Source organism: Nilaparvata lugens, chromosome 5, assembly GCF_014356525.2.
Source record: "Nilaparvata lugens isolate BPH chromosome 5, ASM1435652v1, whole genome shotgun sequence".
Taxonomy (NCBI): Eukaryota; Metazoa; Arthropoda; class Insecta; order Hemiptera; family Delphacidae; genus Nilaparvata; species Nilaparvata lugens.
Window position 1 is genome coordinate 33,766,381 of NC_052508.1, and position 72,089 is coordinate 33,838,469.

At 34.8% G+C, this 72,089-nt stretch overlaps 2 protein-coding genes across 6 annotated transcripts; both read right to left on the reverse strand.

Annotated features, from left to right (window-relative positions):
* Window positions 1-872: 872 nt before the first annotated feature.
* On the reverse strand, window positions 873-9,884 carry LOC111052364. 5 transcript variants are annotated; one of them, XM_039428211.1, is made up of 6 exons: window positions 8,694-9,534; window positions 7,114-7,344; window positions 4,955-5,185; window positions 4,004-4,212; window positions 3,218-3,377; window positions 873-2,470 (listed from the first exon to the last, which is right to left on the reverse strand). In XM_039428211.1, exons 2-6 carry the CDS (start codon window positions 7,319-7,321, stop codon window positions 2,310-2,312), a joined length of 969 nt encoding a protein of 322 aa, XP_039284145.1. In that variant the 5' UTR covers window positions 7,322-7,344; window positions 8,694-9,534; the 3' UTR covers window positions 873-2,309. The 5 variants fall into 5 exon arrangements, with proteins under 5 accessions (XP_039284145.1, XP_022194713.1, XP_039284147.1 ...); XM_039428212.1 differs by lacking the exons at window positions 7,114-7,344; window positions 8,694-9,534 and adding exons at window positions 5,866-6,184; window positions 6,500-6,765 and having other exon boundaries at window positions 875-2,470; XM_022339021.2 differs by lacking the exon at window positions 8,694-9,534 and having other exon boundaries at window positions 7,114-7,546.
* A 9,097-nt stretch (window positions 9,885-18,981) lies between these two features.
* LOC120351330 lies at window positions 18,982-20,845 on the reverse strand. The gene is made up of 2 exons (XM_039428215.1): window positions 20,715-20,845; window positions 18,982-19,407 (listed from the first exon to the last, which is right to left on the reverse strand). The coding sequence occupies exons 1-2, from the start codon at window positions 20,793-20,795 to the stop codon at window positions 18,988-18,990; spliced, it is 501 nt and encodes a 166-aa protein (XP_039284149.1). The 5' UTR covers window positions 20,796-20,845; the 3' UTR covers window positions 18,982-18,987.
* Window positions 20,846-72,089: the final 51,244 nt, after the last annotated feature.

Sequence of the window (72,089 nt, forward strand, 5' to 3'; positions counted from 1 at the left end):
ATACTGTAGTACGGTAGTAGGCTATATATAGTAGTCTACCTATACCATCCAGTTATCATACAGACTGTTCGTTGTTTATGCGCCGGTACATAATTTCAGCTGAATTGAATTTTGATTCTGAATATTATCCACCCATAATATGGAGTGAACTACCAGAAAGTTTTATTGATCCACTTATACGGATTTTAAAATGATGAGCTAGCTCTCCAGCTTGGGAGGCTAACACAACAATATCGCGGCACCAAGCTTCGCTCCTTGGTACAAAAGCATAGAAGCATAAAAGCATAGGTAGCTTATTTCTATTTACTGGTACACAGAACAAAATACTTTAAATTGATTGGGAAAGGATCAACAGGCACAGCCCAAAACTGTTTTTCCCCGAATTTTGATGTATACACTTAAGCTGCGTTTACACCAGAGTTAATAACACAAGTTTTTAACAATTTTGTTATCAACTGATGTTTATTACAAAAGTCAATAACATCATGCTAAGTTGCGTTTACACCGGAGTTGATAACATGAGTTATTAATAAAAACTTGTTGACTTGACTGATTCGACAAAAGTTTCTCTTAACAAAAGTTAATAACTCGTGTTTTTAACAGAAAATTTCTTGTTGAGACTCAGTGCAATCTAATTTCTATATAATAAACCTACTATGTTCCAAATTTCGTGAAAATCGTTAGAGCCGTTTTCGAGATCCGTTGGACATAAAATATATAGCCAAATATATAAATAAATAACCAAATATATAAATATAATATATACAAATTGCTTGCTTAATATAATATGATGACAGTACATAATTATAATGCCAGCAGTCATACATTCTTTTCTCTATGCTTATAATAAGTAGTATCCCAAGTAGCACAAAAGGTTGGCCCAACGTTGAAAATTGGTTGTCATCCTCAGTTGGCCTGTGGTTTGAATTGCCAACAGTTGGCCAACCAACCTTATAACAATGTTGGGCCATCAAAAGTGTATATATGAAGGGCCAACAACCAGTTCACTTACATTGGGCCAACATAAGATATTACATTGGGCCAACCAATTGACAATGTTGCATTTGAATATTATTTGCAGGTATATAGGTACCTGCAGTAGAATTAATCCAATTTGACAGATGGTGAGTGACAGTTATTTATTCAAAGATGTCAGGACAGTCTGGTAAATTGGATTAATTCTACTGCAGTCTTACGTACATACCTGCAAATAATATTTAAATACAGTAACCTTAGACCAATATATTTAGAGACTCATGTAGATCCCTCACAGAACTGCTCTCTGACTGCATGAGCACTCATATAAATATTTTTTTTCAAATCCTTTTTGCAGTAATGCGCCCTCAACAATTACTATAAGTTTACTATTTTAAAGGTAGATGATATTATATTAACGTACAATAAAACAATTATTATTATTATCATACTTAATTTTAATGTGAAATAATATAATATGCGTGGTACAACATTGATAAATTTTAAAATAATATTTTATCTTGAAAAAAAAACAGAACATACAAAGATTAATACAGGGAACATAATTCAAGGTTCAAAAATTGACTGACAATGTGCCATAAAAATAATAATATGACATACCGACAGCTGCGATTTTTGAATGGCTGTTTTCGCCATTCATTTTCACTTAAAATTACAAATCAATTATGTATCACATGACACATTGTTCTATTTGAAAAATTACATTACAACTGCATTTACATTACAATTACATTTGATAAATTACAGATGGAGAAAATGAGAAATTGCATTTGTTCAAATGCTAATGAATAAATAATTATTAGTAAACGATAATTCAGAGTTAAATGCTGTAAAACACCCCGAAGACTTCTGCTACTGCAAATATTGACAACAGGATGAACGGCTGGAACGAAATTCGATGAGAGCTACTATCTAAAAATTATTTGCAAGTCCTGCATGATGTAATAATTTTTGGATAGAAGCTGTTATCAAATTTCCATCTATATGTTCACCCTGTCGTCAATATTTGCACAAGCAGAAGTCTGGTTTACAGAATTTACTTTGGATTTTCGTTTAATAATGATTAGTGTCCCTATTGTCAGAATAATTTGAAACATCACTACTTATACTACTATCAGAACTGGAACTGTATGGAAAACTTTCTTTACTTCCTGATAAATTATCAAATTGATTTGAGATATCAAGTGAGTTATCATGGGATTCATGAGTGCTATTTTCAGATTGTGCACAATTCAAGTAACTGTTGTTTGATTTTTTGTTTTTCTTTTGCTAACTTTCTGTAATTAGTTCTTTTTGATAAACCATGGTATTTTTTACTGTCTCTGCTGGTCCTGGTGATCTTGTCTTGGCTTGTCCTTTCGTCTTTGCTCTCGTCCTCCATTTCTATCCTTCGAAAATCTGAACCAATTTGCAATGTTGGTATTTATTTCATCATCCGTAGCACTTGATAAGTTTTTTTGTTTCCTTACAGCACCTGAAAACAAATCATTAGATAAAATATAAGTTTATCAAATTAGAAGTTATCTGGGACATATTCTGCATATATAGATTTACAAAGTTAAAGTTTGTTGTTGATTTATTCAGATATCAAAAAGGCCCGGTTCAATGTTAAAATGACTACAATATATCTGTTAAAACCACTTGGAAGTTGGAAACTACAGTAGTTATTGGAATATTTTACACAATATGCTGAAAAACAAGCTGTTTCAAATTTAAAGTGATATAACTTGATAATCTGGATATAAACTAGCATTTTAGATTGCTAGATTGGTTTGAGAATTGAATTCCAGATATAAAACCTGCTAAGTTTTGCAACCAACATAAACCTGATAAATCAGGATTTGAAAGAGTAGATGAACAGTAACATTTTTATCAAAGCAATCAATGTAGCTGTAATTTTTCAATTATTAAACCGTCTATCATCAATATTACTGTTTTTATGATCATTTCAATTAATTATTTAGATTTATAATATTGTTAACGGTATTTTTTTATTTCCAAACATCATCTGTTGGAACTGATTCCTAGATAAATGTTGAATCTTGAATATATAGGTATAGTAGAGTGGATTCCACTTGATGTCATAATCTCGGAAAAAGTGGACTGCTGGGCTCTTATGGTGACTGCCCAACCTGGTGAATCTACAAATCTTAATACAGCAATACCTAGAAGTAGTGTCAGAGAGTTACAAGACATCCTGTAGCTATTGCAATATACTTACCAGGTATGAGTTTCATCACAGCCAAATCTCTCAAACAGCGTTTGCTGTGTCTGCCTGTCCAATTGAAAAGTTCGGCAACATCATTGGTGAAAATCTTTTCAAGTATATTGCGCACAACTCTTCCAACTTTTTTCCCACCCAGAAGACTCAAAATTGTGATCTTTTATGGAAATAATAAGACAACTATATTACTCACTCATTTAATTGACAAATAATTAGGTTGAGAAAAAGGAAATATGAGGATTTGATCTGGATTAACAAAAAAATATGTCATAATAATAGCAGAAACTAGCAGGACACCCATGCTTTGTTGAAGGGTCTCAGAAACCTCGTTGAAGATGGGTCATCTCAAGAAAACACAATTAATTTATTGGTGGAAAATATTTTTAGTCACTGCATGAGGAGATTTTAGTTGTTAAATGAGATTTTGTCGATGACAAGAACGCCTGTAACGATTTTTTGTGCTAATTGATTGCATAAAAGATTGAAAATTATTCTTATTAAACTTCAAAAATGAAGAGCTACTATAAAGAAATAACTGGATTTCAAAAAATGATCTCATCACTTTATTAGAAGCAAACCTTCTATGTTGAAAATTAAAACTAGGTAGGCCCATCTTATTTGTGTACAGCTTTTCAAATTAACATAGTTTTTCTATAGAACCCCTGGAAATTGTTCAAATATCTCATGCTTATTTGATGGTGGTCTAAAATCTTATACCAATAATAAAATCTATTAATTTTATCACTGGTTTTGAGCTTTACTTAGTAGTTTAGGCCTACTCACCAAAGATTGTTTATTAGTGTCGTCCAGCAACCAATCTTTCAAGTCACTAATCTTGTCCAATGTTTCGCAGGGGAGTTTTATATCAGGAGGAATAATGTTCATAGCAGGCTTTGTTGGACACAACCTTGCTAAAATTTCACTCTGATTCTTTTCAATATCATCCAATCTTCTATTTATTCTTGCCAAATGGCCTGCAAGAACATCGAGCCCTGAAAAAAAAAACAATGATATTAAATTTTCTACTGTGATTTCTACTGCTATTAAGAGCGCGGATGCAAATACCCCATTGTAGTAAATGATATTCAAGTCTCTCTATCAAGGAATCATTGACCACCCAGTTCTTCTTGTTCTTGTCATCGTTTCTATCTTTAAGCAAGATATCTAATGAACAGAAGATTGAACAGTTTTGAAATTTGGAAGATCTTTATAGATTGAAGAATATAGATTAAAGAAACATTGGTGGTTGATTTTCAGAAAAGATACAACAAAACAAAAATTTCTTATGGCACTCCAATTTTACAGAAATCAACAATAGATTATCATTATTCAAGTGACTGCAGTGTTCTACACTGAAGAACAAATAACTTATTCCCAGCAACACAATGACGCAATGGGCTAGGCCCCCATCTGTTACCTGCTAGTTTGTGGTTTTAAATCTCCATGTATTTTTTGTTTATTGAAATAAGAGAATAAGTCAATATAAAACAGCTCACTACTGGCATATAGTGATAATCTTAATATAAAACCAAAAGTTGAGAAACACAAGCTCACTAAAACTATCCTAGAATTACAGTTTAGGTACTCTAGGATAGCTATATAATTCTATACTCAGTACTCTACATAAAAAGTTGATCCAAGATTGAATAATGAATAGTGTACCTTTAGATGAACTTGAAGTAACTGAATGCCCACTGTTTGTACCCTGAGGAGTAAAACATCTACTCAACTCACCATTCGTTGTCAGGATGTGTTGAGCTTCTACATCAACAAGTAGTTCTGAAGGTGGTTCTGGATATTTAATTTGTTTTGTAACCGGAGCTTCATCTTCACTGTCACTACTGGATAGTATTTTCTTTACCGGTCTTCTTTTTCGCTTTTCTTTTCCACCTTCATCAAATTCAGTGAGAACTTCAGAATCTGATTCTGCTTTCCTCAACTTCTCTCTAGCTTTCCGAATATCATCTGAAAAAAGTATTTACATTTTCAATTACATGGGATTTAATTAAAAGTGAATGGATTAATAATATTTTTTATAAGTTATATAGTTACTTGATGAACAATATTTGAAAATTGATCACTTATTCCAACATAATATATTGTAAATGAAATATGTTATAATGTTATGATAAGAAGGAAGAATAAAATTAACATATCAAAGCTTGAGATTTGATAAATATGCTTCTGATATCTATCAAAATAACTTTTCTGGTAGCAAAATTAATAGAGGACCAGGTAGGCTGAGTCCTGAATACAACTCGTCCTACCAAAACAATAGGTACGGTAATGCGAATAATTGCAAAATCAAATAGTGAATAATTGTTATTTTTATTGTTGAATTAATTGTGATGTAAGTTTCAAAATACATAAGTTGAATGTGATGCCAATTGTAAAGACTTTTAAATTGTGAAAAAACAAATTCAAAAAATAAAATGATTTTGTATTCAAAATTTTGAATATTATTCAATGTCCTGAAATGACAAACTCTTTGATTGCCTTTGTAGGCACAGCTCATAAGTAAGATAAATCTATATAAGTAAATGAACAATAGCAGTATGAATGATAATGAATGAATGAAAATAGACAGATGAATGAATAAGAATGGATGATATTACAAATTTATGATGAATATACAATTACTCAACCTGAATATCTTGAGGATGTCGAAAGCTGTCGAAGATTGTAGGCATTTGTAAGAAATGCTCCGGCAATGGAAATCATCATCACCATACCGGCCAGAGAGTGGGAGGGTATATGTAACCCCAAAGTGGAATGCTAAATTGCACAGTCGACCAAGTGAGTGGGAGGGTATATGGAACCCCAGTGGATGCAATTTCGACTGTCAATAGAGACTGCAGACCTTTATCAGTAGATTCGATCGTAGGTAGAATTGTAGAACAGATTCGGTAGCAGATTGATTCGAGAGATGTAGAGAGAGATTGATTGAGTTTCCCAAAATCCAAACTGTGGACAGAGGAAAAGAAAATACCCTACGGTAAGAAAATATGTTGACTGTAGCAACAGCGCTCTGAACTACACAGAGTTCAGAGTACAAAGAGTTTGAAAACAAGAATATGAAATAAAGATTTGTAGAAACATCAAGCAATCTTGATGATCTTGGAATTTTGCAGAAATGCAATGGAATCAAAATTCTAAATTGACATCTTTTAAGAAAGATTGAAATAGATGAACAATGTAAAATTGGAAAGAGCTTTAAACTAAATTCTAAAAATTGAGTTCAGAAAAGCATGTTCAAATTGAAAGTGAGGTTACACCTACCAGAAGTTTGAGATTCAAACACAATCCGTGAAGACATACAAGTTGTTTGATTGAATTAGGCCAATATTTATCGCAAATATGCCAATGAAACATGAAAGTACTGAATATTCAGCTGGAATAAATTCAAATTCGAAAATTGAAACAAGAGCTGGCCAATTCCCACATTCCGGAATCGAGTTGAAAACAAAGAAGCAGCACACCAGCGCCACACAAACCGAGTGGAGCAAAACCTACCTACGACGGTTTCCGCAAGTGAGAAATGCAAGAATAAAGATACAAAACACAAATATTAATCAAAAGCAAGTGAAAAAGGACAAATTTGAAATTAATCAAATAATACTAGACAACAAATTGAAATTATTACAAAGATACAAATATTGAAAACAATGCAGACTAAATCTGCCAAACGTTGGCTATACTGGCAACACGCTAAGTTCAAAGATCAAGGATGATGCAAATTGAGTTTTAACAAGATTGTTCAAATATTGAACCATCTTGATTATCTCAAATCTGAAATTGTTTATAGGTAATTAAAAACAGATTAGAAAGCAAAATTAAATTCGTATTGTGTTTGCATAGCCTTTAGTCTCAAATTATTCATCTACATTACTGACCTGTTCTATAAAAAACTCTCTTCATCTCATAGAGGGGCCAAGTTTCTTCATGTGTATCTTTCGAATTTAACAGGCATTTATTGAATGCAATCGAATTCTTATAAGGAGGCCAAAAGCACTCTTTTTTTCTTGGAGTCATCCACTCTTCACGAATAATAGCTAATCCTTCACCTGAGTTTTTCTCAAACTCAATCACAGCAAATAACATAGCTGCTTCGAATAATATAGTCCCTAGAACAAAAACATTTTGAATTCGGATAAGCTGGGACCTGTAAATAACTTGTTATCTTGTAATCTGGTGATTGGAACAATCATTATAATGAAAGATATTAGAATTGAGTTGCAGTGTTATCTATTTGATAAGTGCCAAATCAAAGTTAACTGAAAAAATATGTTGGCGCATGTTTCCCTTAACCAACATTATGACTTCAAAAGAGTTCTAAAAATCGGATTTCACTGGATTAAGCTTATAGTCAAGATGTGTAAGCTTACCTACTATTTTTTTTAAATACAAAGAATTTAGTCTTATCATGGACCTACAAAACATGGCATTAGAATGTTTAGCTAGAGCCAAAAGCTTTGCAAAAACATGAAATGCTTTTTGCTAAGTAGAAATGAATTAAGTTAGGTACCGTAATAGTAGCATCTAGATGGCATATAAGTTAACAGTGAAGTATGATACCATCTTAAGATAAATCTTATAATAAATTTTCTAAGTTATTTTCATGCCAATAATTGAATAAATTAAAAAATAAACCTTGAATTCATTTCAACTTTTTGTTATACTAGGACAATAAATAACAAGTGGTGGTCGTTTTCCCACAATTTAGTTAGAAAATAAATTGACCTTATTAGGTTATCTAGTTCTAATTTTAATCAAGTTAAATAGCCTATAGCCTAATAATAAACTTACAAAACCTATTTTCAGAAGCTAACCTAACCTGTCTAGTCACAACTCCAAGAGTAACTGCGCATTTATGCTGAGAATATAATAATAACTTAAGCTAAACTAGAACAAAACTAACCTAGCAAAAAAGAAGTTATGATTGGGGTTTTGATCATAGAAATAGCACGTTAAAAGTAGCCTAAAACTTGTAACTTATCATTCCTCTATAGTTTGATTGAGGGAGGCTAATATTAAAATAATAGTTTGAATCAGTTGAATTCAAAAGATCAGTGTAAACGTAGGAATTTTTAAAGTCCACCAAGTGTGAACTTGCTGGAACAATCTGAATAGAGAATATATAATTATTAAGAACCATATTATACATCTATGAAAAGATGAGAAATGCAATTTTAAAACTTCTGACTTAATTAATATAAATGATAGATGTTTTTTACAGGAGGCAAATTACTTATTTTTTAAGGAACAAAATTTTATAGAAAATGGCATGATTGTAAGGTATAATCCAGTAAAAACAAAGTGGAGCATGCTTCTAGCCTATCCCAATAAGAATTCAAGATCATTTTGATTGCATTAAAATAATTATAAACTTGATAATAACATGGAAAACGATATTGCTTTTATAGTTTATCATAAATATAGTGATTAATCAAGAATATAAAGATGTTTTACTCACCAATCCACAATGAACGCACAACGATCAGCAAATACTACACAGCAATCCAAAATGGCAGACAGGCAAAGGCAACTACAGCCAACCAACGAGCAAGCCACAAGGCATCAGCCGATGAGTGGCCGAATATTGAGTATCGATATTCTGAAGCCGATATCATCGATATTTATATCAATACTGTATTTCCAATTACCATTAAGGTGAGCCTACTTTGAAAAACATTAATCTTCTATTTAGATATCAAAAATCGAGGTATCAAAAATATTTTTTAGAAGTTTGAGGTTCAGACCACGGAATAAGCATGAAGTAGTGTTTCTTTCCTCTGTGCTGATGAGAAGGGAGTCGACTGTGCGTGTGATGGATGACCTGACCTAACCTAACCTAACCTAACCTAACCTAACCTAACCGTGACATCAAGCGATGGTCCATCTCCGCATAGACTATCTCTCTTTTCACTAGCTGCACTGTGTTCTCTCATGCTTTTGCCTATGGTACATCTGTACATAGTGGGCGATCTGCGCATACTACACCGGGTCGCAACACCCACTATTAAAGCGGCAGACTGTTCTCTGTTGATGTCCTCTTCTCTTTGCCGTCATTGTAATAGTTGCTTTGTTTTTGTGTTCAATTTATTTATTACTTCCACGATTCACGTGCCTATCGACAAGCAAGGCCAACCTCCTTTCGCATACTGTTCTCTTAGCTCGCAATTCTCTCAAAGTCATGTCAAATCTCAACAACTTTTGCCAAGTAGAATCTTTAAGATTTTTGACATACCAAATAACAATTTGTTTTTATATTTTTACTATATAAGATAATTGTGGAGGATTTCGAACATACACTAAACTGTGATTCATTCATCTTCATCATCAGGATAAATGGGGCACAATTTCTAAAATCAACTTGAATAGTGTTTCAGAGAGAGCATTGTCTAACACCAGTAGTAACACTGAACATTCGGCTAGTTTTGTTACCTATCTTAACTTGAGCGGTTGTGCTGGACATTGTTAGCTTTATGAGACTATACTCTGTCCAGACTGCCATGAGCGCTGAAAGATTAAGCCGACCCTCGCTCCCCCACGCGCAGGCACACACGCCCGGCTTACCTGCGCCATTGATATACTATATAGAATACGTAGTATACAGGTAGACAGACCGTCCCAAAAGGAGACTGCGCTTGTGTGTGTGAGTAGTAGGAGGGTCGGCCTAATCCTTCAGAGCTCATGCCAATTTGGACAGAGTATAATGAATTTTCTCGGTATTCCATTTGCATATAATATTCTCATTATTCTCTCTCTCCTGATGCAATCGAATGCCTGGCGGAAATCGACAACAAGCAGATGAAGATCTGTATCATGTAGATCTGTGCTACTATACAGAATGGGTGAAAAGTACGAGAACGGCTTAATATCTCATACAAAAAGGTTATTTGACGGTGGGTGTGATTGGGGATCCTACTCAAATTGAAAATACTACTTTACTATGACTTCAAAACTCTGGTCCGCCATCTTGGATCCGCTTTATTCAATATCATGCATATCAGAAATGAAATACATAAGTGGTATTGATTAATAATGTGAATATCTTCTGAACGGTTTGAGATTTCGATGTGCTGTTTTCACCATTCATTTTTTCTTGAAATTTCGTATCGAAATCATGTTTCGTATGACAACCTTCCCATTTAAAAAAATAAAGTTGCATTTAATATGGCGGACCAGTTTTTGAAGTCATAGTAAAGTAGTATTTTCAATTTAAGTAGGATCCCAATCACACCCACCATCAAATTACCTTTGTGGATGAGATATTAAGCCTTTCTCGGACTTTTCACCCACTCTGAATAGGTCTCAAAGAGGTATAGACCCACAATGCCTATGCCTTCCCAATGCTAGCTCTTAATTGAAATTGAAGTATGCCATTGGGGTATTTTAGCGCGAGATATTATATATTCGTAATATTATTGATCACAGAGATGTTTAAGGTGTTTGGTCAGGTTGCCCCCTCAATGGCCGATTTGAATTCCAAGTACGACACTAGCGCTGCATGTGAGGTCCTGGTTGCAGAATACCTGGCTTAAAGGAAAAAGGGACGAAGAAGAAGAAGAAGAAGAAGAAGAAATAAGAACTCCAAAAGAGTTATTGGTAATCCTGATCGCCTGATGCAAATAGAACATTAAAATCATCGCGATATCGAATAAATAAATAAATCTATATCAAATAGATAAAACTTAATCTCGATGATTAACACATGGAGCAACGATGATCACATGGAGCAACGACGAAATCTATCAATAGGGTCAAAACCACAGAATAACAGAAATTCGCCATCTTGAAATGAATTATGCCCATTTCACATTGAAGTGACGTGGCATAAACTTTTAGCCACTTCCACGCCACTCGTATGGTTCAATGCACACTGAAGTGACGTTGCACTGGCGCTAGTGGCATGCACTTCGTTGTCGCTCGCGGCCAACAAGAACGTGCATACCACCGACAAAAACAATCTGTTGAATGGAATAGGAGAAAACATCAATATAATTCAGTTTAAATAGTCCAGTCAAGGAATGCTCAAAGAAATGTATCAAGGGAAAAGGGTTAGGGACACGATTTTTCAACTTGCAGGTCTTTCAAGGGTAGTTAGGGGGTGAACATGTCAAATTCCCTATCCTTACCCCTTTTGCTGAGTGGAGGAGGTTTGTAGTGTGAAGTTTGAAGGTGATTTTCATTTTGAATTTTTCCGCATGTATCTTGAAAACTATGTGACTTACAGAAATCATCATCCCATACAAACCTGATGCTTACAAAGAAAGTTCTCTACAAGTTTGATTTGAAACTTCACCCTCATACTTTTCGAGATTTACGCTCTTAAAGCTGGTGAGAAAAACCCTGTTCAATTTTTATACATTCTACTCTTTATAACTTTCCAAAAATATTGATGGAAAAATCGGTCCTGATTATAGGCTTATACAGCATCTAGTTCTCTCCAATTTAATGTATATCTCTATTCCACGTATTTTCCCACAACTCTTGCTGCAGTTTCAGTGTTGAGTGTGAAATCTCCAGTTCGGCAACAATAGATAGTTGACAGAGATATTTGGAGGGAATGTTTGGAACACAATTTTCGACTTTGCAGCTTTGTTTGGACTAGTTGAATGGTGAACATATCAAAATTCCTCATCCCTACACCTAGTATTCAAAGGATTAGGGTGGTTTAAAATTTGCATTTTTTTCTATCACGCTTATATCTTGAAGAAGCTGCTTGACAAGGTCAAGGTACCATATACGAAAACATGAATATAGAAACTGGCCATTTTTTGTGTATTGGAGCATTGTTGTCAGGTGTACCTGGAAATCTATATGAGATAGAGCGCTCTACCTGATCTCAGATTGTAGAGCACAAAAATACGCCCAGAGGGATTTTGAATAATACATCTAAATGATAACAATCGGAAGATATTGTTGATCGAAAACTAAAATTCATCAAAAATGATTTTTTTCTACAAATTTCACTCATTTTTGAAAAATCATAGCTCAGTACTCATTGGAGATAGAGAGTTCCGAACGATCTCATTTTATTCAGAATTTTATAATCTAAACAAAAGGCGGCAGCAACGTATCCTGTCCGATTACGAGATCTGACAGAAATAGCTGAAAACTGGAAAATGAGCCGAAAAATACGAAGTTTTTGAGCCACTCTGTATCCAGCACAAGGAAATTTTGCATGAAGAAATTGGTTCTGGACTTCTCTTATGTACCCAAATAATATATTAAAAAATCAGAACTACAATATAAATTGCAAGCTCACCCCCTTTTTATGTCTATATTGACTGGACTATAAGGTGTTTCTGGCCAAATTATTTGAAGGAAATGGTACAACATACCTCTCATTCCTTGAATCATAACGATTAACTTTCATAACTAAATATATGTTACTGAAGTAATTTTCTAAAATTAAAGTAAACGTAAATATTCCATATTTGCAATATCTCCAATGATTTTCGAGTTATCAACTCTTGAAAAAACAGTTTCCCATCCAACTTTTTGTAGCGTACTTTCAGGGCTTATAACTCTTCAACAATTCATCAAGAATATGATTACTAACTATGGGGTTGTAGAGTATTCAATTCTCTTCAATTTGATGTATTCTATCACCATTTCAATTGTTATAGCAGCTTTAGCATGAGTGTGAAATCTTCGAGTGTGGACTACAATATGTCCAGCTCCTTACAAGTCGCAATGAAACTGCAGAATCAATTATTGTGTCCAGAAATCCCTGTGTTTGAAATCCCTTTCAAATTACGTTTTGAAAACCTACCTAAGCTATTAAATTATTCATTGTTGCAAAATTAATGTTTTCACACTCAAAAATAAAACTGCTGCAACAGTAGCAGAGAAATGCATAAAGTAGTGAATTTATACATGAAATTTGAGATAATTTGATGCTTCAAAAGCTCATAATTAGGACGTTTTTGGTCTGATGTATGGTCAGGATGGTGCATACGCACTGACGGTCGGTCGAGCTCTGAATGTGTAAAACTGATTCATCGATGCGTACGGTCAGGATACGCACTGACGGTCGGTCGAGCTCTGTAACCGGCCTAACTAAAACTGCTGCAACAGTCGTATGGGAATGCTTGAAATAGTCGAATTATACATGAAATGGAAGATAATTTAATGCTCTAGAATCTCGTTATTAGCACATTCTTGTTTCATCAATTGTTGAAAAGTTATAGGACTTGAAAGAGCGAAAAAATGAAAGAAAAATTGGGTTTTCCAAAATGCATCACTTTAGAACATAAATATCTCGAAAAGTATCAGATTTATCGAAAAACTCTACTGAATAAAAATTGAAGGAAATTTATCAAGCTTCATTTTCATGTAGTTGAGGATGTCAATAGAACGCATTGTTTCCAAGATATAAGCATGTAAGTAATAAGTGGAAAATGCAACTTTCAAACCACCCTCATCCCTTCATCACATGATGTAGGGGTTGGGATTTTTGATACGCTTACCTCCAAACTAGTCTCAACAAAGCTGCAAAGTCAAAAATTGTGTTCCAATCATTCCCACCAAATTTCATTGTCAACTGATCTGATCTATTGTTGCTGAACATAAAATTTCTCTGTCAACACTAAAACTGCTGCAACAGTCATAGGGAAATGCGTAAAATAGTGAAAACATACATCAAACTGAAGATAATTTGATGCTCCATCAGCTCATGATCAGCACGGATTTATTTCATCAATCGTTCAAAAATTATAAGGCTGAAAAGATTAAAAAACTGGAGGCAGAAGTGTTTTTCAAAAAAATTCTCACCTTCTAGAGCGGATAACTCAGAAACTATGAGAGATATGGAGAAAATGTGAAGGACAAAACTTTTTAGTAATTTTGTAAGCTCCAATTTTGCACAGAATACAAGTGCTCATAAGATGCATCGTTTCCGAGATATATGCGAAAAATGAAAAAATGGTACTTCCAAACCACCCCCACCCCTCAAGCACAGGGGTAGGGGTGAGGACTTTTGATATGTTAATCCTCTTACTATCCTTAAATGAGCTGTGGAGTTGAAAATTGTGTTCCAATTGTTTCGCCAAACTATAATTTTCAGGAGTTGATTTCCTAATTGCACTTTCACACTCATTGTACCAATCAATACAGTTTTTTAACCTCACTTCCAATTCGTTGTCAGCAGCCAACCACTTTCTCGGATCCATGTTGTTGAGTGAATGAACAAAACTAAGTGTAGGCAGGAACTATTATAGAGTAATTAAGTGGTCTTTCTTCATTAATTGACGAGAGACAACATGTACGTGCTTTATGCAGTCTCAATGCATGTAAGCAATAAACACATTGTAGATCCTTTCCGTTGTAGAAGAATCCATAACGAGCAAAGTTTCTTTTCTGTGAATTCGTGTACATCGGAACCATTTTCATACTTTGCATTCGATTGTTTTCGCACAAGAAATTATTTGTTTGATACATATTTTTAAACAACAAAGAATTATAATGTTGCGCAGAGAATAAAGCACAGCGAGAATGTGGTCTATTTTTATGAATGTTAAACACAGCATAACACCATGAACTAGTGAAATAGCTGAAATCAGGTTTTGGAAAATCCTCTGGTATACATTGAACGTTGCTATGCAATCTTCTTAAAAACTTTGCTTTCTCAGTTCCTTTTGTGAAAATTTTCTCATAACCTGCAAGGTAATCACGTATTAATGAGTCACTGTATTCTAAATCTCCATCTTCCCATTTTATTTTATCATAGTGACGTTCTAACCATGTTACATCGTTATACAATTTTGCACTCAATTCTGTCTTTGCAAATGGTGATTTGAAATGGAACACAATATAATCATTAAACTGATCAATTATGGCAAGTTCTTTCACAATAATTTGATTACAATCTTGTTTAAACCAGTGAAGATCAACCGTAGCAATTTTTGTAGGCGCCTGCTTGTCCACTTCTTTATCTTCGGCGGCGGGCTCGTTGAATCCTTCGTCTTTCTCCCTCCCCTCCTCTTCTCGTTTCTCCTCCTCCACCTGCAGCGGTTTCGGTGTACTTGCTTCATAATAGAAACTATCAAGATCGCACTGAATACCAATAGAGCGAGTTTGTGGCTTGTCCAAAATATCAGAACACAAAGAATAGGACATGTTGTCTGTTCAAAGGTGAAACTGATAATGAACTAAATTGAGCAGAATGCACACCTTATATAGGCGGTGCGCAAATTACTGAACTTCTTTCACCATGCTCGTCAGAGGTGTGTACTCCATCACACAATCGCTAATTAAAACGCAATACGCGGAAGTATTTGCAGGTACTGCACTATTAAATTCCATTTCAATACGAACATCCGTCGATGATTTCAAATGACTTGGTTGGTGTGAACAATCTACAACAATCAGCGGTGTTGATTCACAAAACGTTTTAAAGTCAATTTCTGTTCCGAGTTCGCTATTGATTGAATGATTATAATACGAGGGCGCGAAATCCAGGAACATGCGGTATAATACCTCCTTCTTACCTAGCAGATTTTCATATGGATAATACTCGCTGTTCAAATATACTTTAACATTGTAAATACCACAGCTATCGAAATTAGATATTGATTTTTTAATTTTATTCTTACAATCAGTTTGAAATGCAATTATAATGTATTTTGGACTATCAAAACTCGATGTGGTACGAACTGCGCAAGAATGGTTAAGTGAATTTTGCAAATTTGGTAATTCACAAATTTCCCAATGCTGGAAACCTAATTTCAGTGGAGTGTCAGCATCGAGCAGTCACAAAAATTTCAGTCTTACATGATCTTCTAAAGTTATGTAGGGCATTCTCCATTGTAGTTTTGTAATTTTCACACTAACGCTTGTTCCACTTGTAGACTCAACACAATTTAGATCTGTCGGTGACCTCAATAAGACGAGTTCCTGTTTCAAATTTAAAATTATTCTTTGAAAATCTTCAAAAAACGGGAGGATTAATTTCAGCGGTACACAGAAAGTGAATTTATTATCCGTTAGCTCATATCCTGCTCTGTCAAAACCAGCCAAGTGATATGTGTTTTTATCGAGAGTATTCTTCACTAGAATAGCTTCAATTGTGGATGTTAATCCAATCAATCTTGATTTAGAAATTTGCTGACTTGCTAATTCATATCGTATTTCGTCAAAAAGGTTGCCGATTACGTTACTGCTTAATTTATAGTCTGCCGCAACTGGTGCATCGGCTGGGTCTGTTCCCGGTTTTGTACAGTTAACTGTTCCCTCAATCAATATGAATGATTTACAAGGTAAAGAATAGACATCTAAAGAATTTATGCCAATACGTGCCTCGTCAGAGTTTTTTATTTCCTGTCCCGAATAAACTGTATGAGTGTGAAATTGGAATTTAGTAATATCATTATAAAACTGAAGGTCTGTCTCCACATCCAGAATTTCACTAATTGCTGCGGGACCTCCTGACATTTCGCCAATCAAAGGTACATAAATAATCGGTGATGGTACTTCGTTTATTAAATAACCGCTAGGAACCTTTGGTAAAAATTCGTAGATTATATGTTTTTGTTTTCCGTCAGAGTAACTGCCACATGCTAAATTACACTCAACTACAATACTGTCAACGCTTGTTATGTTAACCAAATGTTTGGAATAATGCCATTTATTTGCCTGCAAAACAACATTATCAAAACCAAGTATCTTAGCAATCGAATCAGAATGTGTTAAATCAATGGGTAGCAATCGAATCAGAATGTGTTAAATCAATGGGTTTATCAGAATGAATTTCAATCTTCATAGTATTTGCGTTCGCACGTATAATAAGTTTATTCTTCTTCCCATCAATATTCAATTTATTCTTTAAAGATTTTATAATATCCTCGACTTCATATGCACCGGTATCCAACTCGATTAATCTATCGCCATATTTGAAGCTGCAATTTGTTCCCTTGTTAATGTTTGCAATACTATTGTAACTAGAAAAATTAATCAATCCAATTTCCCATTCACGATTTTTATCCAATTCTATAATTTCTTGTAAATGTTCATAGAGGTTACTCGTGTTAGATCGTAATGTAATAACAACCATCTTGTGTGTTCAGCACAAACACTTAATTACAACTGATTTGCAAGAAACAATAATGTAAGATGACCACAAAAATCGCTATTTAATGGTTGCATATGCTCTACATTATAAAATATATTTACTCCATTTTCTTTTTTCCAATATTTGTCCAATTCGTATGGCGGTTGTAAATTTCCAATTGGATCAAAATACCAAACATTAGAGCCAACTTTCTTATATGCTACCCAATGTGTGCCATCCTCGCTTTCCCTTGCTAAATTCACAATGGCATTCTCGTTTTTTAGAATTTTTTTGGGTAATGCATCTAGCATATATATTCCTCTTAGCTGAATCTGTAATAATTTCGACCAATCAATCAAATCATAATTACTCAATTCTCCTTCAATATTCATGCCTTTTTCTTCTTCTTTGTCTTCTTCCTACTCTTCTTTGTTGTTCTACGTTTCTTAACTTGAGGGAATAAACTCACTCCATATGATGATGGGGGTAGGGGTGGAATTAAAACTCTCCCTCCACTAGTTATTTGAGGAAAAGGCTTCAAAAAATACCCTTTTCCTGCAATATGCTTTTTCAACTGAGCTATAGCTTTGCGTCTAATATCGTTACTATAACTTCTCCTCTCATTCTTCTTCTTCTTCTTTCTCAAAGACCCACCAAACGCCGCTTTAGCTTTCATGATGTTTGTAACAAGATAGCTAAGTGCTTTCTCAGCAAGGGGTGTTTGAGGATTTTTGAAAATGTCCCATGCAGCGTTTGCTAGAGCTCTGTCAGCTACCGCTCGAGTTTTATTATCGCTATTTTGAGTATACGCTATATCATGTATCTTGCAAGCTCTATCTAATGAATTTATACCTTGATCACCTCTCTTTAACCTTACATTAACCTTTGTTCCTGGGCCACAATACTCGTATCCCGGAATATGATATTCCTCTCCCAGGTTATCAATTACCTTATTTAAAATAGTTGATGTCACATTACCTGCCAAACCTGACACACCTTTAAAAACTCTTGCTGCTGAACTCAAGATTCCTTTACCCCGTTTCCTCGAACTCTGCTTTCTCCTACATACCGTTTTTCATTACCTTTCAACTCAATGGTTGAACATTAACTGAGGTTAATTAATCAATACACCAATTTTCAATCGAGTTGGAAATGAATTCATACGCTATGTGCTTATAACATTGCTTGAATGATAAGAATATTATTTCAAATAGCAAATAATCTGAAAGATGAATGCGATTTGAAAAGGGGGGAAATGATGCTGGCATTGTGCGCCCACCCACATCTGCAGGAACACGTGCCAAAACAGATGTAGGAGGGAGCGAGCAAGAAGCCGCTGCCTCTTGGCTGTACGGCTGTGTGTGTGTGTGTGTGTGGTGTGTGTGTGTGTGTGTGTGTGTGTGTGGTGTGTGTGTGTGTGTGTGTGTGTGTGTGTGTGTGTGTGTGTGTGTGTGTAGCGGTAAAGACTACTGAGCATGCTCACAACAAACTATAAAAGACTCAGTCACCTTATTTAAATATCATTCACAACAGAGCAGGTGAACCATCCCTTCTTCTATGTGTTTCTACTATTCATTACGAACTTATCAACAACAACAACAGGTAAGAATTGAAAACAATTTTTATAGAAACAATATTACATTTCATTTATCTATTCACACATACATAATAATAACATGTGAAGCATGTTAATGCTAGATGCTTACCGACATTAGAATTTAACAATTTTTATGTCAGTGATAAAAGCATTAACATGCTTCACAAACAGAGATAATGTTTTACACTTTAATTTGAAATTTTCAATGTCTTTTGTGCTCGAAATCCGGGTAAATCTTTCTGGAAGATAAACATCCGTTGTTCTTAGCCCGGGTACCCGGATTTTGAGCACAATTCGCCGCCCGTGCTGGTTGGACGCCTCTCTCACATCGCATATTGGATAAGGTAACCCCTCTTCCAGCTCACGCAGAGGCGTCCATGGCTTCTTGGTGCGACTATTTAATAATCTTAAAAAGCTCTCTGATTCCATCTCGTTCTCTATCTCCACTTCCTCCTCCTCCTCCTCCTCCTCCCTTCGTTGCAATTTCATCAGCGGCACCATGGATGAGTTCTCGTCCTCTTCCGGCACACATTTCTGTTGAAAAAATATTTCATTAGACTCTTATTTGTTTCAGATTTTTCATCATCAAATCATACAAGAGAGAGAGAGGGAGAACTTGATCGATAGATTATATAGACATTAGATTATTGTCATAATCTCAACTCGACATCATTGAATTGGCATTTAAAGTGAGTGATATTAGTTATTGAAATAACATTGTTGCATGATCGAATACTTTAAACAATAATTTCTTATAATTCCATTTCTAATCACTTCAAGGAAATATTGCTAACATTGTTGCATGATCGATTACTTTAAACAATAATATCTCATAATTCAAATAATATTTCCTTTGCATTCTAATCATTTCAAGGAAATATTGCTAACATTGTTGCATGATCGATTACTTCAAACAATAATTTCCAATCAGTTCAAATAATATTTCCTTTGCATTCTAATCACTTCAAATAATATTTCCTTTGCATTCTAATCACTTCAAATAATATTTCCTTTGCATTCTAATCATTTCAAGGAAATATTGCTAACATTGTTGCATGATCGATTACTTTAAACAATAATTTCTAAGCAGTTCAAGGAAATATTGCTAACATTGTTGCATGATCGATTACTTTAAACAATTATTTCTAAGCAGTTCAAATAATATTTCCTTTGCATTCTAATCACTTCAAATAATATTTCCTTTGCATTCTAATCATTTCAAGGAAATATTGCTAACATTGTTGCATGATCGATTACTTTAAACAATAATTCTAAGCAGTTCAAGGAAATATTGCTAACATTGTTGCATGATCGATTACTTAAACAATAATTTCTAAGCAGTTCAAATAATATTTCCTTTGCATTCTAATCACTTCGAATAATATTTCCTTGCATTCTAATCACTTCAAATAATATCTCATAATTCAATTTCTAATCACTTCAAATAATATTGCTAACATTGTTGCATGATCGATTACTTTAAACAATAATATCTCATAATTCAAATAATATTTCCTTTGCATTCTAATCATTTCAAATAATATTTCCTTAGCATCAATTTCTAATCACTTCAAGGAAATATTGCTAACATTGTTGCATGATCGATTACTTTAAACAATAATATCTCATAATACCATTTCTAATCAGTTCAAGGAAATATTGCTAACATTGTTGCATGATCGATTACTTTAAACAATAATATCTCATTATTCAATTTCTATTCGGTTCAAATAATATTCGTATCAAATAATCAAAGACTCGTATGTGCACAGATTTTTTTAACAATCAATCACGGAAAAAATCTGTGCATACACAAGTTAATAATATTTGTTGAAACTAACCTTTGATTGAGTGAGCACGCCCTCGTCCTCGAAAACTAGCATCCTCTTCCCCTGCTTCTGCTTGATGTTGTTGCTCAGCATTGTCAGCACCGCACGCCGCGGCGCCCAGGTAGCCGGTGTAGATTGTGGCAGAGAACTGTCCGGAATCACGATCTTCTCACCCCTCTTTCGTTGAACGAAGATTCCTGTCTCTTCAGGGGTGAGGCAGAGGAGGAGGCTGGGGAGACAGCGGAGGCGGCAGCTGTGGCAGCGGAGGTGGCAGCCGAGCTGCGAGCTTTCTGCTGTTGCCAATAGTTGAGCACGCGCTGCGGCGGGCTATCCGGCAGGACGTATGATGGAGAAGATGTTGATGGAGAACTCATCGTGAAGCTGGCTCAGATGTAAATGATAATTTTCCTCTCATCACTTCTGTTTATATAGCATACATTTCTCTCTCTGTTCCAGGCTCGTGTGAGCGAGAGCGAAGCGTGCTACAAGGCGAAAAAAATTCAAATTTCTCTCCAACAACACGTGCTCCCACATCATTATCGGTTTGTAAGTATTCTCTCTCCTATTACAAAAACTGACACTCGATCATTTTTCAAATAGCATCCATGTGTTAGAAGACAGGAAAAAAAAAAATCTCCTCTAGAACTCAGCATGAGAGGGTGAAAACACCTGCTAGAAGCTGAAATCCCCCATGCCCCCCAACTCACTTAAACATTCTCGAATGATTTCTAATATTATTAAATATTTCACGGCATTTCAACATAGAGGAATAGCATTCTCGATTGATTTCTAATATTATTAAATATTTCACACCATTTCAACATAGAGGAATAGCATTCTCGAATGATTTCAGTTCAGTTATTAAATATTTTATATAGGTAAGAAATCACCTTGCTATGCTTTCAACGAAGGCTGTTTCAACGACCCCCACTCCTCCTACCCCTGTCACATGATCACACACCATATCACATGACCAGTCTTTGTCAGCATCCAAATCTTGTTTCAATAAGTCTGTATGACGTCATTTCTCAACTATCTTACTATAAATACCACTGCATTGATCTGCATTCGTTCAGTTTGATAGTGTCAACGCTGGAGTAAACATGGATACTTCTAAGGTGTTTAATGTGCCTATGCTCTGTGGTAATAAAATCAAGCCTACCAATGAGCGGTTTGGTTTGTGGCTTCTATCAGAAAACATGTGCAATGACAACCTTGTGACAGACATTGGAAATATTGATTACACTGGTGGGGAAGAACTGTTTGTGCAGGATGACTCAAATCTTGTGCCTATTACAGAACCTTTTTGTGACAATATAATGCTTGTGAAAATCTGTGCTTTGGATGATTGTGAGACAATGGATAAGAGACGTTTTGTTCTAAAAAAGGATATATGTGGTGCATTCAACTTATATTTAAGAGGCAAATTCTCAAATATGGTGTCAGCTAAACATGGAGTCAAAGCAAAGCTACCTTACCTATTGGACAGTGGAAGTGATATGTCTCAAAAGATTCTACAAGTGCTTGGCAATGACAATTACAACGAAGTGAAACAAAAATACCAGGAACCAGTGGGGATACCTTACAAAGTGGAGCTTGCAGATGTCCCAATTGCTACATTGATAGAAGAACTACCGAGATTATTGGAGCAGCTGAGGAAGGAGCACTTCTATCTACTAGACTTGGACATAACACAGGACTTTGCTGGAATATTCAACAAGAATGGAATGTGTGACTTTCTAACTACAAATCATTGTTTCTGCTTTCAAGGAGAATATAAAGAAGACTATAATGTGATAGTAGATAACAATAAAACTGTTGGGATTGATTGCTTGACTTGGGTTAATAGTAATGTGAGGGTAAAAATTTATAATAAGTTTGTATGCCAAATCACAAGCCCTGGTGTGAATAAGCAGTTAGGTAACCATATTGTAGACTTTATTGCCTGTCCAGATACAAGATTACGGGAAACCTTTACCTCTGATGCAGCTAAAATGCATGGTATTACATGTTTGGAAGCTACAATCTATAACTATAGTTTAACAAATAGAGACAATAGCTAAATCTTTGACCCTATTCAAGATAGCTTGTCACTCTTGAATGATAGTAGAAATTATTTCCAAAATGCTCCAATTTATTCTGTGTCCTTGGCTAAAATGTGGAGAAAACTGACAGATAATTTAAAAAATAGTTGTTGTTTGGTCTATAATGATCTTCTACAGTATGTTTACTGGGGTAATAGCAATACCAAGAAATTGACTGGTGTACAAGTGAAGCTCCCCACTGACCCACAACATAGAAATAAAATAATTTCTTATGTTATTTCTGCATTCAGTTTCAATTTACTACCTATAAATTATGTAGAAATTTTTGAGGATCCATCAAACAAGAATAATATCAGTTTCTCACAAAAGTGTTATATTAAGAGTGGTGAGACATATTTCTCCAAGTCAACCACAGTTTTCTCTACCATATCCAAAGTTGTTGACCTAGATGAGTTGGGCCTTGTAGCAACAGGTAACTTGATACCACAAGTCTTAAGAAAACGAGCAAACATAACTTGTAAGCTTCTATGAGAGAGAGTGAAGTAACTTTAACGGGTAAACACATGTCACAGATGATAAATCGATTTAGACATTTTTTCATGTAACGGAATGTAACGGTTTTCGATGCAGGAGTTATTCTAGAGGAACCTTGCAGAGAGCAGAGCGCACGTGTCATTTGTCTAGACGAGGGAGACGGTCACGAGCGAGCGCACGTGCCTACGGTTTGAATTCTCTAGCCTTTCGTAACTCTGGACAGAGAGAAGCATTTCACTAGTACAGTATAGGAACGCTCGATCAAAATGGAAGTTAGTTAACGCTTGTCTCCTTCACTCGCCTTTCGTAATGCTGGAGTCAGAGAGAAGCGTTTCACTAGTACAGTATAGGAACGCTCAATCAAAATGGAAGTTAGTTAACGCTTGTCTCCTTCACTTGCCTTTCGTAATAGAGAAGGAATTTAGAAGGGTGAGGGTAAGAGATGGACCGAGTAAAAGAAGGAGAAAGCAGATGCTACATCTGCCTAGAGCCGTCTGCTGCTTGTGAGAAGCGACTTTAATCTGTCAGTATAGATGTAGTAATATGGATTCACTTTAATTTGACAGTAGAGAATTTGAGAATGGATTCACTTTAATTTGACAGTAGAGAATTTTTCCCTCTCAAAGAGATTTTTTCCCTATATTTTAATCGACTTTAATTTTCTCAACATAACGAAAATACTAGTCTTAAGCTTTAGGTAGAACATTGCTTTTTATAACATTTGATAGTGAATGTGGAGGAATTACCTAAAATTAATTTCTGACTCTTCTCAAATTTTGAGCCCAGGCACTACAGTTAGAGCCAAGTCATATTTTAAGGGGTTGAAGCGTTTTTAAGGAGTTTATTTGCACTGGCGGTCGGCAGGGGAGGAAGCTCTCCGATTGACTGATTCCCGAACGCTAATCCAATCTTCTGATAATCGTCCAATCGGAGATATTCCTTCCCTTCCGACTTGTCCGTCGCCAGTGCAAAAACGCTTCATGTGGCTTGGCCCTTACACATTAATGGATAATTCATACAGCTCCTTACGCTTCTGGAGACCATAAATGATGCCATGGAATGATGCTTTAGTTAATAATCTTTCTCACTTCTTGTTGCTCATCATAACTTCATGACGTCACTTCACTCGTACTTTACTACTTCAACAACAAAAGAGTTGAGAGTTTTACAAACATCTCAAAAGTGTACAGTTTAATAGTGCCACGTGCAAATAATATATCTAATAATAGGCCTAAGAGCAGTGAAGGTCTTCTATCTCAAAGCATAACTCTTGCATTTCAGTTCTACCGTCTCAGTACAATCAATTATTTATCAAATATGACTCCTTACAAATAAGATTCTCCAATGATTCTATTAGTATATAATATAATATTATAATATATGATAGTGAGAATGATAAAGTATGATTATCAAAATACAAACACCAGAAATCGAATTCGTTATTTTTTTTTGGAATAAATTATTGTTTTCTGTAGAATAATTCACTATTACTGCTATTTTTAGTCTAAAGCTTCCATATCTGAAAACCGCATTTCTTCACCAATAATAAGTTGCCCAGTACCAGTTGACTGACAACTGACACAGGAGTCTAGATCAAAAAGCATAAAATGTTACATTCTATACTCTCCAGCATATAATGTTACAATCTACACTCTCCAGCATTATGGCATAGAATGTTACATTCTATACTCTCCAGCATTCTGGCATAGAATGTTACATTCTATACTCTCCAGCTTTCCAGCATAGGATCTTGCATTCTATACTCGCGCTTCGCGCTCGAACGGGGGGGATTCGTTCCTTGCACCCAAGTGGGGTGAGTTTGCAGTCTCTGCGCTTCGCGCTCCACCTGGGAGGCGGGCTTCGCCTGCCCAATCGACTTTCAATATCCGGTCTCGATTAGCCTCCTAAAACCTCAAAAAATATACCACTGTCATATTGCATAATTTTAATGCATAATGTTTATTGCGTATTACATCATGTGTCTCTACTTTTCAATCTATACATTTTATGTCTTACAATTGGGTGGACAATTTAATTTACAAAAGTTAATTTGAAAGTTAATGAAAGTTTTGAAAGTTAATTTACAAAATGAAACGCCTGAATATACCAATCTTGCTTGATTACTAACCCTCATATAATATTACCATAGTTATTTTGTCAAAACCTAGAAATGTGGTTGTGAAAACATAATCTATTCTCCTGAAACAATTTGGAGAGTTTATAGGTGCAGTGCACCTGGTTGATGCCATGCAAGTGTCTCCTTGGCTCCTTCCGGTATCATCAGATTACAGAACAATTCAGCAGTCAACATTATTTGTATTGAACACTTTTTGAGTTCGAGGTCTGAATGATGGGGCGTTGCAAAGCTTATTGAATAATAATTAAGTGGTGACGGTTGTAGTTGTAGTTATTCAGGTGAAGATGAATAATTGAAGGTGAACATAGAACCGGAAGGTATAAAGCCGGAAGGAAAGGATTATCTTTCAGCCTTGAAGAATTTAGTTTGGTGGTTCGCAAACAAAAAAGATCTCCCCTTTTGTGGAACAATGTGTCTGGCTAGACCGGTGGCTGAAATCAGATGGGAAGGGGGTAGCAGACAGCGACGATGTCCTTGTTGAAATTGCGAAACTAAGTGGCAGACTATGGCGGCGAGGGGAGGGATTTGATGGGTGAATACCCTTCGCTCTCATGTCTGTCTAGACGCTCTCAGATGCTGTATGAATTTATATAATGTCCTCTCATTCAATTTCTCTCTCATTTCTTTCACGGGGTGTCAGAGCTCCGCCCTTTTAACAAAGCACAGAAGCGACAACAATAAAACTAATCAGGAACTGAGAACAGAAAAAATGTGAGGGGTTCGCTTTTTTTAGAACGTAAAACTGTAATTTTAGATCTCCTCTTACTTGATCTTCTCAAGGCAGTTGAAGGGGCTTGAACCCTACGACCCCGAGAGACTTGGAGCTGAGAAAAGTGTGAATGTCAAGAAACCCTCCTCTCTGGAATGATGTGGAATCATCTATTAGAATGAGCTATTTGTCTCTGATGACATTTTAAAAGAAAATTTATCACTCTCTTTTATCAGTTTCGAGCCTGATATTTTAGTTTTCGAAATACGTTTACATCATTAGATCAACACTGATAGTTAATCACACTAATGGTTTGGAAACCCAAAACATCAATAACAAAGTAGTTTAGAAGCCAGATAGATCTCTTCCTCATTTTCCTTGTGTTTGTATGTTGGCACCCCTCAATACCCCTCAAAACCTACCTTAATCACGTATCGAACGTAATTCCAAACCACTCTGATAAACTCTGAAATGCTGAGTTGAAAATAAATTTCCTATGTTCTAAGAATGGTTTTCAAGCTAAGATAGATACTTCCTCCATCAGAAGCGATTATCCTGTGGGAAATTGATACTCGATTCTTATCTTTTGTCTCTTTTGGGAAGTGTGTAACAGCAGCAGCAGCAGCAGCACCTGCAGTGTGATCTGTATTGTAGTTGCATCCGTTCTCCCAGCACCAGTTTTCCTTTTTCTCTGCCTCAGGTGGGATGTGTAAAGAAGGACGGAAGTGATTCACCTCCACTGATCAAAAAGAAAGGATTTAGAGCTCTCAAAGGAGAAGAACTCTCAAACATCAAGTAGTAACTATCAGTATGGGAATTCTGTTGTGAGAGTTTTCTCATGAAATGAAGTTTTCTTGTCGAGTTTGATCATCTCAATGATCAATCAATCATTTTCTCGTCCATTGGAGTCATTGATCGCAACATACGTGAATCTATACCATCAAATTTGATTTCCACAGTTCTTCAAATAAAAATAGTGAAAATAATAAAATAAATTTAGGAACATCTTTATCTATGTGCACTTTAATAATTTTGCTTCAGTGTATGAGAAAATATAATTTCTTCATTCGAAGAAGTTCATACGACTTCAGTCATATTTCTTTATTCGAATTTCCTGCAGACTGTTAGGAATAAAATTTCCAGTTCGAGAGAATTTACAGCTTTCATCTTTTCAAGCAAGCTTTTATTACAAACAGACAATTAAACTTTTCGGGGGAAGGGTAGGTACGCTAGCTAGCTCAACATGTTCCATTCTGACTGCGTGATGATTTGTAGTTTGGTAGTTGTTCTATTGGCGATTGCAAGCTTTTAGCCTCTCATATTCTTCATTTGTCCTTCTATTGTCTCATCTAACTGTCTGCTATCTACCCGATTCTGATAATTTCAAATCGTTATTTGTGGAAATATAAAGACTGAATTTGAATTATTCTCCAATTGTCGCTCAAGGTTATTGTTAATCATCCATCTTTGACTCAAAAGTCAAAGTCAATCATCTATCATTTACGTCTGTTTCTATAGCACTCTAGAAATCAGAACTTGTGAAGTATTTAAATTAATCTTTCTTATAAATGTTCACTCAGTCTTTTTTATAGTTTGTATAAAATAAGTTGAGACTTTAGTCCAGGCAATGAATGCTCAAAAAAGGGTATAGGGGGAAAAGTTGGGTAAACAATTTTTGACCCCGCAGTTCTGTTTAGGGTAGTTAGAAGGTAAACATATCAAAAGTCCCCACCCCTACCACCTGTGCTAAGGGGGTAGGGGTGGTTTAAAGGTGCCATTTTTTGGTTTCTCGCATAAAACTCAAAAACTATGTATCCTAAGGACTTGACTGTCATATAACAAATTGAAGCTTACATATTAATTTCCCACAATATTTATCACACAACTTTTTTTTATATCTTCACTAGTTTTCGAGATATCCGCTCTTGAAGGTGTGACATTTTTGAAAAACACGTTTGCCACCAATTTTTTTCTATTTTTGCTTCTACAACTTTTTAAAAATCGACGGGAAAAATCGATGCTGATTATGAGCTTATAAGCCATTAAATTCTCTTTAATTTGATGTATAATTTCACGCTTTTACGAATTTCCCTACACCTTTTGTAGCAGCTTTAGTGTTGAGTGTGAAATCTCAATTTTTGCAACAATAAACCAATTGACAAAGGAATTTGGAGGAAATCTTTTAAACAAAATTTTTGACTTTGCAGCTTTGTTGATACTAGTTGGGAGGAGGATATATCAAAAGTCCCGATTCCTAACTCATGTGCTAAGGGGATGAGGGTGGTTTAAAAGTTGCATTTTGCAGCGTTTTGCTTCCACGCTCATATCTAGAGAACAATGCGTTCAACCTACTAAAGTCACCATTCAAAAATGAAGATTAATAAATCATCTACACTTTTTGTTCAGAGGAATTTTGTGATATTCCCAACAGTTCCCTAGATATTCGCTCTTGAAGGTTGTTGAAATAACAGGTTTTTATGCAATGTTTTGCTCTTTCAGAGCTTATATCTCTCCAACAATGCATCATAAAAACTGATGCATATCGCAGGTTTGTCGAGCATTGAATTTTCTTTGAAATGATGTTTTATCAAACTATTCCAAGTTCTCCTCTCATTGTTATAGCAGCTTCAATGTAGGGGGTAAAATTTTCATTGCTGCAACAAGTGTTAACTCAGCGGTTCCACACCTTCAACAGAGGGGATAAAGATGCGCACTTTTGCTATGTTCACCTATTAACTAGTCCAAATAAAAATTCAACGCAAAATAACATTATGATATGAATGATAACCATTCAAAATCTCACAACTGGATTATTTGAAAATTTACATTCCAATCAAAAAGGAAAACGAAAAGTGTTGAAAGCTGCAACAGACGCGGCATGAGCGACAAACGCGTAGACGAAACTCGTTTCTAGCTTCAACGCGAACCTACTACCATGGCCAGTCAAGCGCGGTTATCTTGCTAAGTAATGAGGTGCTACATCAAGGATTTGTTGTCTGCTTGTAATTTGAGATGTTTGTAGTTGTAGCGAGTAGCGAGTAGCTCCCATCCTAAACAAGGCTTTATAATAATTTGAAGCTCTATAGGCTACACTATAGCTCGTTGCACACTGGAGACGCCGTTTTTGCTCAACGCACACTGGGAGCGCGCCGCGCCGCGCCGCCGCGTACCTGACATGACTCTCCACCAGACTACTGCTTCATTCGGGTTAGTCTAGTTCCTTATGAACTAAAATGAATGTTATTTTACAATACAAATCGTGAATTAAAGTACCAGTCGACAACAGTCGAACGAAACGGTCACTTCTTCTTATCGTTCCGATTACAGTTATTGCAATGAGATAGGTAGTTTAAAATTGTATAGGAGCTTTATAACTGTGCTGCATAACCTAGAAGTGGTCTAAAACTTATATTGAATGAATTTGGAAACTATTGTTGAATTGAAACGTTATTGGAGAAATTATAAAAGTCTGTTTAAATAGTTTTTTTTTTAACATAAATCGCGAGTATGTCTATGTGCGGAATTTGTCAACTGAGTGTGGTTAGAGCAGAAAAGGACAAGATTGGGTGTAAAAAGTGTGCTAATTTTTTTCATGGAAAGTGTTTGAACTCAACAGCAACGGAGATTGATTTGCTTAGTGATAAATCATGGATGTTTGGCACATGCACTGCAGAGTTCCGTTTATCGCGTGGTAGTGCATGCTCGACTCCGGTTCGAACAAATAATAATGATAGTATGAAGAGTTCACTGACTATTGATGATGTTACGACTCGGCCGACTATTGCCCATTTGGATCAGATGTTGGCTGAGTTTAAAAAGGATATCATTGAGAGTCAAAAACAAAACTATAAAGACCTATTGAAATCAGTGGATGAGTGTAAAAATAAACTGACTAACTACAACGAGATTCTAGGATTTCTAGGTAGACAGGATGAACTCATTAAAAAGCAAAATGAAATTATCCAGCAACTACAAATAGAAAACGAACTTTTGAAAAATAAATTTGCAGAGCTTGATGCTCGTGTCGAGGACCAGGAACAATATTCAAGGCGTAACACTATTGAAGTTTTCGGCATTCCGGAGTCTCAGGGGGAAAATGCGGAGAATTTGGTTTGGATGTTTGTAAGGAGCTAGGAGTCAAAATCAGTGCTGAAGCAATCAGCGTTGCGCATCGCTTGAAAAAATTTGGCAACCAGAGGTCGGCGGGCATTATTGTGAAGTTTGTACGAAGGAAGGATGCGGACGAACTTCTTAAAAGGCGCAAGGAAAAGCGTCATCTGACTGCACAAGAAGTGGGGTTTCCTGGCGATAAGATTCCCATCTTCATAGACCACTGGTTTCACTGGCACCAGGTAGGCGTAGATTGTTCACAGCAGCGAGAAGAATCAAAACACAGGAAAATTTTCGATATGTGTGGATTGATCGGTCGGGAGTAATTAAAATGAGAGCAACCGAAAACAGTAGAGTGATCTCCATAAGAACAAGATTTGACTGCGTTTGTGTCTGATTTACAAAACAAACAAGATTTTAAGAAGGTCAATTGATTCAATCGTTTTCAATATGGAGCTGATGATTGAGTGATTCATTTTTTATAATTATAATATCATACTAAATTATCATGAATGCTAATTTTCATTTATTATTGTGGAGGGTGTTGATTGTTAGAATATTGATCGGAATTGAACATAAGTTTTAATCAGAATATTTGATTTACATTGTGTTGAGCTGTTTTTTTTCTTGCGGTACGATCACTCACATTGTCACATTTGTCTGGTAGAGATTATCTCGTTGTAGAGCCGAATTGAATGATTTCCTCTCAACTGTTGATAACGATATACTGGTGAAAGTTGAGTAGAACGCTTTATCTGTAAGGATGTTTTTACGATAGTACCGTTGAATATGATTCTATAATGATAATGGAACACAATAATATCAAGAGCCTACTGTTTCAGGATTACGCTCATCTCTGATAGTATCTAGCTATTTGTAGAGCACATCTTTGATTGAAGTGCAGGATATTTATTCCACTCAACTGCTACTGGCATATATATCAGAAATACTCGTTGACATTTTAATATTGTCTTGTTTTCAATTTTTCTCTTATTCTTTATGTATTAGGCCTATACTTTCAGACAAATCAAATCTTTTAGACTATCAGCTGGGAAGTAATGATGGTAGCATAAACCTTGCTCATATTATTCTTTCCCGTTTTCATGTAGATAACACACATCGCAGATTATTATTGTTTTTTTTTCTTTAGTTTGCAAATGAAGTTTTGGATACCAGCCTGTTTTTTTTTCTTTTCTTTCCAAGTATTATATTGTTTGCTCTTTCCAATAAATGAATAAATAAATTATATATGTTGGTGAGATATGTGTAGGGTGAGAATGTGGACATTCAATCCAATCAATGAAGAAAAAACTATTTGAAAAAACACAATAATTATAAAGGGGTCATGTAGACAATAATTATATTAGTATTTGCTTACCGAGTAGCATAGAGCAGCACGGATTAATAGCTCTGTTACATAATTTTTGTAAGTTTCATCCTTAAATTTTTTTTCAATATACTGCATTTGTGTTTCATCACAACATTATTGGCAAATGCAAGACCTAGATGAAGATGATTTGAATTTTAATAATAAATTTGTAAATTTTCAACACTGGAACCAATCAAAAACACTTGTAAAACAGAGAGATAACACTCTCAATGATATCTGTATAAGCACTAATGTAAGATCACTAAGGAAACACTGGCTGTACCTGAGAGGTAAAGGGTGTTAACTCCATTTTCTACGAAATTGAAATAGGTAATACTGGTATATGAAATCAGAAAAATTTCTCTATACAATGGTATATAGTGTTAACTCCTATGTACATTGGAAGCCATTTTAAGAGTTGCAAAAATGGTATCAACTAACTCCAATGTGCTGAGAAGTAAATAATATTAAATCCCCATGATACTGCAGAATTAAAATATGAATATTAGAAATACCTCTGTTTGAAATGAGCCAAAGAATAAATCTAAAAATATTGAAAGTGACAAAAAACTCATCTGAAAAACAATAGTTGCAAGTCAGGCCATCTTACTTGTACCTTGTGAGACACACACCAGTGACTCGGACCTGGACAGGTGGCAGGGCACCTTGGATGCAATCACTGAGAGAAGGGGAGACCAATGAGAAGGACCCCAAAGACTGATGAAGCAGAACTCAGACGACCGATGAGATAAGCTCTGTCAACCGGAGAGAAGTAATAATTTGAATTGATTTGATACAGTTGAAAACAATTTGAAACAGAAAGTTCTGAGCACATTTGATAAGCCAGATCACTGGATGCACACAGAAATTGCAAACGGGCAAGAATAGAGTTTATGAAACTTGAGGTTGGCAGCAAGGCTACTTTTCTGATTGGTTGAGAATTGAACTGGGTTAGTATACACCCACAAAATCTAGAATCTTGGAAATAGTAGAGCGGTGGATCTTCAATCCTGATGCTGAGTGTGGCAGACATGGTGTCTTGATGCAGAGAGATAGTATTGTGGCCTACAAGTCACTGTGACTTGTAACCGAACCAATCAGACAAAGTGCCAAGAGAGAAAATTGAGAGAGAATTGAACTTACATTTAAATACTCACGAATACAATTTTTTAGTGTTTATAATAATATTTTATGACAGCAGGAAACATTTGAATTTTGAAGATAAAGTTTGTGGAAAATTAGTTCTGCATTTTTAAAGTCGAACACAAGGTGATGCAGCACTAATAGGTTAGCTTTAGGAACGACGAAGATATTTTGAACAGAAAAAATCACACAGAGAAACTTATTTGCACATAATGGATAGGAGAACTAGGAAAACACTTTAAAACATTAATTTCAGGTGAAAAGATAAAATTGCTACATATTTGAAGAAAATAAAAAAGTGATGCCTGAACAGGCAAATTGCTTGGGAAGCAACAAGAACGGAAGTGTCTAATGAACAAAGCCAACAATGGGAATTGGAACTACTGAAAATAAAAATGACACAGAACCAATGCGAAATGGCTCGAATAATTGCAGAATATGACGAAAACTGCAATATAAATTACTAGAAGAATGAAAAATGAATAAAATACATAAGAAAATACCATCTTGAAATATACAAAATTAGAAGTAGACAAAGTGTGTGAATGACAACTAGCACTAATAAACAACTAGCATCAGAGTGGACAACTGACAAACTAAAGGAGCTTGACACCAGAATACAAAGACCAAAGTCTGTATGACTGAGTTTTTACAATAACTTTTTAATTGTTAGGTGGGGTCCTAGATAATCTTTTTTGGTCTTTTCTCTAGAATAATGGGTCCCATATTCTGGGAACTTGGAAATATACTCCTTTACAAAGTTGATGGCACCTTGTGGGGTTTTATTGGGAGGTTCTTGATGACCTCTTTGGTCACTAGAGACAAGTCCCCAGGTTTGATGTTTCTTGATTGCATCCATCACAGAAGTTTGTGAAATGCTCAATGTTGCAAGAAATATTTATCTACAAAAAGTGACCTCTTCATTATTGACAAAGAAATAATATTTTAGAGTTATATTTCTCTTCTTACTGCCATCAGTGGGTCTACTGCGCTCAGTTTGTAGAACTTTAACTAGAGAAGCCACAAACTGGCGTTTGACATCTACTGATTTATTTGCATCCCAATAATATCTATGTATTTCATTTCGGTCTTCATTAGAGAGTTTCTGAAAATATTTCAAACTGCAGTTACAGGCTGTTTGATTGTTTTGGCTGGCATAAGTTTACCCTTTTTACTAATGTATGGTAAACCACTTGTTTAAAGCTTCTACCTCTTATTACATTTCCACTGAATCTCTTACGAAATTCTTCTATTATTATTATTATTATACATCGAAATTGGTAGATGAATTTTCAATAAGAGGATCATCCTTGTTCTTATTGGCTAACTTTTCACCTGAAGTTTGAGATTGTCCTAGTGAATTTACTTTTCTACATGGTTGAAATACTATACTGTCTTGTGAATCTGATGAATGATCTGTTGGTGGGATGAAGTCATTGTCATCATCTGGAGTATTTCACAAGAAATTGGCCATTTTTGTGTATGGGAATATGGGCTAAAATACACTCAAAGAGGAATTTAATATTTTTTTATCAAATTTCAGTTATGATACATGATTTTGAACCGTCTTGATGAGCTGAAGTACAGGAGATCTGATCACTCTGTCAGAAGTTATAAGTGTTTAAAATTTTGATCCTTGACATATCCTTATGTGTGCCCTCTCCTCACTAGAAAATACTGAAATTAAATGTATCTAACGGGTGATTCCTATAAAACATAGCCCTCATGAGATGATTTCAGCCGAAACATGATTTTTTCTGTTAGGGAGGCCTTAAAAAGGTATTAATGTTCAGAATTAATTGTTCTTTCATGTGATGTGTGATTTTCTATTATTACTAGAGAAAGATCCAATTTGTATAGGGTAGAAGTGATATGTTTGCATAATTTTGAAAACCCCAAAAAATACCCTTTTTTTTAATTCATAGCTCCGGAACCAAAAAAGGTATTGTCCTGCGTGACCACTCAATTTATTGGGAATTTTATCATATTCAATTTTGTAGGAGATAATTTCTCTCGAAAAACTTTCCGAGGTTTCCGAGATTAAATGGAAACATAAAAAACTCACAAATCTTGGAGGTTTTTGAGGGTGTAGCCGCCCTCTGGCGTGTCTGTAAATTTCAGATTCGAATTTAGCTCCCCAAAATACATATTATAAAACAGTCTAGAAAAATTCTTTCTGGGCCGTTTCCTGAAAACTACCATTTGACTTAACTATTATTCAATCCTACATTTTAACAGCTGTAGCAAGGTGCTGTAGGGTTATCAACTTGAGCATAATTTAGAAGAATACATTTGAAATAATAAACAATTTTAAAATTTACAAACAGTGAATCGATTTGGATTAGATTAATTCCTAATAAGAAAGTTCTTTTCACCAATAACAACTCCAAAAATATTACAAAATAAAAACCATTGTTAGAGGTAGAAAGTATCATGCTGGAATTAACACTGGATGCCTCTGAGATTGTCATGGTAGATAATATTAACTGGGAGATAATACCATGTCAGCCAACCATCCTCAGAGGTAAACATCTGGTTTTAAATTGCTACTCATTTGTTACATTGAAACTTCTACTTACCCTTTTTTTATGAGTCTCTTTCTCCTTTTACCACAACATTGGAAGTCTGTTGTGCAACAAATTTGCCACTTCAAGTATTTGAAGTCACATTTTTAGTAATTCTGTATATGTATAATTCTAGGAATTTTCAACGTTTTCACATTAATTATCAATCATTTTAAATCAGACAGTATAGCTGTCTTTGCTCTGTTCTACACATTAGCCAATCTGCTTCTATTGTACTCTCACGTCATATGAAGTATTGTTATGATTTGTTGGGACTTCCAATCATCAATACCTACTGTGTAATATTTCTAGCCTTTTTGTCACTCATTTTTCCAGGAACAATAATTTTAAGAATCAGTGAAAGTGAATTCACAGACATTTGCTTACCTATTGAATTATTGACTTCATAAATATGTTAATTCAGGACTATTAAATGTCTCAATTCAGTTATTGGTAGAAATCAAACTATTCAAGTTACATTCTTCTGTATTTGAATTATATGAACTTACATTGAAAACTTATCCATAATCATCATTGTATTATTGTATCAGCCCGTTTTATATCTCCATCATCAGTAAACATTTTGTCGTTTGTGAACTATTCTAAGCCTATGACAAAAAGGCAAAATAAAATCAGTCATTGTTTCTGTACAACTTTGTCTCTATTTAGAAAAATCATTATCACAGGTATCAACTTAGAACTATTACATTTTTCAGGTTACAGTTACAATTCTTTTCAAACATTTCAGCTTCCAGAGTTAGTTACAATTTGTACAACAGTTGTAATTTCAATTTGGCACTTTGTTGGGTCTGTGGTGCAAGAACTAGACAAGTGTTAGTTCTTTTATCAAATTATGTTTCTCACACCATACAGTCCACTCAAGTTAGGTTGGCTTTACAACCCAACCTGCCACGAGATTCATCAGTTATTCTTCCACAGTACAAAGAACACTGTCGACAAGAGAATCAAGCACCATGTAAGGAATGACTGTATCGAAAAACATGCAATACAGAATTAAATTTGGGGTTTCATTTTCCAAGCACAGACACGTGTGATACATGTGATGAGTTCCAAAGTAGATTGAGAGACACCGAACTAGATGAAGATAGAAATATCATCAGGAATATATATCATGATTACTTAAATGAAGAAAAGACGTACCCATCATCATTTAAAAAGAGAAGATTAAGTTAGAGCTAAAGCTGATGATGGATTACTAACTGGTGATTTATAAAAATGTCTTTCACACCACATCCATCCAATACTTCTGACAAGTCATTTCTTATAGCTAGGAAGAAGAATAGCGATGGCGAGGATTTCCTGATCTCAGAAGTTGTTAATTTGCAATTTCGAAAAGAAGATTCAAACAGCTCATTCTATAGAACCTCTTTCGATGATGTGAACTTCAAAAAAGTGCTTCTATGGCAAAATAGTCGAAGGAACAATAAAACAATGCCAGATACTTTCAACCCAAAAAATGTTACACATCTGCAAATCAGTAGGTAGTAGAAAACTCAAGGATTTGGAGACAACACTACAGTTTTTGCACACTCTTTGAAGTGCTTTGAAGTGAAGCACACTCTTTCTATAGATCGTTGGCTTGTCAAGGTATGCCAGATTTCACGGTTAATACAGAAGACTTGTTCATGATTTAATTTCACCATACAAAGGAGGATGATCCATTAATGTTTTTTTTTTTTTTAATTGACTATTTTCGTTTTGATTCAACTACTATTCACACAATTCCTACCATATAACCTTGACTACAACTTACTTCATTGTACACTCTGTAATGTTGTATACATTAAAGATACAGAAAAAACATTCCTGGCAGTTTGGTAGAAATAAAATTAAGTTGAGTACTGACAAATGACAAATACTGTAATATTATCCTTGGTCATATGTTATAAGTCCAAAACTGCAGTTCTGAGAAAATGGAGTCCAAAGTTTTCTTGGATGTTCAAACATAATTTTTTAGAATATTTTGTATCCTATTATCACAATGAAACTCACACAGTAGGTTGAAAATACACTTATTCATGATTCTATAATTTCAAAGTAATGAAAAATTCCAATACTACTGATTTAATTATGATTCGAGTTGTTTGGTCCATGAAAAAAGATGACATAAGTGGACTTGAGTCATTTTACCAAATGATACTTTACACCATCCAAACAGCAAGCTATTCACATTCTCAAACTAACAACATTAAATGTTTATATATAAGCAAAAATTCCCAAAATTCATCTGCAATGCCTGACGTGAGATGTTATAATGGTATTGATAACGGAAGTAGGGCAAAAGTGGTTTTACCAAAGTGTAGACCCCACATCCAGATGTGAAATTATCTCATTTCTTTAAAAAGTGGACTTGAGTGCTTGTGTCAAATGATCAAGGAATTTTTTCCTGTTCCATGTAATAAATATACTTTAAAATGACCCAATTTTTGTTTTGTGGATTTGGAAAGGTGTTAACTCCATTCCTTAAGTTAATGCAGAGAGAGAAAAAATATCAGAGGTAAATAGTGTTAAGTCCTCCACATTACAAACCGTCCAGGTTTCATGAAATATTTTTAAATGATAGAAATCTTGAGAAAGGAAGCTATGTTGGGTCCACGTTTCCCGTTTCTAGCTCATATGGTTCTTTTCTTATATTGTTTTAAAGTCAATTTTATTTTTGTTTCTGCTCTCCTGAAAAATCAATGAAATCGAGTTAACATCCTTGACCTCTCAGGTACAGCATTGAAATCGGAAATAAATGAAGTGCTCTGTAACATTGATGTAATGGTATTAAGTGATATCAATTTAAGAAATGAAGAAGTTGACTTATATGGGATTCCTGGATATTCTAATGTTTTTAGATGTAGGCAGGATGGTCGAGGGGGCGAATGTTCAATTTTAAAATTGAACATATAGTTTATGATTTCACATCCGCAGAATTATTATGTTTGAAAATCTATAGTGGAGAGAAATCAATATTAATAGTTGCATTTTATTGACCCCCTGATCAGAATATAAATCGTTTTAACGAAGAATTGGAAATATTTCTTGGCATGAATAAAATCAAAAATATTATAATGATGTGTGACATTGATATGTATTATTTGAATAATATTTATGGAGCGGATGATTACCTGGGTGTGTTGTATCATAATGGTCTATATAATAGTATTCAGAGGCCCACTAGAGAAGAGTTTTAAAATGATGTGTTGGTTTCATCTTGTTTGAACCATGTAAATGTTAAAGTAAACAATGAAAACTCCTATATAACTTTTCTGGTTGAGAATAAAATATCGGATCACTATTAATTGGACAGGGGTGAAAATAAGTTCAATTGAATATCCACTTATAGATAACATAAAGAACGAATATGAAAATATAATTAGCACTAAAAAAGTGAATTAATTAATCCAAAAAAAGAACTGGTGGCCAATACTAGATTTGAGAGACCCATCAGATATATATAATGTGGTCCTTGGAAAATTTAACATCTATGATAAAAGTACTATTGAGGCTAAAATAAATAAAAAACAAGAACAGAATCCTTGGTTTAATAACAATATCAAGCAATTGGTTGAAAATAAAAATCTCACATGGCAAAGGTTGCAGAGAGATAGAAATAATCTGGAATTAAGGAATCAATTTAAAACACTCAGAAACGAACTGACAAATAAGAATCGTATAAAAAAAAGAAATTATTACCATGAATTGTTTTCTAAAAACTTTAATAACACAAAAAAAACTTGGGAAATAATCAATCAATTTATCAATAAAAAACGGAAACCAACAATAATAGATTCAATAAAGAGTAATTTTAAAGTGATAGATGATTAAAGCATACAAGACTTGACAGAAAAATTTAAAAATAATTTCAAATCAGCAATTGAGGACATCAATGATGGGATGAAAGGACAAAAATTTGATTTAGCACATAGTTTTAATTTTGGAAATTATACAGTAGGAGAAAGATTAAGTATGAACTTCAAAAAGATTAACTTAGAATCACTCTATTGGGTCATTAATAAACTAAACAGAAAATGAGGACCAGGTTCAGACAAGATCAAACCACAAGATTTAATCAATAATGTATTTCACTTGAGATTGATATTGATACACTTAGTCAACAGAATTGTTGAGACTGGAGTAATATCACCACTTATGAAGGTAATGCATCTTAGACCAATCATCAAAAAAGGTTCGAAAAAGATATGGGATGTTACAGGCCAGTGGGTTCGGGTTCAGTTTACATGAAGATTCTTGAGCATTTCATAGGTGCACAATTGCAACAACATCCAGACATACATAGAATATGTCACGTTATTCTTTCCAATAACGGATTGCCCTGCTTTGCTGCAGTTGATAGAGCATGAGTAATTAAATATATAACCCTTATTGTGGTTCTTAGGATATATATAATACCAATTTCTTACTGGCTCGCCCAGGAGCTCCCGCAATTCTCCACTCTTGCCGGTTACTGACGTCGGCCGCTCCAACAGTTCACAATTTCTGTGACTGATTTGTCGAAAATCTGCAAGTATAAATGCGAGAATTTGCACTGCTGCAACTTAATGCTTTAATTTTAAGATTCTTCTGGTCGTATTTAATGATATTGGATAATTTATATAAATCTCTGGAATGTATTATTTCCAAAGATTTGATTATCAATGCTGTATATCGCTGTCTTAACCAACTTATTTGGTGAAGAATATAGTCGGATGGTAATCTTATTAATATTTCAATACTGGTAACTAGATAGATTGAAATGAGATTGGTCATGCATGGAGGTAGGGAAACAAATAAAGGATACACCATAAAAATTTATATAAATATATTACACAAATATCAACGAATAAATAAATATATATATATGTATAGAGCAACAAGCACAAACAGTAAAAAATAAGAACAAAAATATATATCAAAAAAGAAAGTATCACAAATTATCTCACTTATTAGGTTTTAGTTTTTTAGCACGAAAAGTTACCAAGTGCTTCTTAAATCATCAATCATATGCATTTAGATTATGCAGCTCAGTTGTCAACTTGCTGTTGCTTGTCGAATGGAATCTCATATACCTTCTTTCCAAATTAATAAAAGTAATTAGATAATAGAATATAAATCTCATATATATATATATATATATATATATATATATATATATATATTATATATATATATATATATCTCAGGGCTGAAGGTTCGGCCTCTGATGGAAATTAGATAAATCAATTTATCCAGTGAACATGAGCTTCATTTATATCCTTATAATTTGCTAATAAAATTAATTATCAAGTGAGCGTATATATATTACAACATTGAATTTAAATATTTCTTTCATCTGTGCATCCTTAGACATGTAAATCTGATATGGTTCTTAACTAGTAAAATATGTTTTTGTACTTTTCAAGACTTGCACAAGTTTTATATTAATTTCAATATTTATATAACCTTTCGACGAGCTAGCTTTTTAAATCTTGTTTTACTCAAAGCACTGAGGGTACCCTAGATTTATATATTTCTTGATAGTTATCACTCACATGCTGAAACTCACAAGATGATGGTGGCGATCCGAGTTTCCCATCATCTTGGGTTTTCTGGTGGCCGAAGTCATCTTCTCCAAGGGAATAAATAAATATCTGAATGACTTACACCTTAATACAGCATCACTAAGTCTTATGAAAATTAATTGATGAATTTAACTTTAAATCTTTCAAATGTACAATTTAACAAAGAGGGACTTGTGCTCCATAAATTTAGTTGTGTTCCATGGTGGCATCTGGCAAGCAAGTGGGCTCTGATCTACCCCTATCCTCTATGATCATACTTCCATCTTCCAAATTTGCATATATTTAAATTTTCAACTACTATGCCATTATATAATCAAATAGTCCATGCCAATCTGCTAGGCTATTACCTATATCTTATGTATTACATTTTATAATTACTCAGATTGCATCTGATACATGAACTAAGTAGTGATAACTTATAAATTCTTATCATTTATATAAAACCAGGGTGTTATTTTTGAATCGACACATTATTGCTGCCCATCAACTACTGCAATTTGATTTGTTCATCTAAAAATTACAAATGTATCCATGCACCTAATGAATATACATACTTCCTTAAAATTTTTTTTTATTTTATGTATTTTGTACATAACGCCCCCGAATTTGAATTCAAAATATTTTGAGAATCAATAATGTTTTTAATACAAATTCTTCCTTTAACACATCAACATAACCTAAAAATATTCACCGAAAACACTTTCAAAACTCCACAACAACTCACAGACTCTTTCTGCATATGCCCCCCTAAATCTTATCAAGACAATAACAAATTTCTCCTTATCAACATGAAAATATCATAAATATAACATCTTAATTCCATTTCTCCCTTCTATAACAATAATACATTATTTTCAAATCTGCTGCTTGGCAGTGATACCAACTTACTTTCCACACAACAAACATTTGATTCTTACACAATAAATCTCTTCTAAATACTTTCGAGTAACATTTTTGGGCTCATACTTCATTTACAATTTTTAGGTCTCTTATTCTAATAATATTCTGTAGATACAGGTACAATTTTTCATTTGCTATTCTCGATTCTGGCTTCATGTGGTAACTGGTTTCATTTGAGGTTTTTTGGTAACAATGTGTTAATAACAATGATAATAATATAAAACATCTAAATGAATATATATATAACATTAACTGATACAATAAATAACATAAATAGTTTTTTGGGAACATTCACTTTCTCAACATGCGTTTAACAGGTGCTTTATACGACATGTGTTTGATAGGGCTCTAGGCTTTTGATTTGGTGGGCATTGGCTACATTTACACTTCCTTCATCATTATGTCACAATCTCTAGATTTCTATTTCTGGTGGTTCAAAGTTAACCTAACTTCTGTAATTTCCACATTTAAAGGTAATTTATCTTATTTTATTTCACATATCCTATCTTGTGGCCTTTTTTAAACGATGCTTGGAGAGAAAACACATAATTAAAAATTGTTCTTTGGTTTGTTACAGGCCTCTATTGGTTGGAGCGAATTAAAAATCAATTTTGGTGACATGAGGTGAAGATTCAATACTAAATTCATTTAGGTAGGTCAGTACTTGTTGATAATATTGTTTTTATTTGTCTTCTTATCATATTTCCTTTCAAATTTGACGATATTGCATGTAACATTTTCGTGGTTTTCCTGTATCTTCTAGCGTTTCTGCTTGTTGATATTGATGTGGGCCGTTAGGTTATCTGCTATCTGTGGGTGAGGCTGTCCTATTATTGATAATTTATCTTCATAAATTTAAAGCCCCAGTATCTGGTGTACTTTTTTAAACACTTCATTTGTCAGGTTTCTTTCAACTCATTCAATGTTTTCCTTCCATATCTGCATGGTGGTTTTAGTTCGTTTTCGCCTTCATTTTCATTTAATATTTCCCACTCAGTTTTATTATAAATCATCATAATCATAACAATAAGCAATTCAACAATGCAGGATTTCCAATTGACAATAATACCTTCTTTTAACAATAATACAGCTTTCATCATCACATTATTAACACAGACTCCAAGTAATAACACAGCCATGATAACAATCATAATACAGTTACCCAATACATTTAATATCTCTTTCATAGCATATCCTTTCCATAGATAACAATCAAGTGCTTTTATTTCCACTAGATTACTCTTTATTTCTTCTAATTCCACACAACATTTTCCATCCATCAGTTTCTCACAGTACTCTCCATCATTTTCATTCAGGTAGCCATCATTAGTTACAATGTTATTCCATTTATTAATTTCCCAGTAGCGGTCACATTGATAAGCATTTTTTTTTTTAACTGTATATGCCTGTCAGTCGTTCGGTGTCCTGGTGTCCTTTCTCCAACTGTCATCCAGATCCTTGGCGTCCCGCCAATGCTTGAAATGGTTGTGGGAGCGGTGTCATCGCACACTGTTCCTCCCTTGGAACTTCCGTCTTTGTGCCTTGCGGTGCTGGTTCCTTCGGTCCTCCATGGGGTCCTTGGCATGCTGCAGTGGGGGTGTTGATTGATGCATGGGTGTGGCATTTGTATTTTCTGGTGGTGATGTGATTTGGGAACTATTGTTTTTGTTGTGTAGCCTGTTTAGATTTATGGTTTGCAGGTTGGTTGTTTTCTGTGATATGGTATTTTCTGGTGATAAATTTTCAGGGGGAAATAGTAAGCTTAATAGGGGTTGCTGTTTACGGTGTTCTTTGGGAACGATGATATGGTAACGATTCATAAACTTTGCCGGCATACCTATTAGCATTTGAATTAGTTTGATTTTGGATGTATGACTGATCTGACCGGTAATTTGGTATTGCCATCACAGATTGTATATTGTATAAATGATTTATCAGATGTTTGCAACCAGTTATTGGTTGTGTAGCCAATGCTGTTCTGACTTGGAAGGGTAGCTTTTTCAGGATTATGTTTGCTAAGGCAGGATCATTTATCGGCTCCTCTAGCTGAGCGTTTTTAATTTGAATTGTTGTAACAAAATTGATATATGTGTTGTCTGTCCTAGGATTGAATTCACAAGATATGATATTGGCTAGTGTATCCATTTGTCTATTTTTACTCCAATATTGTTCAGGAAAGCAGCGATAAACTCATCCAATGAACGAAATTCGTGATGATGGGTCTGGAAAAACATCGGAGGTTCACTGCTCAACAAACCGGTTAATTGGAGTCACCACATATTCCAAGAGGTGGGTGTTAGGGATTGTACCAATTTTATTTGATCTATCAGTTGTTTGGGTTGAAGATAGCAGTCTGTACTATCAAAACGGCCTAATCCATTGGAACCGTGCAATAAATCAAACGTTTCTATGGTGATAGGCTCTACATTCACGTGTGAAAATTGATGTACCTGACTCTCGAATTGTACTAACTTCTCTTGGGCCTGTTTCCAATGACCAGTAGCTTCCATTTTATTATCTACTACTTCAGCATTAAATTTAGATAAAAATAGTTGCTGTTCTCCAACGGCTGTCTCCAATGAATTAAGTAGTACTTTGTTTTGATTGATATCAGTATTTAGATGAGTTACTTGTGTAGATTTACTATTCTGTTGTTGATTTATGAAAAAAAGTTGACTATTGTTCCTATTTACTGTCGAAATTATGTCCTGGGTTTTAATTACTACTTGCTCTTGAATTTCTCATTGACAATCAGCTTTAATGCTTGTTGCTATTTCCTGAATTTGCAAGGTGTTTTGTACTGTTAAACTATCTATTCTTTCATTCAATTCACAAGTAGCTGTATCTATTTTTGTTGCCAAGCCTGTTGCAATTATTTCCTGATTTTCATTTTTCAAATTTATCATTACCTTCAATTCTTCCCTATAATTTTCTACCTTGCTGTCAATAGCGTCCAACCTACATTCCACTGACAGTATTGCGTCCGCTGCTTCCTTCATACCCTGCTCTACTGCCTTTTTATTTGAATCTATAATTCCTGTATTTTCTTTTTTAATCTCCTGCATCATATTACTCATTGCATTTTGTAGCATGATATTAAACGTACTGCAAACAAACAATATGCTTTGTTTCACCAGATGTGATTCCGACTCCTGGGACGCTGGATCTGCGGGCTCCTCTTCGCCCCCCTTGACGTTGATATCTGCTATCCCCGTGTTCAGCAGTGCATCGGTGGCTTCGACCTGAGTGTATGACAGATGTTGCAGATCAAAAACTATCGAACCGACACTTCTGGGTTCCCTCTCTCGTGGCATATTGACATCGACCATTGTGGGATTTGATGTGCTGAGAGTCAACAAAGTGGGATCTGGACAACCGCCGTTCATATATGGAACTTCAGAGTTTGCGGGAGTGTGGTTCATGTTACTATTGAGTGTTGGGTGCAATTTGAAAAAGTGATAAATACTATGCAACGAGGCCTTTACAAAGGTTCACAAGATAGGATTCACAAAAAATAGCTATGTGCAGTGTGTTTCCAGCCACAAACTCTGCCAGGTATTTACTACTTTAAATCTTAAAATATATTAATATTGTTAATGTGTTGAATTGTCAATTTCTGACTAGCTTATTGATTGTAGCTTATAATATTCTCAAACTCGCTTATATTTGAAATATTAGTGACTAGATAAAACTCAGCAGTTTAGGCCCATAAAAACTTTAAAATACAGTTTTGAATAATAATAAAATTGTATAAACTAATTTCTCCTTTGTTTAGAGCTGTTTATTCCCAAAAAATAGTTTTTCTACTTGCTTGCAGTCCCAAGTAAATTCTCACAACCTATCATCCATTCACGACAAATCTCAATCTGTATTGACTTGTCTATAATTATCAGTGATATACAGCCTTGTTTTACTCTCAATAGTGATTTTATGAGCTCTGTTCTCATCACCAGTCCCACGTTGAATGTGACATTGTGTCAATGGTGCATCCATGGCCATCCATGTTGGGTGACATTGTGTCATGTTATTTTTTTCAATAACAGGTTGCCCTGCTTTGCTGCAGTCCATAGAGCATGAGTAATAAAATATATAACCCTTATTGTGGTTCTTAGGATATATTTATATAATACCAATTTCTTACTGGCTCGCCCAGGAGATCCCGCAATTCTCTGCTCTTGCTGGTTACTGACGTCGGCCACTCCAACAGTTCACAATTTCTGTGACTGATTTGTCGAAATCTGCAAGTATAGATGCGAGAATTTGCACTGCTGCAACTTAATGCTATAATTTTGAGATTCTTCTGGTCATATTTAATGATATTGGATAATTTATATAAATCTCTGTAACATATTATTTCCAAAGATTTGATTATCAATGCTGTATATTGCTGTCTTAACCAACTTATCTGGTGAAGAATATAGTCAGATAGTAATCTTATTAATATTTCAATACTGGTAACTAGATAGATTAGAATGAGATTGGTCATGCATGGAGGTAGGGAAACAAATAAAGGATACACCATAAAAATTTATATAAATATATTACACAAATATCAACAAATATATATATATATATTATATATATATATATATATATATATATAGCAACAAGCAAAAACAGTAAAAATAAGAACAAATATATATCAAAAAGAAAGTATCACAAATTAGCTCACTTATTAGGTTTTGGTTTTTTAGCACGAAAAGTTACCATGTGCTTCTTAAATCATCAATCATATGCATTTAGATTATGCAGCTCAGTTGTTTACTTGCTGTTGCTTGTCGAATAAAATCTCATATACCTTCTTTCCAAATTAATAAAAGTAATTAATTAATAAAATATAAATCTCAAATATAATATATATATTATATATATATATATACTATATATATACTATATAGTATATATACTATATACTATATGTATATATATATATATATATAATAATAAATTCTCTACAAGCTATTCAAACTGTCTATTTCATTTGTAATCACCCGTATATATATATATATATATATATATTATATATATATATATATAATATAATATATATATATATATATAATATATATATAATATATATATATATATACCGGGTGATTACAAATGAAATAGACAGTTTGTTACAAATGAAATAGACAGTTTGTTACAAATGAAATAGACAGTCTATTTCATTTGTAATAACCCGGTATATATATATATATATATATATATTATATATATATATATATAATATATATATATATATACCGGGTGATTACAATGAAATAGACAGTTTGAATAGCTTGTAGAGAATTTATTATTTAAAAGTTTAGATCATTACTTACATGATTACATAGAAGAATTCTTGAAGTTTTTATTGAAAATTTTCAGATGTTCAATGTGTGCACCATTTGCAACACGACAGATATCAACACGGTAGTCAAATTCTGACCACACACGACTAAGCATCTCATGGTTAACTGTAGGAAGAGCAAGAGCATTTGTGATTCATTGTTTAAGATCATCGATATCAACAGGAAGCGGTGGTACGAAAACTCTGTCTTTTACATAGCCCCACAAGAAAAAGTCGCAGGGCGTTAGGTCCAGACTACGAGGTGGCCACGGCTGAAACACAACGTTTTCCTCACTTGCATGGCCGATCCATCCGTCTAGGAAGATGTTCATCCAGATACCCTCTGACGTCTGAGTACCAGTGAGGCGTAGCTCCATCTTGTACAAAAATGAAGTTACAACTATCTTCATGGAGTTGAGGCATTAACCATTCGGTTAACATGTCCAGATAAATTCTTCTGGTTACTGATGGTTCTTGGAAGAAGGAAGGCCCGTAAACCTTTTCACAAGATAAAGCACAAAACACATTCACTTTAGGAGAATTGCATATATGCTGTACAGTCTCTCTTGGGTTTTCTGTTCCCCATACTCATACATTATGTCTGTTAACTTTTCCACTAATGTGAAAAGTGCATCCATCACTGAAAATTAGGCGATTAAACAATGTGTCGTCATTTTCAAGACAATGTTGCATCTCTTGACAAAAATTTTTACGTACAACTTTATCATTGTCATTTAAACTTTGTACCAACTGCAATTTATAAGGTGTCATTTTCAAACATTTCCGCAGAATTTTCCACACAGTAGGTTGAGGAATTTGCAATTCTAAACTTGCTGATCTAGTCGATTTTCCTGGACTTCGTACAAAAAAATCACGAACACTATCAATTTTTTCTTCTGTAACAGAAGGTCTTACAGTACTCTTCTTCTTACACACACATCCACTGCTTCCAAAACGTTAATACCAGTCATAAATTGATTGCCTTGTTTGTGGTGGTTTACCGTATTTTGTTCTGAAATGACGCTGCACAACAGTAACAGAGTTTGTTTTGGCTAATTCAAGAACACAATAAGCTTTCTCCACTTGAGTAGCGGCCATATTGCTAAACTAAACTGGCTGTTGTAACACGGAGCAGCCAACAATAGCCAGCAACAGTTCTACCAACATAAACTTAAAGAAATTCCCTACAAACCTATATCACTTACTATGTTGAAATACACCAGTTTAATTTTGTACAGGCTATTGAAATTGTCTATTTCATTTGTAATCACCCGGTATATCTCAGGGCTAAAGGTTCGGCCTCTGATGGAAATTAGATAAATAAATTTATCCAGTGAACATGAGCTTCATTTATATCTTCATAATTTGCTATTAAAATTAATGATCGAGTGAGCATATATACAGTAAATTAAAACATTGAATTTAAATATTTCTTTCATCTGTGCATCCTTAGACATGTAAATCTGATATAGTTCTTAACTAGTAAAATACGTTTTTGTACTTTCCAAGACTTGCACAAGTTTTATATTAATTTCAATATTCATATAACCTTTTAAATCTTGCTTTTTAAATCTTGTTTCACTCGAAGCACTGAGGGCGCCCTAGATTTATATATTTCTCAATAGTTATAACTCACATGCTGAAACTCACAAGATGATGGTGGCGATCCAAATTTCCCATCGTCTCGGGTTTCCTGGTGGCTGAAGTCATCTTCTCCAAGGGAATAAATAAATATCTGAATGACTTATGCCTTAATACAGCATCACTAAGTCTCATGAAAATTAATTGATGAATTTAACTTTAAATCTTTCAAAAGTACAATTTAACCAAAAGGGACTTGTGCTTCATAAATTTAGTGGCGTTCCATGGTGGCATCTGGCAAGCAAGTGGGCTCTGATCTACCCCTATTCTCTATGATCATACTTCTGTTTTCCAAATTTGCATAAATTTAAATATTCAACTACTACGCCATTATATAATCAAATAGTCCATGCCAATCTGCTAGACTATTACCTATTGTTCTGAACAAAGCTCAGGCTAGAGCTACCAGTGGACTGTAATTTACTATTCAAATAATCAAATACAAACAAGGAGCAAAATTTAATCTTCAATTTGAGCCAGGTTATTTGTACAGTCAAACTCTGCATTAATGAACAATAAAAAAGAGCAAAAAGTCACCAGATTTAATCCAATCTTGTCTACTTGCCCTTCGAAGCCTTTATTAGGTGTTTTGATCAGGTTCAGGGTGGGATGAAATCTGGGAATAAGATAGGTTTGGCTTTCAGGCTGTATTTTCGCGTTCAACTTGCAGGCCATGCACTGTGTTTCGAACAAAGCTGAAACTGTATTCTTTATAAATTCAAATCCGATTCAAATTAATTCAATTCAACACTATTTACGCTGTTATATTCATAATTCACACACACTACACTCAAACAATTATTTACAAGAAATTTCTGATCGAAATTACATGACAAAATACAAATTTGATCTTGCACAACAACGGGGTGACAAGACAAGAAAGACAAAACTAGGACGACTCACAAAAAACATCCAGAATGCCAAGCAAGCAGGACGGTTTGAGCCGGCGCAAACACAAGCCTGCTATTCGCAGAACCAGTCTGGCATTTTGGCGCTACAGTTCGAATTCTCTGGCCAGACCATACCCCCGCCTCTGAAAAACTATTTTTCAGCCAAGTTACAAAACTGAAAAAAACCAAGGAAAGGAAACAGGCGATGTAGGCACATAGAACAATCTTCTCCCTTCTCCAATTGCACAAATTCAGATGAAAAATGTATCTTCTGTACCACTTTACATAGATACCTCTCAGCAACATCGAAATCTGATTCTTCTGATTGGGGTAAGATTCGTAAGAATTTGAGAACAAGAATTACAATTCTCAAAAGACGACCATAATCCGAACAACGACCAATCAATGAATATACTGCATTGCTGTTACAATCAGGAGATTTTGTGACTGTCAACACTGACAGTTTTTTCGCCTCCGGTGGATCCACTATCTCTTCCGTTTGGGTTCGAACGGGCCAATCGCATTCGTCCTCTGCTATCCATGATGGACCTGAGAGCCACAACGGAAAGTTTGCAAGCTCAACTGGTGATAAACCTCTAGACAAACAGTCAGCGGGATTTTCAATTCCGGCAACATGCATCCACTCCTGTATACAAGAATCCTGTATTTTTGCGTCGTGATTACCAACAAAAGTTTGCCATTTTGCGGATGGAGCATTAATCCAACACAAGGTGACTGTAGAATCAGAGAGTGCGACAATACGAGACACATGACAACGTTCACTAAAATAGTGACTACTGAATTCATGAGTTCTGCCAACAAGAGTGCCGCACACAACTCCAAACGAGGTATTGAAACAACTTTAGATGGTGCTACCTTGGACTTTGAACACAATAATACAACTCTTGGCTCCTCGCTCTCCTTCTGCGACTTCACATAGATAACTGCACCATAACCAGACAATGATGCGTCACAAAAACCAATCAAACTGATGTGAGAATCCTGAAACAAACCAACGTGACGTGGAACAGCAAATTTCAACAATAGAGGCAACTCTTTTTGACAATTCTCCCAAAGAGTGCAGATAGACTCAGGCGGCTTCTCGTCCCAATCCACTCCTAATTTCCACAGTTTCTGGACAAGACACTTTAGAAATAATGTAAACGATGACAAGAGACCAAGTGGATCATAGATACGAGCCATCACTGACAGAATAGAACGCTTAGTAGTGACGACCTCACCACTCTTGACTGAAAACTGAAACAGATCAGTACTAGGTTGCCAATTCAATCCCAAGATAGCCAAGGAGTTGTCTGCTTCGAAATCCTTGTACGAAAACGATTTCTCTTCCTCCGAGAATTTCTCCAACATTGATGGTGAATTTGAAGTCCACTTTGTGAGCGAGAAACCTCCTCCCTCAAACAGCTGCTTGGACTGACGATACAGCTCCGCGGCCTCTGACTCTGTGGCGGCAGATGTGACTAAGTCGTCCATGAACATATCTCTTGGTATTCTTGCCTTGGCTGCTGGAAAACGATTTCCATCCTCCTCTACAAGCTGGTGGATGGTGCGAAGCGCCAAATATGGAGAGCTTGAAACACCAAAAACAACTCAATTGAGCTGATAAATTTCGATCGGATCCTCTGGCGAAAATCTCCACAAAACACGCTGATAAAGACGGCAGGAATCCTCCACTAATATCTGTCGATACATTTGTTTAATGTCGGCAGTTAGTGCGATTGGGAACAAACGAAAATTAACTAACAAAACAAAAATGTCAGTCTGCAATTTGGGACCAGCATGAAGAACCTGGTTCAATGACAAACCCGATGATGTTCTGGAACCAGCATCAAATACAATTCGGATGGGCGTGGTAGTGCTGCTTGCTTTCACGATGGCGTGATGCGGTATGTAGTAACCACCTCGGTCTGTCTGATCTGCTACAAGCGACATGTGACCCTGACGTAGGTAATCGATCAATATTTCATGATATGAAATACGAGTATTGCTGTCAAGCTCTAGTCATCTCTCCAAAGTCAGCAGTCTGCGTTCGGCGACAGCATACGAATCTCCCAAGCTGCTGGGCGGCTCCACAAATGACAAGGCAACAACAAAACGACCAGAATTCACACGATGTACAGACTTCCAAAAATTTACCTTACACTCCAGCTCTTCCGGTTTCAGTTGTCAGCTTGGTGCAGGGCACGATTCCAACTCCCAAAAACGTTCCACAAAACTATCCAATGATGGACTACTAACGAATGGACTACAGATGGCTGTAAAACAATTCGACACATTCTTTGTTGAAGTGAGAATCAGCGCTCTCCCCATCAGAATGTGACCAAAGACACTATTAACAGTCATCAATTTGTGCGATCCACCTATACTAGGACTCCCACGTAGCAAGTTAGGAACTAACTCCGCACCAATGATGCCATCTATTCTTCTAGGAAGGTAGAATTTGTCGTCAGCCAGTGTGAGATTTTCAAGATGATGAAGTTTGGATCTGTCGATTTCACAAGAAGGCAACTTGTCGATGACTTTATCTACCACTGTGGCATCCATCGAAAACTTGATGGTAGGATCCAACTTCGACTCAATCGACACACAAGTACGACCTCGAACTTCACTAGTACCACCACCGAATCCACGAACAACGGTTTTCATGGGCTGGAATGGTAGTCTCAAACGCCGACAAAATTTGGCTGTAACAAAATGACACTGACTCCCGGTGTCAACCAAGAAACGAACATCACAAAGCTGATCATTACAATCTCGAACATGTGCAGTGACGGTCGACAACACAACGGTCGAATTTTCTACATCGTTGGATGTAGAACAACAACTAATAGGTGATGTGTCACCTGCCTTGGAGTTCGACGAGGACACAACACCTTCATTGGAACTTGATCTGGAAAAGTGCAATAAAGAATGATGAGATTCTCGACATTGAGCACACTGAGTTTTACTATGACAATCTCTACTCTAATGATCCACATCAAGACAACGAAAACAACAAAACTTTCCTTTAATCAAACAATAACGATCCCAAGGAGTCATTTTCAAGAAACTTACACAATCTACTAACCGATGACCCGGTTTTGAGCACTTCAGACAATTGGGCTTTTTACAAGATGCATCGTTAGATGAATCATTAGATTGAACCACAAACACCTTTGATTTATTATCCTTTTTGTGCCTCATATTAAACGATTCAGTCTGTTTCTCATCAGAAGGAAGAGTCTTAATTTGCTTTTCAATGAATTTGACATAATCAGCATAAGTTGGCATAGCCTTGTCATGGACAGCCGATTCAAAATTTCTACGAGAACTTGGATCCAGCAATCTCAAGCCATGATAGAGGAATATCGAGTCTGACAATTCAGTGAGTCGCAATCCCTTCACTGCATTGATTGAACTGCAAAACCCATACAAAATCGCAATACAACCTGCCTTTGATTCTGATTTTATTGGATGAAATTCAAAAATTTGTTTGAAATAGGCATCGACTTGCGCCCGTGGATCGTTATAGTGGGTCAATAATGCCTGCCAAATTATTTGATAATTGTTAGCCAATGGTGGCAAATGACGACAAATATTTGCTGCTTGTCCAGTAAGTCTACTTACAAGATATTGGACCTTCTGCTGATCATTCAAACTCTTGTTGTCATGTACCAATGCCTTAAATAGTTCATAAAACACCGACCATTGAGTCTGGTTCCCATCAAATTTCGGAAGGTCAATTTTAGGCAGTACCGACTCGGACACGACCGGCTGTGCACTAGCTGCTGTAGCTGCCAAAGATTGAGCAATAGCATCAGTCGCCTCTTTCTGTTTGAGAGTGTTAGCCGCTACTTCAATATACTGAAACAGATCTAGGTGTGAGTCGTTGAATGCTACAACATGATCTTTATTCAACTCGAGTTCCAACTCATTAACCACTAATTCTGTCTTTTCATAATCCGAAACGGTCTGAGACACCTGAGGATACAAGATTGAAAATTGCTCAGCAACTTTTGGATCAGAGACATTTTTAGACAGTTCATAAATTCTTTGCAATCTGGCATACAATTGTTCCAGTTTAGCGCGATGCACCCTGATTTGTTTCTGTAATTTTTCCTCCATCTTGAACTCATACACAAAACAATTCAGCCCCGAATACAAAACAACAGACAAATAAAACAAGAATGAGTTCAAAACTAGATGAAAGGAAGAATCACGACTAGTAAGTTATCAAAGTTAAACTTTGATTATCAATTCACAAGATAAGTTACTGCTGAAGACAAAACTATATGATTAGATAATGTTCTTCCAACAACTCACAAACAAACGATAACTTGTTGAATTGAACAAACAAAATCATACTGTGATTAACCTTCACTAACATGTATAACAAAATGGACAATACAAATTCCAACAAGCAAATTCCTGAGAAAAAGAACACAATGCACCTAGTTTCAGGAAAATTACAATTTTAACTGAAATAAATTTAATTTCAGACAAATACAAATTGACAAGAAACCTTGCTCTTGGAACAAGGCTACAACAAACTAAGTTGAGCATAGATCAGACCATTCTCAACATGCCAACATTGGACAAATACGAAGCTGCTTAAATCCAATGTGGGTGAATTAATCAACAAATTACAAATTTAAATTCATTCCGGCTCGGCAGGATCAAGAAATGTTCTGAACAAAGCTCAGGCTAGAGCTACCAGTGGACTGTAATTTACTATTCAAATAATCAAATACAAACAAGGAGCAAAATTTAATCTTCAATTTGAGCCAGGTTATTTGTACAGTCAAACTCTGCATTAATGAACAATAAAAAAGAGCAAAAAGTCACCAGATTTAATCCAATCTTGTCTACTTGCCCTTCGAAGCCTTTATTAGGTGTTTTGATCAGGTTCAGGGTGGGATGAAATCTGGGAATAAGATAGGTTTGGCTTCCGGGCTGTATTTTCGCGTTCAACTTGCAGGCCATGCACTGTGTTTCGAACAAAGCTGAAACTGGATTCTTTATAAATTCAAATCCGATTCAAATTAATTCAATTCAACACTATTTACGCTGTTATATTCATAATTCACACACACTACACTCAAACAATTATTTACAAGAAATTTCCGATCGAAATTACATGACAAAATACAAATTTGATCTTGCACAACAACGGGGTGACAAGACAAGAAAGACAAAACTAGGACGACTCACAAAAAACATCCAGAATGCCAAGCAAGCAGGACGGTTTGAGCCGGCGCAAACACAAGCCTGCTATTCGCAGAACCAGTCTGGCATTTTGGCGCTACAGTTCGAATTCTCTGGCCAGACCATACCCCCGCCTCTGAAAAACTATTTTTCAGCCAAGTTACAAAACTGAAAAAACCAAGGAAAGGAAAAATCCAGACATGCCTAAAAGAACAAAACACCAACACCAAAAAACAACAAAAAAGAAAAAATGCAACAATCACAACAACTATTGAGTTGGGGGTAGATATAATTTTGTTACTAGGTCGAATACGGAAACAACGATTACACTTAAAGACACAAATACGAATAATAGAGCGAGCAGACAGTATCCAGAATTTCTGTCTGATCAAGGACAACAATAATGAAGGTCCAGCATGACAATTCTTCTTGTGATGATAATCAATCAACATCGATACGAAAGCGTCGGATTTTGGTAAGATCATCTGATGACAAGTCTCAAATTCCAGTCCAGCATGAGACAAATGACTGCCGACGCGAATCACACCTCTATCAATGAATGGAGACAGGCGATGTAGGCACATAGAACAATCTTCTCCCTTCTCCAATTGCATCAGATGGAAAATGTATCTTCTGTACCACTTTACATAGATACCTCTCAGCAACATCGAAATCTGATTCTTCTGATTGGGGTAAGATTCGTAAGAATTTGAGAACAAGAATTACAATTCTCAAAAGACGACCATAATCCGAACAACGACCAATCAATGAATATACTGCATTGCTGTTACAATCAGGAGATTTTGTGACTGTCAACACTGACAGTTTTTTCGCCTCCGGTGGATCCACTATCTCTTCCATTTGAGTTCGAACGGGCCAATCGCATTCGTCCTCTGCTATCCATGATGGACCTGAGAGCCACAACGGAAAGTTCACAAGCTCAACTGGTGATAAACCTCTAGACAAACAGTAAGCGGGATTTTCAATTCCGGCAACATGCATCCACTCCTGTATACAAGAATCCTGTATTTTTGCGTCGTGATTACCAACAAAAGTTTGCCATTTTGCGGATGGAGCATTAATCCAACACAAGGTGACTGTAGAATCAGAGAGTGCGACAATACGAGACACATGACAACGTTCACTAATAATAGTGACTACTGAATTCATGAGTTCTGCCAACAAGAGTGCCGCACACAACTCCAAACGAGGTATTGAAACAACTTTAGATGGTGCTACCTTGGACTTTGAACACAATAATACAACTCTTGGCTCCTCGCTCTCCTTCTGCGACTTCACATAGATAACTGCACCATAACCAGACAATGATGCGTCACAAAAACCAATCAAACTGATGTGAGAATCCTGAAACAAACCAACGTGACGTGGAACAGCAAATTTCAACAATAGAGGCAACTCTTTTTGACAATTCTCCCAAAGAGTGCAGATAGACTCAGGCGGCTTCTCGTCCCAATCCACTCCTAATTTCCACAGTTTCTGGACAAGACACTTTAGAAATAATGTAAACGATGACAAGAGACCAAGTGGATCATAGATACGAGCCATCACTGACAGAATAGAACGCTTAGTAGCGACGACCTCACCACTCTTGACTGAAAACTGAAACAGATCAGTACTAGGTTGCCAATTCAATCCCAAGATAGCCAAGGAGTTGTCTGCTTCGAAATCCTTGTACGAAAACGATTTCTCTTCCTCCGAGAATTTCTCCAACATTGATGGTGAATTTGAAGTCCACTTTGTGAGCGAGAAACCTCCTCCCTCAAACAGCTGCTTGGACTGACGATACAGCTCCGCGGCCTCTGACTCTGTGGCGGCAGATGTGACTAAGTCGTCCATGAACATGTCTCTTGGTATTCTTGCCTTGGCTGCTGGAAAACGATTTCCATCCTCCTCTACAAGCTGGTGGATGGTGCGAAGCGCCAAATATGGAGAGCTTGAAACACCAAAAACAACTCAATTGAGCTGATAAATTTAAATTCATTCCGGCTCGGCAGGATCAAGAAATGTTCTGAACAAAGCTCAGGCTAGAGCTACCAGTGGACTGTAATTTACTATTCAAATAATCAAATACAAACAAGGAGCAAAATTTAATCTTCAATTTGAGCCAGGTTATTTGTACAGTCAAACTCTGCATTAATGAACAATAAAAAAGAGCAAAAAGTCACCAGATTTAATCCAATCTTGTCTACTTGCCCTTCGAAGCCTTTATTAGGTGTTTTGATCAGGTTCATGGTGGGATGAAATCTGGGAATAAGATAGGTTTGGCTTCCAGGCTGTATTTTCGCGTTCAACTTGCAGGCCATGCACTGTGTTTCGAACATAGCTCAAACTGGATTCTTTATAAATTCAAATCCAATTCAAATTAATTCAATTCAACACTATTTACACTGTTATATTCATAATTCACACACACTACACTCAAACAATTATTTACAAGAAATTTCCGATCAAAATTACATGACAAAATACAAATTTGATCTTGCACAACAACGGGGGGACAAGACAAGAAAGACAAAACTAGGACGACTCACAAAAAACAACCAGAATGCCAAGCAAGCAGGACGGTTTGCGCCGGCGCAAACACAAGCCTGCTATTCGCAGAACCAGTCTGGCATTTTGGCGCTACAGTTCAAATTCTCTGGCCAGACCACCTATATCTTATGTATTACATTTTATAATTACTCAGATTGCATCTGATACATGAACTGAGTAGTGATAACTTATAAATTCTTATCATTTATATGAAATCGGGGTGCTATTTTTGAATCGACTCGTTATTGCCGCCCAACAACTACTGCAATTTGATTGGTTCATCCAAAAATTACAAATAATGTATCCATGCGCCTAATGAATATACATACTTCCTTAATATTTTTATTTATTTTATGTATTTTGTACATGCTCATTTTATACAATAAATTTTTATAAGCTTTTTAAGTTGTTTTTCCATTCACAATAGCATGCCATGTGGTTACCAAATCCTCTACTTAAATGCTATTTGTGTACAACAAAAATTTGCAAAAGGTGTCTGGCTAAATTTCAAATTACATGGCTTGATTGATTATTTAGGTTGCCGACCAGTAAGTATTATAGCCCAACCTCAAAATTCCAATATTTTATATAATTCAATAAATAGCAAATAAAATTCCTTTCTATTTGGCTGTTCTAATTGTAGCCAGGATACCCGTTATTATCTAATCTTTCACTTGTTGCTATCGCACCCGGGGATAATAGAGCAGCTGTTTGCTCGAGACCTATAAAATCTTTTCATTTAGCGATTTTGCTTGCTTATTCAAAATAATTCATTACAAATAATAAATGAGAGTCAATTTGGTTTTATCCCCGGAAAATCGACAATTGATTTATTGGAGAATATGACAGGTGACATCAATAGATCTTTAAATGAAAATAAATTTGTTATAGCTGTAACAACCGACCTGACAGAGCTTTGACCTTGTAAATTATGGAAGCATGATTCAGAAATCAATAAGAATAGGTGTTGGAGGCAAACTGCTAATAACAGTAATTATTTCGTGGATAGAACTCTGCAAATTGGAATAGGTAATAGGTACCTACATTAGTAGCAGTTATGAACAATCATGCGGATTGATTCAGGGTAGCATACTATCACCGATTTTATTCAATATTTATGTAAACGATTCCGCAAGCCTGATGTTTAAAAGTGAAGTTATGCAATATGCTGATGATAATATTTTATATATAATATATTAAGATTTATGAGCAGGGTTAGGTTTAATGCAGAAAGATCTGGATTTGGCAATTAAATATTTCTTTAATAATAGTTTGAAAATAAATTCACAAAAGACTAAAGTAATAGTATTCAGAAATCAGAGACTTAATGTCAATGAAAATGAATTTGTTAAGTTAATTGGTCATGAAGCAGAATGTCTAGATAATCCACACATGAATGGATGTGATTGTCAAAAACTTGATTTTTGTGACAGCTTAAAACATTATTTAGGAATAATGTTTGATGATGATATGAGATTCAGATCCCATAATAATTCACTTTTGAAAATAATGAGAGCTGCTCTTTATAAATGTTCAAGAATTAGCTATCACTTTCCCATTACTACTAACAGAATGATCTACCACTCAATGGTGCAGGAACCACCATCCTTCTACGGAATCACCATCCATTATTTAGCACCCAAATATATAAAACAGCCACTGCATAGGGCCGTAGAAAGAATCATAAAAACACTTTTTAATGGTGTTGAACGTCACTTGTTCGGAATTATGACGGTGGAAGCTTTAGCCAGGTTCACAGATTTGTCACGAAACTACTATAAGAACGAATATAGAGAAATGAACGAAATAGAATATACATTGAGACATAGAAATTATAGAACCCAGAGATATAATAATGCCTATGGTAGAAGAGCTCCAGAATTCAGAATACCATTTCTGTTAAATTTATTGCCATTAGAGTTGACAATGTTACAGAGTAAAAATGAGATTCAAACAAAACTCAAAGTGCACTTCATAAGGATAAATCATTTTGATTGGTTTCAGGAAATGAGTTGTGTTTTGTTTGTTGTGTTTATTCGAGTTAATTATATATTTTTTACTGACCATCTATTGTATTTTTTGAGTTCAAAATAAGTTTTATTTTCCAATGAGGATATATTAGGACTTTAAATATTTGTGTTCAGAGTGAGTAACATTAGGTAATATCCCAGAGTGTTCTTGTTAATTGTCGCTTACCAAGTAAAGTCTTTTTCTATAAGTCTTATTTCGTAAGTTAAGTCAAGTTGAGTTATGTTAATTTATGGTGCAATGGTCAAAAGAGAACAATCAGTTACAAAAAATTAAGAAATATAATCAGGTTAATTAAGAAATATAACTATTGTTATTGATTGTTTTTTATTGTATGTAAAGGATTATTTTTATATATCCCTCAAATAGCTTACAGCTAGAGGGATACTATCGCACTATTGTAATACTCAAATAAAATAAGATAATAAAATAAAGAAGTAGGCCACAGTAGATGAGTCATTTATACAATATAACGAAAAAACATGAAAAAACTCGAAAAGAAATTAGTAGCCACCCAGTGAGGATAGAATGTAACATTTACATTCAATACTCCCTGTAGCCACCATCTACGGTATAAAATATTTTCCAACTTTAAATTGATTTGCATTTGTTTCTATTCCATTCGGGAGAGTGTTCTTAAAATAAAAATTATAGACTTACTAGCTTGGAACAAGTGTGTTCCACATGAGGTTCAATAAAATCATAATATATTATTTATTCACTTCATACAAATTTTTGAAACGAACAAAAATAAAAATATTGAGTATTTACTCATTCACTCGCCTGCGTCCAGGAATGGTTCGTCTTGTACTAATTAATAAGAACATTTTCTTTAATAAAATAATTATACAATTCAGACTCAGAACAGTCCTTATTACTTCCTCTTCTGATACTGATTGGTGTGAAAAAAAAAGAGTTACAATTTCGTGAAGTTACTCTTTTTATCATGATTCAAGCTATTCAGATTCCTATTTGTAATCTCTGTACCTATTGTAGTAAAGTATTTATTGAATTCATCAGCCATCTCTTACTTTTTGTCTGATTTTATTATTTGTTTATCTATATCCTGTATATCAGAAAATATCATTTTCTTATGTTTGATGGAGTCCGTTGATTCATTTATTATTCCTCAAGCTTTCTTAATACTATGTTTGCAGTCAATAATTTTTCATGATAAGTCTCTTACCACGCACAAAACTCTTATTAAATTCTATATTATGATTCTTGAATTTGTCAGGAAGAGCTTCATTGAACGGTTGCCTTTAATCTTTTCAGTCATTTTGTTTCTTTAGCTCTAACTAAACTTGATGTTATCCAGGTTTAGAGTCGGGAATGTCTTCTGCTAACTTTATGACAAACGGATTTTGATAATGTAAGGTGTTTTATAATGGTATCAAAGAAATCGCAAAAACTTTTTTAGAATTACTCTATGACAGTGTCTCCCCCACGGTTCTTTTTTACTTTTCTTGCCCTATTACCATAAGTAAGGAAAGTATTCCTTTCCGAAACAAATTAAGGTACCCAAATTTCTAAATTTCTATGCGTTTCAAGGTCCACTGAGACAAAAAAGTGTTTTTTGTTTATTGGTGTGTGTGTGTGTGTGTGTGTGTGTGTGTGTGTGTGTGTGTGTGTGTGTGTGTGTGTGTGGTGTGTGTGTGTGTGTGTGTGTGTGTGTGTGTGTGTGTGTGTGTGTGTGTGTGTGGTGTGTGTTGTGTGTGTGTGTTGTGTGTGTGTGTGTGTGTTGTGTGTGTGTGTGGTGTGTGTGTGTGTGTGTGTGGTGTGTGTGTGTGGTGTGTGTGTGTGTGTGTGTGTGTGTGTGTGTGTGTATGAGTGTATGTGCGTCTATGTACACGATATCTCATCTCCCAATTAACAGAATGACTTGAAATTTGGAACTTAAGGTCCTTGAAATAATAATAATTTCTCTGATTTCCAATGAATTGCAACCAGAGGAGTTTATTAACAAAACATATACATAGTTGTTATATTATACATACAAAATTGCTAATACTAAACTTAGTTCTTATTATGATACCCAACTATAATAATATGTGTCGGGGTGATCATAATATTCTTTTCTAAAACATGTATAAAAAATGTAATCAGTAATTTTAGTTATAAATGTTTGTTAGTTATTGAAGGTAGAATAAAAAGAAGACAGTAGTTCATTCTATATCCTATTTACAATGAGATCCTCGGTCTGGTAAATGCCAGTATAATATAACCAAATCTGAACTGTTCTTTCAAATCTATTCATATTTATTTCGTCCTTTGTGATCTGCAGGATTTTATTGTGAATTCCAGGACCTAAATATTGAACATATCTCTGACCAAAAGCTGTGTTCATTCTAGGAACGAGAAGAAAATTCAGATTTCTAATTCTGGTGTTGTGGCTATGGAAAATTAAATCGGTAAAGTTTCTATTCTTCTTAATATAAATTACTGAAACCAATACATATAACTGTCTGACGCTGAGAACTCTACTTTCAGTGAACAATTCACTTGTTGGAAAATGGTTGTTTCTGTTTGTCATAACCTTAAGAATACGTTTCTAAGCTTTAAAAATTGAATCTATTAAGTTGTAATTTGCTGTACCCCAAACCAACAGTTCATATCTCAAAAGTGACTCTACAAGTGAGAAATATACTATTTCCTACAGTTACCTTGAAAAGTGACCATTCCTGCACTGATTACAGAACACAAAGAATCACTTTTCCGCTCTAGTGCGCAAAGTATTACTTTGTGTACTCCAGATTTGCAACATGGCAACACAAAATAGTTGGTGGGTTATATGGAGGATTAGTTCACGAAAACAAAAATTAAGTTGGTAACAATGACTGTGGTTAGATTTAGATAAGAATCATTTCAATGGCTACCCTACATTTATGATAAAATCCCAATCTAGAAATCCAAAACAAGAATAATGTTAATCTAAATCATAATTAAATAACCATCATTCATGAATTCTCATCATTTAAAATAAATAATAGTTCTTTTCTATTGATAATTATTATTTCAACTGCAAGCAATGAGAAAAGTAGCAAATATACATTATAAAATTCAAATTTTGAGGTAAAATGATTACTGTTTGATATCCATATAAATAAAAATAATAAAAAACATAAGAATACCACAATAAATATTCTCTGTTGTCTATGTTATTTTTATAAATATTTTTCAGTTTACTTTGAGAATTTTTCTCGGTAATTTGAGCAAAAGTCTAAATTTCTGAATCCTGTTTCAGTACTTTTTAGCTGGATGAAACAAACTTAGGTATGATTCTTCCCGCTGGGTCGCACGCTTGTCGGTTCAGCCATCTTGCAGCCATCCCAATCAGCAATTTTTTTGTTCTATCTGTATTTTTTCTGATTCTTGAATGAATAAAAATGAGAACTTTGGCTGAGAATTTTCAACTTCAATTGGATTATTAATTTTTAAATAATTAAGGTTGTTATTAATAACAGCATCACACACACAAACATTTGATGGATTTCAGCCATCATTTCACCCATAATCAAGCACTTCTCATATTCAATAGTAACTGTAGGAAAAGTTTAATGTGGAATATGTGAGCAAAGATCCTCTGCTGCACTCAAGAAGCCATTCTGCCCTCGCCTATGGATCAGGCATAAATGTTTCTTTCAGTGCAGCAAACTCACTTTGCACACTAGTTGCACAAATAACTATTTTAATCATATCTTTACTAATTATATGACGAAGCTGGTAGAACTTATAAATGAGCTTTCCTATTTTTTTTTGTTGTTTACGATATATGCTCATCCCATTCCAATCAATCATCTACAATTATACCTAGATATTTTACATTATCAGGGCGCTTAATGAGAGGACAATCACAATTTCGATTCTCCCCTTTACAATGATGGAGCTTCATTGATGACTTTGATGATTTGGTGCTATCAGTTATAGAAAAGGTTAAAAAATTTGTTTTCCTTGCATTTAATGTTAATTGGTTGTTCCCCATCCATGTAGTGACCCTGGAGAGTTCTGTTTCTGCTGTTTGAAATACCTCATCCCAGTTTCTACCCTGGAAAAGCAGGGCCGTGTCATCTGCAAATGCTATTACCCTACCTCCGATTTGAATGGAGCACAACTCATTTGCAAATACTGTATAAGATATAAAATTGGGCCCAAAACTGCTCCTTGAGGAATTCCAAATTCCATGGATCCTTCTGCACTCATGGGACTTCCAAATTTTGTTCTCTGCTGACAGTTGCTAAGGTAGGATTTGAACCACTCCAGTGTTGTATTTCCTATTCTCATTGCTTTAAGTTTTTCAAGTAATAAATCATGTGACACAGAGTCAAAGGCCTTAGTCAGATCCAAAAATACAGCTAAACACTTATTGTTTTCCTCTAAGTTATGGATAACCAATTTTGACAACTCCAGAAATGCTGATTCCATAATTATTCCCTTATGAAAACCAAATTGGTTTGGAGAAATTATATCATACTTTTCCAGATAGCTCATCAACCGAACTTCCACTAACTTTTCCAGTATTTTTGATAAGTTACCTACTTATTAGTGATATAGGCCTATAGTTACTATAGTTAAAATTAGCTATCACCTCCCTTATGGATAGGTCTGACACAAATTAATTCCATCGCTTTAGGAAATGTTCCAGTTAATGGACTCAAATTGGAGACATGAGCCAGAGGTTTACAAAATAATTCTCTAATGCCTTTTAAAATTCTATTATCAAAACCATCAAGACCCGGCGCACTACTGTTTTTAAAGAGTTTATAGCTTCAATTATTTCTTGCTCAATTATGGATGGAAAAATCATAGAATTGGGTACTCTTACATTCTGCTTATAACTATTTGCAATATCACTTATATTCTTACCTAAACTATCTGATATTTCCTTGACCATGTTTTCTCCTATACTAACAAACTATTCATTAATGGGATTCAGTAATAAATTAGGATTCTCTTTCAATGTTACAACATTATTCCCTATTTTTACAGCGTTCAATTGATCTGTCTTCTCTCATTTTCAATCAGTGGCATCATTCATGAGTAGTATAAAATTGCCAATCCTGGCGCAACATGCACCAGACTTCTCCACCTAACCTAACTAAAAAATTCAACCTAACCTAACCTAACCTCAAGGTCAAAGGTCGAAGGTCAAGGTCAAGGTCAAGGTCAAAGTCAAGGTCAAATTTTCAAAAAAAAAAACTTCTTTTATTTAAAAACCACTCAAAGCTACTTTTATTGGACATATGCTATTTTATTGAAGATCAAAACGGAGGCCATGTGTCCTAGGAGACTTTTTCACAAAGTCTTGATGAAACGTCAGGTTCTAGAAAGCTGAATGTGCAAGATGTGTCCTGTATGGCTCTTAACTGAACACTGATGGTCCCCCCCACTGTTGTGAACACTATATACACTCCAGAGTGGGTGGGAGACCTGATTTATTTTTATTAATTTTTATTTATTTTAGATTTTTTATTATTTATTTGTTTTTAATTCTATCAATTTTTATTTATTTTTGATTTTCCATTATTAATTTCTTATCTAAGTTTTTTTCCGAGTTTTTTCTTAGTTTTTTTTTGAAAATTTGACCTTGACTTTGACCTTGACCTTGACCTTGACCTTGACCTTGACCTTTGACCTTGAGGTTAGGTTAGGTAAGGTTAGGTTGAATTTTTTAGTTAGGTTAGGTGGAGAAGTCTGGCACATGTTGCACCAGGATTGGCAATATTATACTACTTCTATGTTCTCCCAAGTTTTCTTGATGTTATTTCCTGCTTCATTGAATTTATTCCATGTAGATTCGCTCTGTTACTCGCTCCCGGACATCTTGTAACCCCAAAACTGTGATAAAATGATCTGTGATGCTAGAGTGGTATATTATTGGATATATCTGTTGTTTGGAGTTTGTTAATATGTGATCCAGGCATGTTGATGTCTCTGTTGTTACCCTGGTGGCTTGTTTGATGGAGATCTTCAAGCCATGTTTGCTCAATAAATCAAGATATTCGTCGAGTTGTTGATGTTGATTAGGTAGCATCGTATTAATGTTGAAGTCTCCTGCGCATATTATTAACTGTCCTCACAAACTATTGAGAACATTTTCCAAATCCTCCAAAAACTCTGTTATATTGTAGTTATATTGGAGATCTATAAATCGCTAGTATGTTGTATTTTTCTTTAGTAGTTTGTATGCTAATTGTAGGTGAAGAACATTTGCCTGTCTAACATTCAACTCAGCTGACAGTACATTTGGAGCGTTTTTTGTGTATACTACAACTCCATCGTTCTGATTACGGTTGTTTGACGAGTAAACATTATCAAATCCCTTCAACTCTTTTGGAATATGATCATTTTTAATCCAACACTCTGTTAATATAATCACATCAAAATCATAAGACATATCCTGTAGTTGAATCATTAGATCATCGGAATTCTTATTAATACTCCTGATATTGAGGATAAAAACAGTTAGGTCACAGTTTTCAAGTACATCATGTAGCTTTTGTGCATCTTCAAACAAACTGTACTGTATTTCATCCATTCCATCCAGATCATTTGCAACATATAAAGTACCATTATTGTTCATGATTTTGTGTTGTTTAGATGCATTCCTCTCTGCAGGTTGATCAACATTCCTTCGTGCCATCTCTTGATATATGCATCCTCACACTCCATAACATTTTTTGTTATTGACGACATCAGATCGTTTATCACCACTGTCAGGTAGCAGAAAAATTTCAAGAGCTCTGCCCTTTCTATGCAAAGTTTGATTTTAGATTCCCAATTATCAGGCTTCAGATACAATTTAAACAAAAAATTTCAAGTGAAAAAGATTGAGCATGAAAATCTCTACAATTGATGTTCATTAAAATTTTCAACTAAAATTGAAAATAAGCTCGAAATTCGAGAAAATGTGATTATTCAATTGCAAACTGTTGGCAACTATTGATTCTATAAAATCATTCACTATGAAGAGATAGCAGACCTCGTGTGTCTCCAGCGTTATGGTCCTGTTACCAGCTGGCTCTGATCTTTGAATAGTAGACTTGAGATGCGCGTGAACACTGGCGTCAGGTGAATCTTCATAACGAGAAGGAAAGTTGTGTGAGTGCGCCACACCAAATTTTTAATACTAGTGTTAAAAATATGAAAATCAATTTTTTCTTGAATAATTTGTTGATCATCTACAGCAGTATCCTCATTTCCATATATTTGATTGCTAGTTTCATTAATAGTACCCATTATTGCTTCATGATTGGTAGTGGAACAATTATAAATGGCAAGATTAATTGTAAAGTAGCAATTTTTCAGATAAAAATACAGTAAATGAATTACAAATGAAATCTACTATTAAATCAAATTTAATGTGATAAATTGAGTACAGCTGTGTGCACTCAGTGGCAAAATGAAGTTGATTTAAGACTTGACAACGCTGTTCCAACCTATGAATTGACAACCTATAGGGCAAGGAAAGTAAAAACACATGAATTTCAATGAATTGAATATGAAGTTTATTACTGTTGTCCGAAGTATTATTTTGTCAGATTGTGTTATCAGCTCTTATGTGATCTTGATAAATCTATGATAATGAAGGAATGAAATGGCTATACATGTACGGGATATGAAATACATGATTGACACATCATCATCTTTCTTCATTGTCATTATAACGTGGAACTCCAACTGACTATAACATATTCCGAGGATAGCAAAGAGGCACCCTAAAGGTGGCGAGCGGCATTCAGAGTTCCTCTCCTAGCGCACACTGCGAGCGCCACTCGCCGCACCGCGCAGTCACAGAGGAAAAATTCCGCTCCATATTCTCCCAAAAGTTCCAGCAGCGGAATAATTTCACGGCTGCGCGGCGTGGCACGCTTCCAGTGTGCATATTCTAAAGCAAGGAGCACACTGGAGACGCGCAGTGCCGCGCTGCCTTGTCAGTTGAAGCTCGGAGCACACTGGGAGCGCGCCGCGCCGTGCCGCCGCTTACTGGACATGGCTCTCCACCCGACCACTGCCTTCATTTGGGTTAGTCTAGTTCCTTATGAACTAAAATAAATCTTGTTTTACAATACAAATTGTAGATTATAGAAGTGCAGTACATAAGTCATTTATACAATATGACGAGAAAAACATAAATAAAACTCAAAAAGAAATTGGTAGCCAGCCACCATCTATAAAATATTTTACAACTTTAAATTGATTTGTATTTGTTTTCATCCCATTCAGGATAGTGTTCTTAAAATAAAAATAATAAACTCACTAGTTTGGAACAAGTATTTTCCACAAGAGGTTCAATAGAATCAGAATATCTTCCTCATTCATCTTATTTATTCACTTCATTCTACAATTTTTTGAAACAAACAAAATTAAAAATAGTAAGTACGTAATATAGTAAGTAATTGCGTTTGAAAAATCTTTCTGTATTTGGTCTTCCTCAAGGCACAGTCCTTTCACCATTGCTTTTTTTGATTTATGTTAATGTCCTTTTGAATCTGAAAATACCTAACTGCAGAGTAATTTCATTTGCTGATGACACGGCTCTTGTTTTTTCTGGTGTGTCATTGGGGGATGTATATAACAATGCAAATGAGGGCTTGAGAGTTGTAAAATCATGGTTTGATAGACATGTACTCACCATGAACCTGAAGAAGACTGAATCTATGACTTTTTCTCCTACTGGAATAGGTCAACCAGTACAAGCCTTGTCTTTACAAATACATTCTCATGCTTTGTTAAATCATATGGATTGTGATTGCCCTAGTATTGAAAAGGTGTAATATATCCCTGAAATATTTCGGTATAATGATGGATGATCATATAAAATAGGATACTCATATTGAATATATGTGCAGACGGCACATAAATATCTAATTTATAAGTTTTATAAACTAAATCAAATCGCTGATATGGTAATAATGAAAAAGATTTATTATGCTTATGCGCAATCACTTTTCCAATATGGAATTGAGATATGGAGGCTGCTTATGATATCCATATGATCAAATTATCCACATTAAAGAAACACCTTATCAGAGCTGCATTATGCAGGCCAAGATTGTACCCTAGTAGACTTATTTTTTTCAAGAATTCCAGGTGCTTACAGTGAGGCAAACATATGTTAAAAGAATCATATTATTCATTAATAAGAATAGTGATACATTCAACTTGAGGAATCTATACTTATAAAATTTTTATCTCACTGACTCACTGATCACGATTTCTGGAAAACTACTGGATGGATTGCAACAAAACTTGGAATATAGCTCCCTTTTACGTACTAGGTGCTCACTAAGAAATCTTTTGGCGATATTTCAACTCTAAGGGTGGTTTTTAAGGGTTTAAAGTTCGCCTTTTAGCATGTATATTCTTCTTCTCCCTATCTCTTGAATTGAAATGTCCATATATCATATTATGTTACTATACTATAATCTAGAGAGAGTACCTATTCGAAACAGTTGATAACTGGTGACCAATTAATAATTTCGTCAGGTTGGCATTAAGCTGAGATTATTTCATTGGGTTGGCACCGAGTTGAAGAATTAATTAAAATGCATTTATCGAGAACAAATTGATTGGGCACTGCTGCTTCAATCAGAGCTATTCCTGAGAGAATGGATAATATTTATTTTTCATAGAACAAACTTTCATGACGGGAGTTGCTTCTATCAATTAATCCTATTCTATTAAGACTAATTTTGTTTGTATATCCGACATTGCGAAAACTGGTTTAAGGGGTATTTTAAAAACTTCAGAAGTGTCCGTTGTGGAATCTGTTTGTGAAGAATGAGGAAATTTGGCCAAAATTCAACTTGGGCGGAAGAAAGGGGCTATTTATTAAAACGGCCAAATAGTTGTTGCTTTTTCTAATGTGAAAATATCTTGCATAGAAGTAAGGCGCTTTTCCCATGAATCAATTATTCCCAAACATTGATTGTTTTACCAAAGAAAATATAAGGTAGCTTTTGATAAAAATATTGGAGAATATGTATAAGTTAACAGTTCGTTGACTGTCAGTATTCCTCATTAATAGCATCAATGCTCCCCTTTCAAACAATGCTGACACATTGATGGGAATCTTACCATAGTCTGGTTACTTTAGATCAGATGAAGATGTTTCAATTTCAATCATGTTTGACATTATTCTGCTTTTGATGCCAGCTGTTATAATTATGTGAAATAAGCTCTCATTTAATGAATTAATCATGATCATTGAAGTCAATAATTATACTAAGAAAGCAATTTGTTTGAATATTTGTGTTTGTGGATATCTATGTCAGATGGATCTCGAAAACGGCTCTAACGATTTTGTTTGAATCAGCAAAAAACATTATTTTATAACAGGTCTCAACTCTGGGATAATTCGTTGAACTACCAAGAGAAAGGATTATTGGTCCTTCAAGTAGCAGCTGATCAGAAAAAAGTTCTCCATAGTCTGTTGAAAACGTAAGAAAGTGTGAGCAAATAAAAAACATTATAATAGCTGTAGTTGAGTTACCAAATTTAGCGACCTTATTTTAAAAAATTGCAGTATTCATGGAACATCTGGAAGAATAGGTTCAGAAAGTGACCGGATGATAGCAGAAGAAATTTAAAATCGATCTCTCCAAACAAATGGTAGTTGAATGTAATGTTCATTGTGATGTGTGTAACGTATCAAAATCTGATGGGTAAATAAAATCCCTATTTGAAAGAAATTTATAGGTCTAAAGTGGAATAATAGTCTAGTATCGCCAAATGCGATAACGTTTTTAAAAATTAGATAATATCAGGTATCATGGCTAAATTTAGAACAGCCGAATAGAAATAGAAACAATTTGCTACTTATATAATATTATATAAAGTACTGAAAATTTTGAGGTTAGGCGTAAAATATCTATTGATCGGCGACATAATGATCGATTGAGTCGCATAATGTAAAATCTAGCCAGACACCTTGGCAGAAATTATTGTAACTAAATGGTATGCAACTAGAGGAACTAAAAAAGCACAACATGGCTAATTGTTATAAAGTGAGAAACAACCTATAAACATTAGACAATTGTATTGCATGTAAAAAATGTACTAAAAACCCAAAATAAAAATAAATTAATGTATTAAGGAAGTAGGAGGTTCGTAGGCGCATGTATACTGCAACAAATTTGCATGAACCAATCAAATGATAGTAATTGATGGGCAGCAATAGTGAGCCGATTCAAATGTATTTATATATATTTCTAAAAATGATAAGATTTTGTAAATGTTTACTGTTCAGTTTATGTATTGGATATGGCCCAAAGACAGATAAAATATCAGATAGGTGATATAAGTAATAATTTAATAGATTGGCACGAACCATTTGAACCTTTAAATGGTGTAGTAGCAAATTATTCAAATTTTATGTAAATTTGCAAGTTGGAAATGGAAATTGTGAAAAGAAAAGTAGAACTTGCCCACTTGCCTGCCAACCACTACCATGGAATGTCACCAAAATTTGTAGAGCACAATACCCTTCATTGTACATTTTAAAGACTTAAAGTTTTAATCTAATTATTAAATGTCCATAAGACTTTGTGATGCTGTTTTAAAGCAAAAGTCATGCAAATATTTATTTAATCCCTTGGAAGAGACGACTTCGGAGATCAACAATCCAGGACTACCAGGAATTTTGGATCGTCGCCGACAACTTATAAAAATTCAGCACGTGAGTGAAAAATAGTTGAAATAAAAATAGGGCGCCCTCAGTTCTTCGAATGAAATAAAATAAAAGCTAGCTTGTTGGAAAGGTTTTAAATATTAAGAAATTAATACCAAAAACCTGCAAAAGTCTTAAAAGGGTATAAGAAATACTTTATTGAATAAGAACGAGTCCATTTATATATCAAAAGTACATCAATTAAGAGAATATACGGTCTAAGCTTGTAATGCTAACATTCACCCAATCATTGATTTTATAATACAATTTGTAATAATATAATGTGGCTCTGGTTCTTTGGATAAATTGATTTATCTAATTCCATCAGGTGCCGAATCTTACACCCTGAGATATATATATTTATTATTGAGAAATTTATTGGGAACTATAGAAATTAATATATATATATATATATATATATATATATAATTATTGATTTGTCAATTTATCATTCTATGATTTGGGAGATAATATGTGAAGTAGGATTATCCAAATCGACAAGCAACAGCAAGTTGATGTCAAAGCTGCATGCAAATAAATGCATATGATCAATGAATTGAAAAGCACATGGTAAAGTTTTGTGCTATAGAACTGAAAAATAGTGTACTGATCTGTGATATTTTATTTGATTTTGTTCTTGTTTTATTGTATATTTTGTTGCTCTATATATTTTCTATATTGACCTGATTTTTTTAAAATTATTCATCTAATATATATATCAAATTTTTTATGGTGTACCATTAATTTTTACTCCACAATACCATGGAGTATAAATCTTATATATATTTGTTAATAATCAGTATTAAGTTATTGCGAGAGCTCCGGTATGAGCCTATTAAGATTTTTAACGAAATTGTATCCTAGAAAACCACGACCAGATTTTATAGTATTTAATTCTCATGCTCTACCGATTGACGCCAAGCCGAGGCGAATCGTTATTCATTTTAAAAAAATAACATCAGAGGTGATAGAAATGCGACTAATTTCTCCAG

Coding starts and splice junctions, on each gene's coding strand:
- LOC111052364 (XM_039428211.1), bottom strand. CDS start 7,321: ATGTTATTTGCTGTGATTGAGTTTGAGAAAAACTCAGGTGAAGGATTA. Junction 5,186..7,113: donor GAGAGTTTTTTATAGAACAG/GTCAGTAATGTA, acceptor TACTTTTTTCAG/ATGATATTCGGAAAGCTAGA. Junction 4,213..4,954: donor ACACATCCTGACAACGAATG/GTGAGTTGAGTA, acceptor TTTTTTTTTCAG/GGCTCGATGTTCTTGCAGGC.
- LOC120351330 (XM_039428215.1), bottom strand. CDS start 20,795: ATGCTGAGCAACAACATCAAGCAGAAGCAGGGGAAGAGGATGCTAGTT. Junction 19,408..20,714: donor GCGTGCTCACTCAATCAAAG/GTTAGTTTCAAC, acceptor TTTTTTCAACAG/AAATGTGTGCCGGAAGAGGA.